Here is a 72089-nt window from a genome sequence, read left to right on the forward strand (position 1 = left end):
TCCTTCTTCCTCCACCTCTGTCCAAGCCCTCTTTTAGTTCTGTAGACAAAGATCACAATATGGATTCATATTGGCCTGGATTGTAAGCATAGCAGAGAAGCAGTCTCTCCTGCCAGAGAACACTTGGGCACAGGGCGGGGGACATCATATCCCAAGGCCTGTCATGGGGTGGGGGGCAGGGGGAGTGATAGCATTAGGAGATATACCTAATGTAAATGACGAGTTACTGGGTGCAGCAAACCAACATGGCACATGTATACCTATGCAACAAAACTGCACGTTGTGCACATGTACCCTAGAACTTAAAGTATAATTAAAAAAAAAAAGTCATGAGACATATACAGGATCATGTTTCTTAGCCCTTTAAAGTTCATTTTCAACCTTTTTGAACATTAAAAAAAAGGAAAAAAATCTCCAGATGGATAAGGTTTGGTGCAGGGCTGCGGAGGGAGTGGATATGGAACATTATGAATATCATACGAAAGGTATAAAGATACGCATTAGTATGGAATGCTTGGAGAAATCAGTTTTCCCATGAGGATAGAGCACAGAAATGAGCATGGAGGAGTGGGAAAAAGGGAATTATCCAGATTAGTTTAGAAAACAAGCCAAGAAACAGTAATCAAAGGCTTATAAATTGTGATATTTCCCAGGGAGATATGAAGATATTTTAGGAGTGTGCAAGTCTATAGTATAAACATTGTGCATCTTGCTGAAACATTAATTTTTCTTTCTGGAGGGAGAGAGGAATTTATAGTGATTTTTTTTAACACCAAAAGTTAAATATTATTCCTTTAGTAATATTTAGACTCATGTTTCATTAACTATTAATTGAATAGGTTTTCTGTTTTTTTTTTTTTTTTTTTTGTACTCTCTGGGAGGTAATCAGTGACTTTTTGCATAATAGTTTATGGCAAGAGACTACTGCATCCGAAGGTTAGGTCAGCCCTAATCCACTGTCATTCCTTAGCAGTATGTTAAACCTTTTTTTAATCCTATTTTTAAAGCATAAAATGTATACAGAAAAGTGCTTACACCATAAGCGTACAGCTTGATGAACTACAACAAAATAAGCATGTCTATGTAACCACTAACCAGGTCAAGAAATAAAACATTACCACCTACTTTTATGAATTTTTTCTCTGTGCCAGGCAATCTGCTAAGTGTTTTATGTGGATTTTGTGACTGACTAGGTATAGGGTAGTAACGTTAAAGAGTCATCAGTGAAAGTGTAATTGCCCAACAGGTTGTTCCTGTCCACTGTCCAGAAAAACCCAACACTGAGAACAGCAAGAGTTGAAATAGAGAAATAGTTTCATAATTGCAGGGCCCGCCAAGCAGAAGGATGGGAGAGGTTTCTTAAATCCATCTCCCTGAATGTGGAGGCTAGGGTTTTTCAAGTATAGTTTGGCAGGCAGAGGGCTAGGGAATGCAGAATGTTGACTGGTTGGATTGGGGATTAAATCACAGGGGTCAAAGCTGTCTTCTTGTGCTCAGTTAGTTCCTGGGTGGGGGTCACAAGAATAGTTGAACCAGTTTCTTTGTGTGGGCTACCAATCGGAGTGGTGCCAGCTGGTCCATCAGAATGCAAAGTCTGAAAGATAGCTCAAACATCTGTTAAAAGAAAAACTTCAGCCAAATTAAATTTAAAGGAGTTCAATTGAGCAATGAACGATTTGTGAATTGGGCAGTGTTAGGTAACAGGGGTACCTTAATGGCGCCGGTTCCGGGTTCTTCTCCCCTCCTTGACCGGGCACCGTCTGAACCCGCCAAAGGAGGGCCAATCAGGAAGAAGCATCTCCCGCCTTCCCTTGGGCCCACCCCACGTAGGCCCAAGGGATATAAAACCCAGCACACCAGCAGCGCTCTCTCTCTCTTCTCTTCTCTCTCTCCCTCGCGCGACCTGATCTCTACCTCTCCAATTAAGATCTCTTGGTTGCCACCGGTGTCATCTCTGACTAGCCTGTCGCCCTTCATTTTGGTGCCGTGACTCGGATCGGGATTCCCCACCTTTAGGTGGGACCCCGATCCCCTTCCCAGGCTCAGTCTAGACCTCCGGCCAGCCTTCACCCTTTTCCTGTTCCCCAGCTGGTCGCCCACCACCGGCCTCATCTCGGTAAGTTTTCCCCTCCCGGGCCTACCTCTCGGGTAAATCGCCAGACCCTAGCCGCTCCCGGGACGGACACATTTTGCCCAATGCCCTTACAGCAGTGGTAGGCCCCTATCATTCACTTCCGCCTCGGCCTGCAGGGAACAGAGTTTTCTCCCTCTCCTCCTCGCGTCTCCGGCCTGGGCCCCTCTCCTTCGCTCGTTAAAATCCTGGTACCAGGTGACCCATGGCCTCCCGCCTCTCAGAGGCTCCTCAGTCCTTCCATTTCGGTGACGATCGATCCGGAGGCTCTGACTCGCTCCACAGCAAGCAGCCAGCAGGGGACGCCCTGCCTAGCTCATCGCCGTCTATTCCTTCCTCTCATTATGGGAGGCTCTGCATCCCTGCCGGCCGACTCCCCCCTACAATGTCTTCTAAATAATTTTTCGGCCCTTGGCCTCGCCTCAGACATCAAACCAAGACACCTAATTAAATTTTGCACTCAAAACTGGCCCACCTATCCCCTAGGCAACCAAAACAAATGGCCTCCTTATGGCTCTCTCCATCCTGATCTTCTTCGGGATCTCTACAACTATTGCATGCGAACAGGAAAATGGGTAGAGATCCCAAATATTCACAGCTTCTTCCTCCTACGGGACACACCTAACCTCTGCCTCCCCTGCGAACCCCAACAGCTCCTTGCCGCTCTTAAACTGCCAGCCCCTCCCTCTGCCCCCGACTTCGACCCAGCCAACGAGCCCCCCCCATACCACCACCCTCCGCCCCGCCTTCCGGCCGCTGGCCCAGATCAACCAGACGCCCCTCCCAGCGGCGCCTGCCCGCCCCCCACCAACTGCACCTACACCACCACCGTGCCTCCAAACTTCCCAGCCCCCGAAGGCTGGTGCAATGGCTCCCTATACAAGTCTATCAATTCTTCCACTGGTGGCCCCTGTGTTCCCGTCACTCTCTTTCCCCAACTCACCCTATTACCCTTCTCTGAAGGCTCATCAGCATACCACTTTGACCACCCTGACCTAGACCCCTCACAGATTCACCGACACAAGAGAGCAGTTTTCCTACCATTCATTCTCGGGCTATCCCTCACCACCTCCCTACTAGGCTCAGGACTAGGGGCTGCCTCCCTAGGTTACAGAGTGTCTCAGTTTTCCGATCTCAAGATTCCCCAGTCCTTAGCCCGCCTTTACAACGGTCAAAATCACATCCCTAGCAGGGGTAACACTTCAAACCGCCGAGCTCTAGATTTACTCACCGCTGAAAAAGGTGGTACTTGCATCTTCTTACGAACATTAAAACTTACATAACATTAGGAAGAAACTAATAGGGGTCAACTCGTCCCCATCATTGTGGGACACCCTAAAGACCCCCTCCTAGCCTGGGTCCTCTCATTTCTAGGCCCTCTCATGGGTCGTCTTGTGCTCTCCTTCCGTGCCTTCTCAAATTCATGAGACAGCAAGTCTCATCCATCTCTAACCAAACCTTTAACCAGCTTCTCCTTAGACATTATCAACTCCTAGCAACCAGTGAAGAAGTGGCTGACTCCAGAGACAGACTCTGAGCGCCATGTCTTGGTTCCACCAGTTCCTAGACGATCTACACAAAGACTGCTGGCTCATCACAGACCCCTCCCTGCCCTTTGGCTGGCTACAAGGAACACTCATGGACTTCACAGCTGAGGAGATGTTCACATACAGCGCCCTACTGCTTGGCCTTATACTCCTGCTGTGCCCCGTACACAACCCCCACAGTCCTCCCATACCCCTCCCCCAAGACGCCCCCGCTCAGCAGGAAGTAGTCAGACGAACTACAACGCCCATTTCCCCACTTCTTAAGAAACAAAAAAGGGAGGAATGTTAGGTAACAGGGGTACCTTAATGGCGCTGGTTCCGGGTTCTTCTACCCTCCTTGACCGGGCACCGTCTGAACCCGCCAAAGGAGGGCCAATCAGGAAGAAGCATCTCCCGCCTTCCCTTGGGCCCACCCCACATAGGCCCAAGGGATATAAAACCCAGCACACCAGTAGCTCTCTCTCTTCTCTTCTCTCTCTCCCCCGCGCAACCTGACCTCTACCTCTCCAATAAAGATCTCTTGGCTGCCACCGGTGTCGTCTCTGACTAGCCTGTCGCCCTTCAGGCAGCCCCCAGAATTATAGCAGATTCAGAGAGACTCCAGGGATGCCTCGTGGTCAAAACAAATTTATAGACAAAAAAAGAAAGTGACGGAAGTGACATACAGAAATGAGAAGTGAGGTATAGAAACAACTGGATTGGTTATAGCTCAGCGTTTGCCTTATTTGAACACAGTTTAAACACTTAGCAGTACATGACTGGTTGAAGTATGGCTGCTGGGACTGGCCAAGACTCAGCTATTGTTACAGGTGCATACTCCTAAGTTAGGTTTTCAATCTTGTCTACCTATTAAGTTAGGTTGCAGTTCATCCACAAGGACTCAAATATAGAAGTTTGGAGTCCTTCTCAGGCCATATTTAGTTTGCTTTAATACATCAATCTTAGGTTTTACAATAGTGATATTATCTATAGGAGCAACTGGGGAGGTTAAAAATCTTATGACCACTGGCTACATGTCTCCTGAACCACAATTCTAACCTTGTGAATTCATTGGTTGTACAAAGGCAGTTTTGGTCCCTGGGCAAGGAGTGAGTTAACTTCAGGATGAGACTTATCATATTTGTTTTAAAGTTAAATATAAACTAAGTTTCTCCCATAGTTAGCTTGGCCTACACCCAGCAATGAACAAAGACAGCTTGTGAGATTAGAAGCAAGATGAAGTCAGATATGCTAGATTTTCCTCACTGTCATAATTTTTCTAAGACAGACTTCTTTCACTGTCATAATTTTTGCAAAGGTGGTTTCAAAAGAAATCAAAGTTTCTAACCAATATATTCAAGTCACTCATTATCAAAAGAAGTCAAAGTTCCTAACCAATATATTCAAGTCACTTATTATCAGGGTCCACCTTTTTCCTTGTATTTATCTCATGTCACACAACCCTATGTACTAGTTAACATAAAAATTACTTGCCATTTCCTTGGAACACATCCTGATTCTCTCCTTCTACAACTTTGCTTATGCTGTTTCTTCCTAGAATGTAGCTCCCTCTCCAGGCCCCTTAACTTTGCCTTGCTTTCCCCCAGCATGCACAGGCACAAAGCCTTTTTTAAGAATCCATCTTCAGTACTATCTTTTCCATGATATGTGCCCACTCTTTCTGATTGAAACTAAACTCACATATTCAAACATTTCCACAGGACTTTAGGTTGCGGAGGCCGAGCTTCTTCGACTTCAGAATGAAGACCCAACTTCCCAATGAGGTACAGAAGCTTATATACCATCTTGAGATTATGGAAAGAATGGGGGCTTGGATGCTGGCAAAACAGCTTACGGGAGGTAGGAGAAGAGGAATTCTATTGAGAGGCAATATAATTACTAGAGAGAATGATTAGATTGGGGAACAGAAATTCACTTGTAAACAGTTCTCTTTGGAATTTAATGATCCTTGGAGACAGTTACTATCTTAAAAAAGGGTCTGTTCAAGTGTGATTACATTTTTGGTCTTCTTTCCTATAATGAATAATAACATAACAAGGAAGGAACAAGAACATTATTCTCTTTGGTGAGCCCTTATGTGGGTAAGGGGAAAATCTCTTCCATTACTTGTTGATCTCTAATAGTTTTAATTTAAATATCTCATTATACTAGGGAGCCATGTTTTGGAGTGAAATATTTTGATTTTCTTCAGTGTATACCTTTGCTATAGCCCTTATCCTTTTCTACATTGGATTATTGTTATCCTGATTTGACTAAGTTTGTTGAAGACAGGTTTATTCATGAATCATTTTCTATCCACCTACTATTAACATCTCATTTTAAAGAATTAACAGTGTGTATGAGTCCATTTTCACATTGCTATGAAGAACTACCTGAGACTGAGTAATTTATAAAGAAAAGAGGTTTAATTGGCTCGTGGTTTCCCAGGCCGTACAGGAAACATGGCTGGGAGGCCTCAGGAAACTTACAATCATGGCAGAAGGCGAAGAGGAAGCAAGCATATCTTCACATGGTGACAGGAGACAGAGAGAGCAAAGGGGGAGGTACTATACACTTTCAAACAACCAGGTCTTGTGAGAACTCTATCATGAAACAGCACTAAGGGGATGGTGCTAAACAATTAGAAACTACTTCCATGATCCAATCACCTCCCACCAGGTCCCTCCCCAAACACTGAAGATTACAATTTGACATGAGATTTGGGTGGAGACACAGAGCCAAACCATATCACCATGACATTTTGTACATGTGACATTTTGACATGCTGGTCATTTCAACAACCATCACTTATATTTTTAGCCATAACAAGTAATTTGGATTTGCCTATGCCCAGCAACTTGAACATCAAAGTAAAATACTATTGTACATGTGGTAGCATTGAGGTATTCAATATATATCCCAGTTGCGATAAAAGATTTCCTTAATGTACACTGAAACATAAAATACAATAACAAGTATAAATTTAAAATAAATTAAGGTATAGAAGACTCTTTGTATTAATGGTATATTGGATTAGACTTTGTATATTAGACCTTTGAACCACAGTGGAAAGCTTACTTAAGTTTTGTCATATTCTCCATAGGCAACCAAAATATATTATTTATAGAGTGATAAATATATTGATATTCAAAACATATGTTTCTTTTTTTTTGAGACGGAGTCTCGCTCTATCCCCCAGGCTGGAGTGCAGTGGCGCGATCTCGGCTTACTGCAAGCTCCGCCTCCCGGGTTCACGCCATTCTCCTGCCTCAGCCTCCCGAGTAGCTGAGACTACAGGCACCCGCCAACACGCCCGGCTAATTTTTTGTATTTTTAGTACAGACGGGGTTTCACCGTGTTAGCCAGGATGGTCTCGATCTCCTGACCTCGTGATCCGCCCGTCTCAGCCTCCCAAAGTGCTGGGATTACAGGCGTGAGCCACCGCGCCCAGCTATTTGTTTTTTCTTACATCTTTCCTTATCATCCATCAAGAAAAAAGTTTCTAGTTAAACATGCTGTTTTTCTTCAGTACCTGAGGACTTAGAATGGAAACAAAAATTCTACCTGACTTACAACTTTAAAATGACCCAATTATATAATAATTTTATATTTTAAAATGCCCCTCAAATGCTAATTATGAAGTAATGGAAAAGCAGTTTATTACTGACCATCATAAATCAGTTGTTTCTTCCTTAGAATTAGTAAATTATATTAAATTACTTGATTTATCCTTTGCCTTCCATATTATCACCTGTTTCACCTGGTCAACTCCTCCACTTCCGTTAGGTACAAACGATCACACACACGCACACACACACACACTCCATACAACAAAGGTCAAGTTATAGTTTTCTTTTTTCTTTTTTTTTTTTTTGAGATGGAGTCTCACTCTGTCTCCAGGTTGGAGTGCAGTGGCACAATCTTGGCTCACTACAACCTCTGCCTCCCGGGTTCAAACGATTCTCCTGCCTCAGCCTCCCGAGTAGCTGGGACTACAGGCACACGTCACCATGCCCAGCTAATTTTTGTATTTTTAGTAGAGACGGGGTTTCACCACGTTGAACAGGATGGTCTCAATCTCTTGACCTCGTGATCCGTCCACCTTGGCCTCCCAAAGTGCTAGGATTACAGGCGCCAGCCATTGCGCCTGGCCAAGTTACAGTTTTCTAAGCATCTGTTCCAGTACTAGCCCATTGCTTTATAACATGTTTGTGGGATTTGCCTTTAAGTAAGTGAATTGGGCCGGGCGCGGTGGCTCACGCCTGTAATCCCAGCACTTTGGGAGGCCGAGGCGGGCAGATCATGAGGTCAGGAGATCAAGACCATCCTGGCTAACACGGTGAAACCCTGTCTCTACTAAAAACACAAAAAATTAGCCAGGCGCGGTGGCAGGCGCCTGTAGTCCCAGCTACTGGGGAGGCTGAGGCAGGAGAATGGCGTGAACCCAGGAGGCGGCACTTGCAGTGAGCAGAGATCATGCCACTGCACTCCAGGCTGGGTGATAGAGTGAGACTCCATCTCAAAAAAATAAATAAATAAGTAAGTGAATTAATGCAATAGGTTTAAGAGAAATGTAATAAAACTTTCTCTTCCCATTATTTTCCCTAGAATCTTAGGCCATGGTCTTTTTAAATTGTCTTAATAAAATTACTCAGTGGGTAGTCCCTTGCAAAAAGAACTAATATATTGTTTATTTGTTTTGTATATATCCATAGAGTTCATTTAAAGATATCTTAAATTGTTAGGAATCCTTTAAAAATCGGGGGTGGTTGGTATTTGAGGCAATATTTATACTCTGTATCATTTCATTAGATATAAAAATATTTTGTCTTAATTAAAACATCCCAAAGTGCTATGATACAAATTCTCTTTTGAGCAAAAACTAAATTTCCCTCATTAACTATACAGATGATTTAGATTAGATAATTTTAAATTAGTTATCTAATTTCTTTATTTGTTTCTCTTTTTTTTCAGATGGATTTTCACTCTTGTTGCCCAGGATGGAGTGCAATGGCACAATCTCAGCTCACTGCAACCTCCACCTCCCAGGTTCAAGCGATTCTCCTGCCTCAGCCTCCCAAGTAGCTGGGATTACAGGTTTGAGCCACCACACCCAGCTTCATTCTGTTTTTCACAAAGGAGGGAGCACTTGCAATTATATATGGTTGTTCTAAACAATTATTTGAACAGTGATTGTTATATATTTTGTATCAGGCACATATGAACCCTTGGTAGTAAGAGTTATTTTGCTTTATCTAGACAGATAAATGTATAACGAATACATTTTATGAAATTAAAAAGGGAAATTTCTGCCCATTCCCAACTCACGATGATAAAATGTTTTTTTCACTTCTTGTTCAAGGGGAATAGTGTGATAGTGTTAACCATATGCACTCTGATATTTGTGCCTCCACCCCTACCACAGGATGACCAACAGTAATAAAATAAACAAATATTGGATAAAAACAAACGAAAAAACATGTTTAAAGCAGAAATACTTAAAACAGAAAAAATCTGGCTGAAATGTGAGTTAAACATTGATGGTTTGAAGGTAGAGAAAAATTATTTTTCTCAAAATTATAATTAGTTTCTGCCTTAAAAGCTGTAAAAGTCTGAATATTCCTTTGGGGCCTCCTGCTTTTAGGATTTAGAAAAAACCCCCCCTTTATTATTATTATTATTATTTATTTATTTTTTTTTGAGAAGAGAGTCTCCTTTGTTGCCCAGGAGCGCAGTGGCACGATCTCGGCTCACTGAAACTTCCACCTCCTGGGTTCAAGCAATTCTCCTGCCTCAGCCTCCCTGAGTAGCTGGTACTATAGGCGTGCGCCACCATGCCCAGCTAATTTTTTTTGTATTTTTAGTAGAGACGAGGTTACACCATACTGGCCAGGCTGGTCTCGAACTCTTGACCTCAGGTCATCCGCCTGCCTTGGCCTCCCAAAGTGCTGGGATTACAGGCGTGAGCAACCGCGCCCGGCCTAGAAAACCCCTTGAATGGGACCATTAAGTATAAAAACATGACAAGTACCTGACTATTAGTTTTACTAATAGTGAAATAACTGTTAATGCACATATTTTACATCGAAAAGCTAGGCATTCTATTGTGTAATATTGCATTAAAAGTGGTTTCTCCAGGATTCATGTCTATTTAAGAATAAAAAGCTATATGTCATTTGTATTTTCTCTGTATGAAAATTTGCCTTCAAAACTATCACGTTTTTTGGCCAGATGCAGTGGCTCACGTCTGTAATCCCAGCACTTTGGGAGGCAGAGGTGGGCAGATCACCTGAGATCAGGAGTTCGAGACCAGCCTGGCCAACAGGGTGAAACCCCATCCCTACTAAAAATACAAAAATTAGCTGGGCCTGGTGGCACGCATGTGTAACCCCGGCTACTCGGGAGGCTGAGGCAGGAGAATCACTTGAACCCAGTAGGCAGAGGTTCCAGTGAGCCAAGATTGTGCCATTGCACTCCAACCTGGGCAACAAGAGTAAAACTCCATCTCAGAAAAAAAAAAAACTATCACTTTTTTTGTGGAGGTCTGTGGATTCTTGAGTAGTTATTCTTAGGATAATAAGCATTCATTCAATAAATCCACTGAATTCTTACTGTGTGCCACACACACATTGCTGTAAATATGGGGGATCAGGCAGCACACAAAATTGACATTATCCTTACTTCCTGGAACTTACAATAGGAAGTAAGAGGGGGACAGTTAGAGAAGGAACACCATAGATATGAATCATGTCAGGTAGTAACAAGTGCAAAGAAGAAAAACAAAAGCAGAGTAAGGAATAGGAATAGAGAGTTTTGGTGGAGAGAGGGGTATAAGGCAGATACTTTAAATAGGCTTTCAGGGAAGGCTTCTCTGAGGAGGTGATATTGAAGCCTGGGAAAGAGCTTAACCTCAGAAACACAGAGACTACATGAGAGGCTCTGGAATTTGATGGGCATTAGAGACACAGCAGTGGTGGTGGTGATAAGTGGCAGGTTTGAATATATGTGTCAACAGGACTTGCTGAGGGGTCATGTTGGATGTATGAGGATGTAGATATATTGGGTTCTAATGAATGAGATAAATATTGAGTGAAAGGAGCAGGTTTAGGGGCTGAGATGCTTATCCGCCATTCATTTGTAGAGTTCAAGAAAGACGTCTACGTTGAGACAAATTTAGGAGAATACAGATTGTTTAAATCCCTGGTATTGGATGAAATTACGTAAGGAAAAAGTATAAAGACCTAAGGAGCCTTGGAGTACTCTAATAAGAGGCCATGGAAACTTGTGACAGAGAGGAGTAAAATGTTCATGGAAGAAGGCAGAAATGTACAAAAGCGTGCACAGATCTGGACTGTAGAAATAAAATATAACACACAATATTAGTTAAAGCTGGAAAGAATTAGGACTCATTTGTTCTGATGTGTCCCCCTTGAGGCCCTGTTGGACTGGATGTTCTGTCAATCATCCCAGTGTAACCAAGTAGTTTAGCTTCAAAATGCATATTGAAACTTTTTTCCTTTCTTGCTTTTAGCCTTGAAACATACTTCAAAACTCTGTCTCCAGCCCTTCACACCAGACACTCCCTTGCGCTGCTAGCTTATCTAATTATGTGCTTACTTAGAAGTTCAAGGGGCTAAAGTTTTTGTTGTTGTTGTTTGTTTTGAGACAGTCTCACTCTGCTGCCCAGGCTGGAGTGTAGTGGCACCGTCTCAACTCACTGCAGCCTCCACCTCCAGAGTTTAAGGGATTCTCCTGCCTCAGCCTTTTAAGTAGCTGGGATTGTAGCCTATAGTACCAGCTACTCAGGGAGGCTGAGGCAGGAGAATTGCTTGAACCCAGGAGGTGGAAGTTTCAGTGAGCCGAGATCGTGCCACTGCACTCCTGGGCAACAAAGGGAGACTCTCTTCTCAAAAAAAAAAAAATAATAATAATAATAATTTTTAAGTAGGTGCCTGCCACCTTGCCTGGCTAATTTTCATATTTTTAGTACAGGCGGGGTTTCACCACGTTGGCCAGACTGGTCTCAAACTCCTGACCTCAAATGATCTGTCCGCCTTGGCCTCCCAAAGTGCTGGGATTACAGGCGTGAGCTACAAGCCGCGGCCCCAGGGCCTAATCTTGAGACAAACTAGACACAAAGACCCAGTTGTGAAATTCCAGAGATTACCTCAAGGTGGTTAATCCACAACCTGGCCATTGTTGAGACTCTGATGCCAGCCTGCACTCCAGGTAGACCATGACTCAAGACAGCCACCAGAACAAGACACATAGACCTTGTACCCAGCACCACTCCCACATGCCTCCATTCCAGGTTCCCATTTTAAAACTCCTCTCCCCAGCCTAAAGCTTGAGATGGTTCCTTTGAGGCCTGAGCCCAGCCGTTCTTCCATCTGTCAGCATTCGAAAAAAAGCTGCTTTCCTTTTACATCTCACGTCTCGTGCTTTGACTTCTGAGGCCCAGTGGCAAAAAGGCATCATGCCACACTACCCAAGACTCACTTTCCATGTCCCTATTTCTTAAATTTGGATCTGCCTCTTGTAGTGTGGCATAATGCCTTTTTACCACTGGGCCTCTTGGCAGTTGGACCTGCACTCAGGTATGCATATGCATGTGAAGGCTTTTCCAGAGGAAGGGGCAAACTGTCCTGTGACTTGAAACTGGGTGGAGCTAGGCCTTGAAGCTGTCCATAGAAGAAGTTCAGGAGGAGGGTTTAAAATTGTGGACTCTGGAAATTCTTATCTAGGACCCATTCCAAGTGAATTTTCGGTTGTACTTCCCTTCTGACATCCTCTTTCTAAAGTTTTGTCAAAAATTGTACCCTGGCTCTATGCTGCTATGGATCAAAATGAATTAGCCTAAATGTGAACTCCCTAGAATACAGTGGATAAGAGAAGAGACTTGGAGCCAGACACAGGAAACAAACTGCTGCTTCACTGCCTTTTAGCTGAAAAATCAGTTAGGAGGTAAATTAGTATAGGTGAGAGGTCACAAAAACCAGATGCATGTAGTGGAAATGGGAATGGAAAGACATGAATTAAAGGGAGCTTGATAGCTAATCATAAGTGGGATATAGGAGAATTTTTTAAATGGCCCTGAAATTTCCACTTGGGACTACTGAATAAATTGCCGTCAACCAAAACAGGAACTAAAAGAGGAAGGCCATGTGTTTAGCAAGGATGATAATAAAATGATACAAGGGAATCAATGTTTATATCCCTCTCAATAATTCTCTAATAAATTCTCTATTATCCTCATAATAAATATGCATGGAAACAACTAAAGTGAGTTATCCTAAACATATACATCTATATCTATCTATACACATACACATGCTGTGGCAAAGGTGAGGAAGGAAAAGATTTCAGTATGTGCATGCTCATGTATATCATAAAAAATCAAGCTATGGAAGAGAAGAAGAATGCTACATGCATCTGACTTTTAATTTTTATTTTCATAGATTAAGGGGGTATAAGTGCAGTTGTGTTACATGGATATATTGTGTAGTGGTGAAATCTGGGCATTTAGTGTAGCCATCACCCAAATAATGTACACTGTACCCAATAGGTAGTATTTCATCCCTCACCCTTCTCCCACCCTTTCACCTTTTGAAGTCACCAATGTCTATGATTCCACTCTGTATGTCTATGTGTATCCATTGTTTAGCTTCTACTTAGAAGTGAGAACACAGGCATCAGATTTGATCTGGGTCCTGATATTTAATTCAAAAAGAGAATCAAAGTAAATTACTCAGTTGTAGTTATTTAAAAGGAGAAAACTTACCCATTTCTTATGATTAGTATTTCTTCAAAGTGTCTAATCATTAATTATCTGAAATACTTACTTAAAATACAGATCACTGGCTCCTCTCCTGATGATTCTGATTTGGGGGGTCTGAAATAGGAGGAACCAGGAATCTATACATTTACAAGCATTAACAGGTGATTCCCATCATTAGCCAAGTTTGGAAAACCACAATTAAAGGCGAGGTTCCCAGAGGCCCTAGTGCCTCAGTAATTTTTTCATGGTATCTCAGGCCAAAATAAATAGCCAACATTTCTCTTTATAAAATTGATAGATCCAAACTTGATAGTTGTAGTTGTTAATATGGTCCAACAGATGTCACTATGTTTCCCTCAAAAAGTTAAACTATCCCACAGAACCCCTAGGAATTCCGAGGCACCCCAGGGCACTAAAGCACTATTTACAAGCTACAGCCTAAAGGGAATTTTTTTCTGGCATAGAATATAAGTAAAAGCTCTGAATGGGCCTTCCATAAGATCATGCAACAAAGTGAACCTTGTGTTCCACAAATTCCATTGCTTTTAATATCATTTGTTGCTGTTTTCATATGGTTTTTATATATAGAACAGGCATACCAAACATTTTTCTACAGAGGCAGAGAGCACATTTATTTTGCATGTGTGTGTTGTGGGGGGCATAGATGATCTTGATTGCATATTCTTTTCTTATCCATTCTCTTGCAGCCCTTTAAACATGTAAAAACCATTCTTATCTCCTGAATTTGACCTACAGGCTGCAGTTTGCCAACCACTACTGTAGTTTTAAAACCTAGGGTATAACATTAAAGTGCAATTCAGTGAGGATGATTCTGCAAGATTGGAAGCCCTCAGTGTTTTTGTTTTCCTTTTTTCCCTTTTTGCTCCAGGGAAGACTGTGCAAGCAATACTGGAAGGACCTAGTGATTTCAAAACTACTGTAAACAGAGGGTGGCCATAGAATTTTCTTGCTCTAAATTCTTAAGGAGAATTTGTAAGTTATTCCAGTTTAATAAAGAATCCCTGAATTAAAAAATTCAATTAATATTGAATTTCCAGTAAAAGGAAATAGGTTATTGCACTAGGCCCTTTATCAATTATTTGCTGATTATGTGAATGGCTAATGAGATTTCACAATTATAACTAATCAGGCAATCCTTAGTTTATAATAGATTCATGTTTATAGAATATGCCATTTGATATTTCTAGCTCTTATTCCCAAAATTAGTGTGGCTGTCTTGAAATTATGCATTGTGCTTAGAACTTAGGTTTTTACGTCATTTTATTTGTTTGTTTTTCTTTGTTTTGTTTTTGTTTTTTGAGACAGAGTTTCGCTCTTGTTGCCCAGGCTGGAGTGCAATGCCACGATCTCGGCTCACTGCAACCTCCGCCTCCCGGGCTCGAGCGATTCTCCTGCTTCAGCCTCCTGAGTAGCTGCGATTACAGGGGCCCGCCACCACGCCTGGCTAATTTTTTGTATTTTTAGTAGAGATGGGGTTTCCCCACGTTGGCCAGGCTGGTCTCGACTTTTTAAAGAATCCAGTATGACAAGTATGCATGTTCCTGTGCTAGTCATAAAAGAAATAAATATCACTGGCAATAGTGGTCTTAAGAAAAACTAGGATATTTCTTCAGGAAACTCCAATCCATATTTAAAAAGAAAAAAAGTACCCTTTTAAAAAAGTGTACCATATAGATTCTTCCAAGTTACAATCTTAACAGCCTTCACCAAAAAGATGTTTGTCGATTAAAGCTTTGCTACAACTTCAAGTCATTACTTCTTTTGCAGGTTGTCATAAGCACCCTGAAATTACCGCTGAAAACATTTTATAAATTTATTCATCCATAGAGGCTCCAATATTCCACAAGGGCCAGGACGGTGTATTTTGCTCACCATTTTATCCCCAAGCACACAGAATTGTGTCTACTGCCTATTAGGTGTTCAATAAATATTTGTGAACTTATTGATCAAAGACAAAATTACATTTAGTCAGAATCATCCAATGAAAAGCATTTTGCATTTGATGACTAGTAGACTTAGATTAACAGTTCCAGGACCACCACTAATTTTCCTTGGGTCATTAGAAACATCCCTTTAGGGCTGCGGAGGGAAAATCCAATCTGGCCGCTGCCCCACATCCCCTTTCTGTTCTGCGCGTTTGCCTCCCCGTTCTGATGGAGGAGGTGGTGGAGGTGCAGCAGCGATTTTCTTAGCCATTTTCTTACCAACAGAGGCCAAAGGAAGCAGCAGTGGACTACACTGTGGGTTGTCTTTGCGAAGAAGTGGCATTGGGCAGAGATGCAGTTCAGCAAACTTATCATTGCAGCAATTTCGGAGCTGACTTTTCGACAGTGCAAGATCTAGAAATGTGCGCAAGACATGCGAAAAGAACCACCATTAACACTGAAGATGTGAAGCTCTTAGCCAGAAGGAGTAATTCACCGCTAAAATACATTCGCAGACAAAAGTGAAGAGCTTGCTCAGATTAACCTAGAACGAAAGGCACAGAAGACAAAGAGGATGGAAACAAAAATGCAAGGGAGCCAGCAGAGGCTGGAGTACAGGAAAGTTAATAATTAAACTCTCCCACTGCTTGGAAAACGCAGCTTTCTGCAGGTAGAGCCACCTAGCATGTATATGGCCACAAAGGGAATTTTGAAGGGATAGTGATTAAAAAAAAAAAAAAGGCTAGATGGCTTTTTGTGTTGTATTTTCCACGTCGTTAACTGCAAACGCTAGTTTTAAAGAGAACTGGACACTCAAGCAAAATACTTGTCTCACTCCAGCACATACAAATGGTGTAGTTGAATGGTATATTGGAAATTATATCTATTGCAATTAAAATTGTGTGAGCAATTTGAAAGAAAAAGAAAAAAAGAAACAACCCTTTCATCTTTCAGAGTGTATTTCCTTATGTGTCAAACTGGAATATTTCTATCTGTCGCCAGCTCCCCGGGATGCTGCTAGAAACACGTGAGAGAGCGCGTTCATTTGCTCTACAAAAAGCGAATGAAGGCGCAGTTACCAGTCCAGTCAACCCAGGCCGCTTAAGGTCAACTACTGGGGGACTTCCATGTCACCTCGATATATACGTAACCCGTGTGTGCCGTAACCCGTGAACTATGGAATCCCTAACCGCGCATCACGTGGCTGCTGCCCCGCGGACGCCCTAGACGCACTGAAGAAAGGCGGTGCCGGGTGGGGCCTGTACCAGGCTGGCGGGCCGCCGCAGACAGAGCTACCCGGAGCAAACGCTCAGGGGTGAGGCCGGAAGTCCCATCCGACCTCGCGGGCAGCCAGCGCTAGGCCGATTCGAACTCGACCTTGTTTTGGCGTTGCTAGGAGACGCGGCTCCTGCGCGCCCCCCACAGGCCGCCGCCCGGGCGGCGCGCGGGCAGGGGGCGGAGACTGTCGCGTGGAGCTGCCGGGCGAGCACCGTTAGGGCAGCCTGGCGCGCGGCGCCCGCCAGGCGCCCAGTCCTCCGCCATCGCCCACGCCTCCCTGGTGCCAGGGAACAGGTATCAGCGCGCCTCCCCAGTGGCTGGGAGAGACGCTGAGTGAAGAAGAGGGAAGGACGGTTAGTCAGGTGAGCCGCGGCGGGGTGGGCGGCCGGGACGGCCACGCCCTGCCGAGGGAGAAGAACTGGTCGTGTGCGGAGGGGCAAGGTGAAGGGATCCCGCTTCGGGTAGAGTGGGCTTACCCCGGCGGGCGCGCCAGGTGGGATCTCTAGCGCCTCAGGGGCCCGCGCGGCCACAGCCGGCACCCTCGGGCCCGCGGACAAAGGGTTAACGCGTTGGCGGTGACTGCGGGCCCCGGATGTGAGAGCCTCGGCTTGGCGCCCTGTCTGCGCTGCAGGTGCGCCGGGCCGAACAGAGCCGGCAGCCTGGCGGCTACCTGACCGCCCGAGGCTCCCCTTCACCTGCAGCGGCTGTTCGGCTTCCTCCGGGAACGCCGCCTTTTCTAACTTAAGGGCAACAGGTGGTGCCGGTGTACCGAGAGAGAGCTCAGCGCCGCCGCGCTAGGAGCGGCAGTTACCCTCACCAATTAGGGAGCGGGGGCGGGAGTTGCATGGCTACCCTGATGCGGGTGACCAATGGGATTTGGGATCATGAGTGGACCGGGAGGAGTGGGCGTGGTCGGAGTCTGAGTCCAAGGTTTCTAGTGCGACAACTGCCAGAGCTGCTTGGAGAGCTAAGCTGGAAGGGTGCTTATCCCTGCGTAGAAACGCCTGCCAATGCTTTCTCATTTGGACCCAGACTCCAGATCAGGAGGTGAGAACGTTGTTATTTTGGAAGGGGTAGGAGGTAATAGTGATCTTGGGTATGCTGTTAAGCATGTGGAATTAGATTCCCAAGATAGGACTATCTGCTATGAGTTTTCTGCCAAATAGGCACTTTGTGGTTATGACCACTTAGAACAGATAGATACTGGTGACTGGATTCTTTCCAGAATGAGGTCTTTGAAGTTTGGGGACCCAGGAGAAAAACGTACATATTACTGCAATTTAAGTAAACCAAATAATTTCAATCACTGTTATTCCATCGTTTGTCTTGGGCTGTGTGTGTTTTCATGTACGTTTCATATCTCGTCTGGTTTGTTTAGCGAAGCAAGTTGTAGTAAGTTCTTCGTGTTGTTTATTTTAGCAAAGTAGAGAAAACCTGTTTTAATGTATTATTTCAGGAGAATAACTTATTCCTTCTTCCCTCTCCCAGCAGACTTATAGCTGGATCAGCTACCAAGAGAAGTTCTAAATCAAGAAGAGAAAAGCATTTCAATTTGGGACATTTATTTGCACCTGGAAATGGGGAATGGGCTATCAGACCAGACTTCTATCCTGTCCAACCTGCCTTCATTTCAGTCCTTCCACATTGTTATTCTGGGTTTGGACTGTGCTGGAAAGACAACTGTCTTATACAGGCTGCAGTTCAATGAATTTGTAAATACCGTACCTACCAAAGGATTTAACACTGAGAAAATTAAGGTAACCTTGGGAAATTCTAAAACAGTCACTTTCCACTTCTGGGATGTAGGTGGTCAGGAGAAATTGAGGCCACTGTGGAAGTCATATACCAGATGCACAGATGGCATTGTATTTGTTGTGGACTCTGTTGATGTTGAAAGGATGGAAGAAGCCAAAACTGAACTTCACAAAATAACTAGGATATCAGAAAATCAAGGAGTCCCTGTACTTATAGTTGCTAACAAACAAGACTTGAGGAACTCATTGTCTCTTTCAGAAATTGAGAAATTGTTAGCAATGGGTGAACTGAGCTCATCAACTCCTTGGCATTTGCAGCCTACCTGTGCAATCATAGGAGATGGCCTAAAGGAAGGACTTGAGAAACTACATGATATGATCATTAAAAGAAGAAAAATGTTGCGGCAACAGAAAAAGAAAAGATGAATATCAATACCTATTATATCTGTGTGGAGTAGGTTTTCTCTGGTCTGATTTTGACAAATAGAAGTGTCTACAGCGTGGTTTGCCTGTCTGCCCTCCTGGATGCTATTAAAGCTTTGTTTTGTTGAACAATCAAGATGCCCAACTCTGTTGCCTTGTGGAAGATGAGTAAATGCAGTGCTTCTTAAAGTGGTCTCTTCTCCCTACCCCACAAATCTTTTGGTACTACCATTTGGGGAAGCCAAGCAAGGATAGTAAATTGACCAGAACACAGTTGTGGGAATTTGGCCTGAAGTTAGTGAAATAAAACTTTAAAGAGTGTCTGCCTAGTGTTTTGTGCTTATATCTTTCCGGGGGAAGCCTTTGCAAGAAAATTGCATACAAGGCTTTGTAACGATCAAGTGCTAATCGATGGAAATGTTAAGGTAGATTAACATATATGCAGTTATATTGATCACATTGGTCCAACCAGTCCTTTTTTGAAGTAAGGGACAAGGAGTAAGTATTTTCTTTTTCAAGTTTTGGCCAAATGATTTTTGACACTTTATGGAATCAAGTAATTTAATGGTATAGCTTAATTCTAGACAATGTTTAAGTTGGTCTACCTTTATTAAAAATAAGATATTTGGGGTATATTCAAGTGCATGGATTAGTTTTCCTGACAAAGCATGTTTTGGTGTGTAGTCTTTTTAGAAATAGCTATGCATCGTTCTACACAGGTTTAAAACAACTTTTTTGGGGATTTAGGGCTATTATAGAAATAGTTTGTTGTCAGAAGCACTTTCACTTGAAGAAACTAAAATAATTGACTCATTCATAGTAAATATGGGCATGTAAACTAATAAATATGCACTGGATACATATATGGATTTATGAAGAAGGCAATTGATGATTTAGTCAAGAGGATGTAATTAAAATATGTGGTCTCTAAAATATTCCAGTTACAAGATACTTGTTTTATTAATATTTGCTGGCTAAAAACAAATGTGGTTTTTATATATTTTTGTAGTGTGTTGGGAAGAGCAAAAGCTTTATAAATATACCTGATGCGCTGTAGAATGAAAATGTAAAAGATACCCTGTATGTGTTCTGAGCTTTAATTTTTCGTTTACAAATTGAACAGTGTTACATGGGCTGTCCAGTCCTGATTATAGAGAGGAAGAAATGGTAACAGTATGGCAGATAAGAATTATAATTATAGAAAATGAGGAGAAAATAACAAACCTGTTTTATGAAAATTCACTGGTGCTGTTTACATTGGAATAAAAAACTCTATAAGGAGGAAAGACCTTTATCTAATTCTTATCTACAGACAGAGACTTACTTGCAGTGACCATATATTACTAAATCAGCTTATTTTTTATGTCTAAAGCAACAGCTGTTCTGAAAAATCACCAAAAGAAATGCACTTTGCTAGCAGGATTTGTTTTGGCTTTGGGGTTTTTTTTTTTTTTTTTTTTCAGTGGCATAACAGTTTTTGGAACCTTGATTCTTGTGTCACACAAAATGAAGTAGCTTGATGTGGAGCCTTCATATGTTAAATATTCCTGCACTAGTGATGGTCACTTAGAATGTTTATAGAAATGTGGATAATAACTACCAATAAATCACTTGAGGCACTAGGAGAACAGTATTTGACTTTGAATTTTAATGTATTTCCACTTTTGCTGAAGCTTTTAATCAGATGTGTAAAAACAACTGACCAGTTAGGCTCTTTAGTCCCATAGTAGTTTAGATCTGCTTAGATGTGACAGGCATTGAAGGCCGTTTTGTTTTTTTTTCCTCCCTTCACTGATACTGAAATCATGGTATCTGCTGCAAACATGAGTAGATCCATGATGGATTAATAAAGCTTGCTGAAAAAAAAAATCTGTGTATCCATTAGGTTTATCAGTTTGTCTGTACTTTCTGTCTACCTACTATATAAAATAGTGCTGTTTTTAACTATTTTGAAAGCTTGTGTGTTGACCCTTTGTAGCCTAAGAACGTAAACAAATTAATGTTATCTAAGTTTTTCATATTTAATGGACAACAAAAGAGAAAATGGCATGAACACTGTACAAACTTTGATTTATAAAAGACAATTTCAGCTATAAAACCCATCATAAGATTTTCTAGCTTGCTAAGTTCAAGTTCCCTACCACCTATTCTAGTTATTAACACCATAGTATAATGAGTCTTTAAATTCTGAAGAGTTTAGACTATGCTTTCATACCTAGTTTTTTATTACGGCGCACCTTTTCTAGTGCATAGTTCTAAAATATTTTCTTGTATTTGAAGTTACTTGGTTTAATACAAAATATTAAGGACTGCTCAACTGAATCCAAGTTAATAAAGAACAAAGTTTAAGAAAAATAAAACCTTTTGATAGTTAAAGATAAGTTTTAGGCCGGGCGCGGTGGCTCGCGCCTGTAATCCCAGCACTTTGGGAGGCCGAGGCGGGCAGATCATGAGGTCAGGAGATCGAGACCATCCTGGCTAACACAGTGAAACCCTGTCTCTACTAAAAATACAAGAAATTAGCCGGGCGTGGTGGTGGGCGCCTGTAGTCCCAGCTACTCGGGAGGCTGGGCAGGAGAATGGCGTGAACCTGGGAGGCGGAGCTTGCAGTGAGCCAAGATCACGCCACCGCACTCCAGCCTGGGCGACAGAGCAAGACTCCATCTCAAAAAAAAAAAAAAAAGATAATTTTTAAAATGTGCAGAGTTCTTAAAATGGTTTATAAATGGTATTCTTAAACCATCAGAAGTTTACTAAGACTTAACCATGGAAAAATGAACTAAATATAGGGAGACAAAAAATGAAGTTATAAATATATGTATATGTAAGAATAATTACTGATCTGTAAATGAATGATGGTTTATCAACAGAGGGAAAGGCATAGACTTTGTACAAGGCATTTTTTTTTTTTTGAGACGGAGTTTTGCTCTCTTGCCCAGGCTGTAGTGCAGTGGCACAATCTCAGCTTACTGAAACCTCTGCCTCCTGTGTTCCAGTGATTCTCCTGTCTTAGCTTCCCAAGTAGCTGAGATTACAGACACACCACCATGCCCGCTAATTTTTATTTTTAGTAGAGATGGGGTTTCGCCATGTTGGCCAGGCTGTTCTTGAACTCCTGACCTCAGGTGATCCACCTGCCTCAGCCTCCCAAAGTGCTGGGATTACAGAAATTAGCCACCACGCCCAGCCGGTACAAGGCATTTGATGCAAGGATTGTTCCATTAATAATTCATGGTGACCTTGAAGGAAATCGTTGGTATTTCAAGATTCTATTTAATACAACAATTTCCTCTGTTCAATATAAACAATGATTTCATCAGCGATAATAAAGATGCAAAAAAAGTTTTATCAAACTTTAGATGATGTGAAACTCAGCATTCAGCTGATGCAATTGAGAATCTTGAGTATACCATCATTTGAAGCTGGAATTTTGCCTTTAAGGTTTAAATTTGGCAGAACATTCTGGAAATGGATCCTGGTGTTATGGAATACTAAAGTGTCTAAGCCTTAATATGAACCAATATAAGGTGCCAATGTAAAATCATAATGTTAATATTAAAATCTATGAAGATCAGAAGTAATAGTCTCAACAAACCACAGCCAGAGTATGTATCTAATTCTGTGCATGCATATTAAAAATATGGGAATACCTGTACAGGAAGCTAGTTTAGGAGGTTGTTAAATGTACTGGCTAAAAACACGAGCTTTGGAGTCAGATCAGTGTTCAAATCCTGGCTCTCCCATTATTACACATGACCTTTTAGCGAATTCCTTGAAACTTATGATGAGAATGTCCACCTGGTTAAATGAAGACTGTCTCATAGAATTTTGAGAGTGTTGAAATAACATGTACAAACTTTCACATATTGCCAAGCATTTGATAAAAACTGACCTACTATTGTTAACCAGTAGGAATCAATATGTTTATTATTTCATCTGGGGCAATTTACTTGCAGCCTTAGTTTCTTAATTAGTGAAGTGTGGATTGGGGTATAACTGATTAAAAGGATTAAATCAAGCAATGATATTTAGCAGAGCAACTGACACTTTAGTAAGCATTCAATTGATAGTTATTAATAGCCAGACTACTTTATGATCAATGTATTTAAAGAAAAGACTTGTTTTGGCAGGGGAATATAACATAGTGAGCTTATACATGTCACAAAATGGCAACTTGGTGGAACTTGGTGAAAGTCTAAATATGCTGAACTCCTTTGAAATATGGATTATTTCCTTAGGTTTCTAAAGTACCAATTTATTGTAACACAATATTATCTTACCTTTTTCCTGTAAGACAAAATTTAATTTAAAATCTCGGTTATTTTCTGGTGTAGGCATATATCAAAATACAATACCTCACTTTTCAGACATTAAAATTTGAAACTATACATTATGGTTCTTCAAAATGCCTCAAGATTGTTATCTATAATTCACAAATTTTATCTAATGATAAGAATCTGTATGCCGACATTTAATGGAAATTGCAGTATCTGTGGGCACATCTGGTTGATGACAGTGGTTGTGTTTGTGGGTGATTATGTGTGCTGTGTTATTTTCCAGTTACTTTCAGTGTTTGGTCTTGTTTTATGTCTCCTGTTTATGTTGCACTGAAGTGGAGATTACCTGTATTAGTGGTTGAAGACAGATGTTGAAGTTGATTCATTTCAGTGAAGGTCTACCTTTAGATAAAATCTTAACTTTTTGTTATGACAGATTTCAATCTTACACAGAAGTAGAATAATATAACAAACACCCAAGTATCTGTTATCTAGTTTCATTAGTTATCAACTCAGGGCCAATCTGGTTTACTCTATACTTCCATTCACTTCCTTCCATGCCACCTTCCTTTTCCCTCCACTTCTAGATTATTTTGAAGTGAGTTCTGGAAATTACATTTTATTTATAAATATTTTGGTATATGTGTCTAAAAGATACTTAAAAAATTTCACTATCACATGTAAAAAAAAATACTTCTTCAAAATAACCAAATATCCATTCAGTGTTTAGATTTCTGTTATTATTATTATTATTATTATTATTTGAGACAGAGTCTTGCTCTTTTAGCCGAGGCTGGAGTGCAATGGCGTGATCTCGGTTAACTGCAACCTCAGTCTCCCGGGTTCAAGCAATTCTCCTGCCTCAGCCTCCCCAGTATCTAGGATTACAGACACGTGCCACCATGCAGGGCTAATTTTTGTGTTTTTAGTAGATACGAGATTTCACCACGTTGGCCAGGCTGGTCTCGAACTCCTAACCTCGTGATCCGCCCACCTTGGCCTCTCAAAGTGCTGGGATTACAGGCGTGAGAATACAGAAAATTAGCTGGGCGTGCTGGTGCATGCCTGGAGTCCCAACTACTCGGGAGGCTGAGGCAGGAGAATTGCTTGAACCCAGGAGGTGGAGGTTGCAGTGAGCCAAAATTGCACCATTGCACTCTAGCCTGGGCAACAAGAGCAAAACTCCGTTTCAAAAAAAAAGATATATTTGATATATTTCTATCTCTTGCAGCTTATTATTCCCATTTATGCATAAATTGTCTCATCTTTAGAGAGAACTGAGTCTTTTTCACACAACCCTAGTAGTTTTTGATGGCTTTTTTGATTTCTTATTTAACACGAAGTCCCTTAACCTGTACATTTCCTGTGCCAGATCTGTTTTTCTAGGATGCCAGGTTCCTTGTATTAGGAAATGGTATTTAGAGTCCACAGTCTACTACTGGATTTGTCATTGTTTCTAGGCCTTTTCAGTGGATAGTGCTAGAACTCTATTTTTTTAAGATTAGATACATTATTAATTCACAGTGATCATTCCAATTCAAAGATTTACATTCAGAATGATGAGGCATTTATTTAGTTTCAGTGATATTATCATCTTTCACTCATGCCAAAAATATTAGTTATGAGCAACACACAGTTGTTTATTTGCTTTATTCCACTTTAATCTCAATGCAATACTACTGTCAACAATTTGATGATTGGTAGTGGTTTAAGAATGTTGTAGTTACCTTTGTCCTTTAGGTATATCTCACTGGAGGTAAATTCTTGTATTTTAAGGTCACTTGGAATTGTTATTTTATGTGGGACTATGTTTTAGATAAATTTGTTTCACAAAATCTCTTTTAGAAATGTTGAGTCTGGTTTATTTAATATATGCAGTTCTTCAAGTATATTTAAAAATACTCAATTTGGGATAAAAAATTTTACACACAATACTTTAGGAAGCTCTCTTTTATAAATTGATATACATGAATATTTTCCACAATCATGAGGAATTTTTTCTAGGCAATATTTTTCTTTTCATTTCAGTTCAAGCAGTAGAATTGTTTTGTGAAAATTTAAGTAACTTACATGGAAGACATCTGATATATAACAGGCCTCTGATTGAAAAAGAACTCTTACCTTCCTGTTGCAGCTCTTTGTAATGTCAATGAGAATCTGAATATTTGTTTTATGGGGTTTTTTCTTTGTTACTTTTTAGTGCAGGAACTGAATAACTAAACAGCAGGTGATTAGAAATTGTGGGCATCCAGTGGGCTGAAGTATTTCTTAAGTATTCAAATGAAAAGTGCTTGTTTCCCTTAATCTATCATCTACCTGAAGATACCCAGAAATGGGTGAGTGACAAAATGGAGTTCCCTAGAATGACATTTTTCTAAACTGGCTATACTTCAGAATGACTTAAGGAGCTCTCGAGATTCCTACACTTCACTTCAGACATTTTGAATGGAATCTTTAGGAAATGGGTCCAGTAATTTATATTCCAACTCTTTGTAGGATGTTTTTTAAACACACCTAGATCAGCCAGATTTAGAAACCATTGCTTTGGAACTTAAAAATTATGGGCTGGGGATGCCAGAGGGATAATACTTTTAGTGGCAGGAATAAAGGGATCATAAATAGAACTGGCCTAGTGAAACTTTACCTGCCTTAGACCCTTTTCTTCTATATAGTGGAGCGTTTTTCATTGGCTTGACATTTATGTCATAATAACCAAACAGAATGCTGTCTGATCCAGGGATGTCGCAGATCAGATGGCTTAGGGGAAATCTGAGCAACCCCAGGGAAAGGCAATATGGAATAGACACTTTTCCATTTACTAATTTTATATATATTGTATGCTTAATATATTGGTGATATCTTAGAAATTTACAAATAGTCCTGCCCATCTCACAAGAGACCAGTTAAAGCTTTACAGATGAAGTACTATTAATAACTAGTGCCTACAGTATTGTTTTTTCTGTAACCCTTTTGAGAACTTTGAATGTCACAGATTTCAATGACAATAGCCAATGATTTTGAGGACTAGCAGATATGGTAAGGAAAAACCAAAGACCTATCACAGTAGGAATACTTGAAGAAAATGGGCAGATCCAAATGGCCTATAACCAATAGGCTAAACCCAAGATGCATTTGATTAATCAAATAAGTAAAACACGTTCAGTCTATTCTATAAAGATGGTCCTTCTTGCTTGATCAATCTGTCAGCAGCTCCTCATGTTAGAAACTGGGTGTTTATGTTAAATTATACAGGTAGAGTATTGACATGTATTAGCTGTGTAACTGAATGCAAGTTACCTAATTTCTCTTAGCTGCAGCCTTCTCACCTTTAAATGGCAACATTATCTCTGTTACAAGGTTATTTATGAAGGAAGCTTTATGAGTCATCTGGCATGATTTCTAGCAAGTAGACCAAACATTCACTCAGGTATATGAACAACTGCCTCATGCTGCCAGGTGTTTAGAATATAGCAATCACCAAAACAGAGAAGGGTAGTTTGTCTCTTTCCTGCTCTAGAAAGTAAGCTCCACAAGGACCGGGCATTTATCCATTGCCATATCCCTAGCTCTTATAAACTACACAGCACATACTAAACACTCACATATGTGCGTAGTTAACAAATAAATGAAGCTTAATTCTAAAGGGATATCAGACAAAAGTTAGTAAAATAGACCGGGCGCGGTGGCTCATGCCTGTAATCCCAGCACTTTGGGAGGTCGAGGTGGGTGGATCACGAAGTCAGGAGATCAAGACCATCCTGGCTAACACGGTGAAACCACGTCTCTACTAAAAATACAAAAAAAAAAAAAAAAAATTAGCCGGGCGTGGTGGCACACACCTGTGGTCCCAGCTACTCAGGAGGCTGAGGCAGGAGAATGGCATGAACCCAGGAGGTGGAGGTTGCAGTTAGTAAAATAAAAAATGTGAAAAGTGCTATGAAGGAAACAGAGGGCTAAGAATGAGAAAACAATAGGGGTGACTTTCACTGGATAAAGTGGTTGGAGATTTTTCTGATTTATCTAAAGAGCTATGAGAAGAGTAGAAGAAAGAGCATCTCAGGCAGAGGGAACTTTATGTGCAAGGACCCTGAGATGGAAAATCACTGAACCGAGTAGACTAAGTATGCTTAGAACTGGTGACCAATCGACAGGATGGCAGGATATGAAGTTGCAAAATCAGAATAGAGCATTTATCTGTCTGACAATTGTATTTTTAATGATAGTTTGCTTTTACTTGGTCTTTATATATTTAATTACAAATTACTGATATTTTGTTTAAATCTACCACATTTTTCCATTTGACTATTTGTTTATTTTTATGTCCTTTCTTTTAGATTAAGTCTTTCTTCTTCTTCCCCCCCTCCATTGTTATACGTTCTTTTACTATTCTTTTTGTTATTCCATAGTTGCAGCATACATCCTTTTTTTTTTTTTTTTTTATTTGGAGTCTCGCACTGTCGCCCCGAGCTGGAGTGCAGTGGCGCGATCTCAGATCGCTGCAACCTCTGCCTCCCGGGTTCAAGCGATTCTCTTACCTCAGCCTCCCAAGTAGCAGGGATTACAGGTGCCCACCACCACGCCTGGCTAATTCTGTATTTTTAGTAGAGACGAGGTTTCACTATGTTGGCCAGGCTGGTCTCCTGACCTCGTGATCCACCTGCCTCGGCCTCCCAAAGAGCTGGGATTACAGGCATGAGCCACCACCACACCTGGCCTACAGCATACATCCTTAACTGAGTAAAGCTTAATGTAAATTAGTACATTTACCACTTCTACTTTTTGGACAATATAAAAACATAAGACTTTTTAAAACTGTATTTGCCACCCTCCCCACTTGCCTCCCTCCCCCTGTGATATATGGGCTTTTTTTTTTTTTTTTTTTGAGACAGAGTCTTGCACTGTAGCCCAGGCTGGAGTGCAATGGCACAGTCTAGGCTCACTGCAACCTCCACCTCCAGGGTTCAAGTGATTCTCCTGCCTCAGTCTCCTGAGTAGCTGGGACTACAGCCACATGCCACCACACCCGGCTAATTTTTTTGTTGTTGTTGTATTTTTTTTTAGTAGAGACAGGGTTTCATTGTGTTAGCCAGGATGGTCTTGATCTCCTGACATCGTGATCCACCCGCCTCAGCCTCCCAAAGTGCTGGGATTACAGGCGTGAGCCACTGTGCCCAGCCCACACCTGGCTAATTTTTGTACTTTTAGTAAAGATGGGATTTCACCATGTTGGCCAGGCTGGTCTCAAACCCCTGGCCTCATGATCCGCCCGCATTGGCCTCCCAAAGTGCTGGGATTACAGGCATGAGCCCCTGTACCCTGAGGGCTTTTATTTTTGAATTTTTAGCTCAACACATTTAAGATCCCCAAGACATGACTATTATTACTTTTTGCATATTTATCCTTTCTGTACTAATTTTTTTTCTTTAATCTCTAGAGGTTCATTAGAATTGAAATCTAGCAAAACTTTAATTTTGGGATCTGGGATCATTTTTCTTCTGTCTGAAGAACTTACTTTAGTATTTCCTCAGTACAGATTCTAAATACAGATTCTTTCCTTTTTTGTTTCTGAAAAGATTTATTTAGTTTTACTTCTGAGTGATATTTTCACTGTGTACAGAATTTCAAGGTTGGCATTCATTTTATTTTAGTACAGTTGATTCTTGAACAAGGAGGGCATTAGGAGCACTGACCCCTACACAGTTGAAAATCTGTGTGTACCTTTTGACTCCCTTAATTTTTTTTTTTTTTTTTTTTTGAGGCAGAGTCTCGCTCTGTCGCCCAGGCTGGAGTGCAGTGGTGCGATCTCGGCTCACTGCAACCTCCGCTTCCCGGGTTCAAGCAATTCTCCTGCCTCAGCTTCCTGAGTAGCTGAGACTACAGGCAGGCACCACCATGCCCAGCTAATTTTTGCATTTTTAATAGAGACGAGGTTTCACCATGTTGGCCAGACTGATCTCAAACTCCTGACCTTGTGATCTGCCCACCTTGGCCCCGTAAAGTGCTGGGATTACAGGCATGAGCCACCGTGCCTTGCTCACTGCCTTAAAAATTTAAGCACTAATAGCCTACCATTGGCCAGAAGTCTTTCTGATAACAAACAGAAAATTAACACATAATTTGTATGTTATTTGTATTATATGCTGTATTCGTACAATAAAGTACGTTAGAGAAAAGAAAATGGTATTGAGAAAATCATAAGGAAGAGAAAATAGGTGACATAAGTACTGTACTGTATTGATCGATACTGTAAGGTTATGTCATCTGTTTACAAGATGAATAGTCTGCCTGAAATACAGCTTCAGACCTCAATCTATGGTGTATATCCAGATAGTCAACTTTTCCTTTTAATGTCATAACTTTTCTCTGCTTCTTGAGCGCACTTCCAGCACCACTTCATATGATTCCCATGTTTCTTATTCAAGGTTTATGGTATTGCACTAGACATGGTGAAAAACAAGTGAGAACCATGAGGGATCACTTTTTACTGCAATATGCAATTTACTGGAGAGACAACTGCTCACATGGTAATGATTAGTGTGACATAACTTTTTTTTTTTTGAGGCAGAGTCTTACTGTCACCCAGGCTGGAGTGTAGTGGTGCAATCTCAGCTCACTGCAACCTCCCCCTCCCAGTTTCAGGTGATTCTCATGCCTCCGCCTCTCAAGTAGCTGGGATTCCAGGACTGCGTCACCAGGCCTGGCTAATTTTTGCATTTTTTTTGGTAGAAGTGGGGTTTCCCCTTGTTGGCCTCTACCCATCTCAGCCTCCCAGAGTGCTGGGATTACAGGTGTGAGCATGACACAACATTTTAAGTGGATACTCACAACACTTACTTGAGCTTACTGCAATAGCCACAGCAGGTGGCTACGGAATTGTTACAGTAGTAAGATATGTACTGTAGTGAATTTTATGCAGTTATGATTGAATACGGCATCTTTATTTTTGTTTACATTTCTGTCAACAGCAAGTGGTGTCATGTATGGTCTGTAAATGTGTGAGGGTAAGTTTTGGTAAATTTTAACTTTTTATAAAAGATGTGTATATTTTAGGATGGTAAATAATAAAATAGACTATGTCTACATATATTTTATGCATTCATGACATACCTTTTTAAAAGTGTTTTGCTATTTCTAGGTGATGCAGTTCATCTGTGAGTTTTTCAATTTAATCCAAATCTCCAAAAAATTTTCTAATATATTTTCTAAAAAAAATCTGCGTGTAAGTGGACCCACGCATTTCAAATCTGTGTTTTTCCAGCGTCAAGTGTACTTCAAAGTATGTCAGGAGAGTGGGGAAAAAAATTCAAAGTATTTTTGAGAAAGTGAGCTATCCTCTCACTCAACAACAATAATCACAGACAGAAGATTTCTGTGACCAAATGTATGGGGATTTCTCCCCACCAGCAAGCAAGCAAGCCATCAATTCTGCATCAGAAACCACCTACGTGTCCTCCAATTCAAGTCAATTCTCACACTATTTTCCTGCACATAAGACCACAGGTTGAAGCCAGGTGCAGTGGCTTACACCTGTAATCGCAGGACTTTGGGAGGCTGAGGCGGGCTGATCACCTGAGGTCAGGGGTTCAAGACCAGCCTGGCCAACATGGTGAAACCTCATCTCTACTAAAAATACAAAAATTAGCTAGGCATGGTGGCAGGCTACTTACGAGGCCAAGGCAGGAGAATTGCTTGAACGTGGGAGGCGGAGGTTGCAGTGAGCCGAGATGCACCACTGCACCCCACCTGGGCGACAAGAGTGAAACTCTGTCTCAAAAAGAAAAAAAAAACACAGGTTGAGGGCTCAGTGCCCAAGACCACCCCTGACCCTCATCAGTCACAAGTTTGGGCCTGTGGAACTTCTGACCTAGCAGCTTCAATGTGGAGTTTCCATACCCTCTCTTTGGGTTTGATTAATTTGCTAGAGTGGCTCACAGAATTCAGGGAAACTGAATATGTTTATCAGTTTATAGCCTTGCTTTTTTTTTTTTCGTCCTGCTTTTGTTGCACCCTTCAAGGAAAGAGGCCACCATAAGGCCGAGCTCAGGTACCAAGGGGACCTTCTCTCTCTCTTCCCATTGCGAAAGTCACACAAGTGAAGCCAGGTGTAACTATACACAGCCAAGAGAGTTATTTACTGGTTTATTACAAAGGATATTACAAAGGATGTAGGTGAAGAAATTCACAGGGCAAGATATGGGGGAAGAGGTTCAGGGTGTCCATGCCCTCCCTGACCACCAGCCTCCAGGAGCCTCCAATGTGTTCAGCTATCCAGAAGCTCTGGAAACCCAGTCTTCTTGTGTCTTTTACGGAGGCTTCATTGGGTAGGCATAATCAACAGCTGTGTAGAAATGTGATTAGACACGGCCGGGCGTGGTGGCTCACGGCTGTAATCCCAGCACTTTGGGAGGCCAAGGCGGGCAGATCACGAGGTCAGGAGATGGAGACCATCCTGGCTAACACGGTGAAACCCCGTCTCTACTAAAAAAATACAAAAAATTAGCCGGGCGTGGTGGTGGGTGCCTGTAGTCCCAGCTACTCGGGAAGCTGAGGCAGGAGAATGGCGTGAACCCAGGAGGCGGAGCTTGCAGTGAGCCGAGATCGCGCCACTGCACTCCAGCCTGGGCGAAAGGGTGAGACTCCATCTCAAAAAAAAAAAAAAAGAAATGTGATTAGGCACAAAATGTATGATCTAACACTAATAGGCTGAGTGGGGAAACCCAGCAATGTCTATCTGTTCAGATTCTTTTTGTCCTCTCTCTGCTGCATCCTTTCCTCCAGGGAATGGGGCAGGACCTCTTCTGAAATGGATGTCTTATGATCTACAATCACATAAGTCAGAGAATTTCTTTATGGCCAGCTCTAAGACAGAAAGGCAGGGAAGATTTCTGACTTTAGAAGAGGAGGAGCAGATGAAAGGAGGCAGGAGGTAAGAGAGAGATTCTGTTTTCTGAGGCCTGTTATCTGAGGTTTTAAGTGCCCCAACATTATAACTAAAGACTGTAACAAGGGATATGGGAGTTATAAGCCAGGAACTATGGATAAAAGCCCATATATACAGATATTATAATATATATCTCATAATATCACACATGTCATTCTATTTTCTTCTTGTTTCCATTGTTTTTGTTGGGAGGTCAGCTGTTGGTCTAATTTTTGCTCTTGTGAAGGTAGTATGTCTTTTATTCTCTGGTTGCTTATAAGATTTTTCTTTGTTTTTAGCTTTTCCAGTGGGCCTATGTGTCTAGGGATGGTTTTCTTTGTACTCTTTTGTTAGAGCTTTGTAGAGCTTCTTGAATACATGGCTCGAAACACCTGTCAGATAACATCAACATCTAGGTATCTATGGGTCTCTCTCTTATTTTAATCAACTTTTGCCCTTTTACATTGCTTCTTTTTATCTGATTGACTGCCAAACATTGTAAATAAAAATTTTAGTTATGATTTGAGGCTCAGTAGGGTGTTATCTTTCCCCAGAGAGATTTTACTTTTGTTACTGGCAGCAAGGGTTGAGTTAGATCATCTCTCTGGGTTTGGTTTATTTCAGATCTTTGCCCCACATTTTCACTTTCTTTGTAGCTCTCTGATGCCTTCAAACAGTTAAAAAACAAAAATTGTCTAGTTTTTCCAGTTCTCTCAGCTGGAAGATTGTTCTGAAACAGTAAAAAATAACTTTTATTCTAAAAACAATAAGAAGATACTAAAAAGTTTTAAGAATTGACATAACCTGATTTCCATTTTAAAATGAACTTAATTAGTTGTTTTGTCATATCTTTCCTTAAAATGTCCCCAAAGCTTTCTTTTACTTACATTTCTGTTGTTATCATCCTGGTCTAAACTCTATCTAAGTCACTAACTTGGATTATTGTTTTTTGATTTTTTGTTTTTGAGGCTGAGTCTCACTCTGTCACCCAGGCTGAAGTGCAGTGGCATGATCTCGGCTCACTGCAACCTCTGCCTCCCAGGTTCCAGCAATTCTCCTGCCTCAGCCTCCTGAGTAGCTGGGATTACAGGTGTGCACCACCACGCTCAGCTAATTTTTGTATTTTTAGTAGAGGTGGGGTTTCACCATGTTGGTTAGGCTGGTCTTGAATTCCTGACCTTGTGATCAGCCTGCCTTGGCCTCCCAAAGTGCTGGGATTGCAGGCATGAGCCACCATGCCCGGCCGGATTATTGTTTTTATCTCACTTTCTTGGTCTCCTGAAAGCCATCTAGCATATCGATGTGAGATTCTTTATCCAGAGATTTGATTTCTTTTATGTCTGGATTTGCAAATTAAAAATAGCTATGAAGGCCAGGTGTGGTGACTCATGCTTGTAATTCCAGCATTTTAGGAGGACAAGGCAGGTGGATCACTTGAAGTCAGGAGTTTGAGAGCAGCCTGGGTAACATGGAGAAACCCCGTCTCTACTAAAAATTGGCTGGCTGTGGTGGTGCACACATGTAATTCCAGGTATTTGGTTGGCTGAGGCATGAGATTTGCTTGAATGGGTGAGGCAAAGGTTGCAGTGAGCTAAGATCATGCCACTACCACCAGCTTGGGCAACTGAGAGAGACTGTCTCAAAAAAGAAAAAGTGATGGGATTTTTAAAGTAGCACTATTAGTCGCACAGAAAAGCAAATCAACTTAAGGTGAGTAACTTGCTGAAAGTTACACAGTTAAGGCAGAGCTACCTGTTGAATCTAGGTCTCTTTAATTTTAGAACTTATATCAATTATTTCATATTGTAGATATGCATTCAAATTATATTTTCTTTTTTTTTTTTTTTTTGAGAGGGAGTCTCGCTCTGTCGCCCAGGCTGGAGTGCAGTGGCGGGATCTCGGCTCACTGCAAGCTCCGCCTCCCGGGTTCACGCCATTCTCCTGCCTCAGCCTCTCCGAGTAGCTGGGACTACAGACACCCGCCACCGCGCCCGGCTAATTTTTTGTATTTTTAGTAGAGACGGGGTTTCACCGTGGTCTCGATCTCTTGACCTCGTGATCCGCCCGCCTCAGCCTCCCAAAGTGCTGGGATTACAAGCGTGAGCCACCGCGCCTGGCCTATATTTTCTTTAAATGAAGCAGCATTTATATTCTTTTGCTGCTAAAAATACTTAAAATTTAAGTAATAATAAAAAGTTAAAGCTTTTATCGTTTGTGCTCATTGATGTCAAAGTTGCTTGAGCTGAAGTTGAGTAAAGAGTTTTCGAACCAAGTGACTGGTGCTTTCAGAATGGCAGAAACCATACTGGGAATGAGGCCATCCGGGAGGAAACCCTTCTCTATGAACATCTGGGTGTGTGTGTGTGTGTGTGTGTGTGTGTGTGTGTGTATTTTCTTTTTTCAATTAGAGATTCCGGGCTTTAAAATCCCATAAATAAAAAGTCCTGGGCTGGGCATGGTGGCACACGCCTGTAATCCCAGCAATTTGGGAGGCTGAGGCGAGTGGGTCACCTGGGGTCAGGAGTTTCAGACCAGCCTGGCCAACATGGCAAAACTCCATCTCTATTAAAAATATAAAAATTAGCTGGGAGGCTGAAGCAGGAGAATTGCTTGAGTCCTGGAGGCGGAGGTTACAATGAGCCAAGATTGTGCCATTGTGCCACTGCACTCCAGCCTGGGCCATAGAACAAGACACTGTCTCCAAAAAAAAAAAAGTCCTGAATATAGATAAACAAGACTATAGAGATATTTAGCCAAAACAGCATGAGAAAATGCATATTCTTTCTTTCACCCATATATTAGTTCCATGATTCTTCTATAATAGGTCTGTAATGCATGAGGAAACTACAAAAAGCTACCATGTTAGGGGTGAAAAAAAGGCAATCTTTCCAGATGTGGTTGCTAACAGATAATAATAAAAAGTGAAGCCTTGAGCCAAGAAAAGCCCCAGCATGACTCAATATAGACCAAGGTTCCAGAAAGAACTAATTTCTTTCCAAACAAAGAACATGAAGTAAAGCACAGCTGATCCCTACGCTACTACATTCATTTCAGTTTTGTTTCCAACTATCTTTTCAGAGACGTTTGACACTAGACTGTATCATTATTTATACTATTCTAGAATATGAAATTCTAGAATATGTATCCTTTCTACTTATACATAAACATTTACATTGATTTCATATATATAATCATATTATAATTTTAAAAAGAGGGTATAAGGTATAATTTAGTGCTTTGTAATTCCTTATTCATTGATCAATATATATTTTTAAAAGATCAGAGACTTTTTTCCGAACTACAGATTCTTTTTTTAAAAAACTGTTGTGGCTACATAGTAAGTGTATATACTACTGGGAGTACATGAGATGACCTGATACAGACATACAGTGCATTATAATCACATCATGGAAAATAGGATATCTATACCCTTAAGCATTTATCCTTTGTGTTACAAACAATCCAATTATACTCTTTTAGCTATTTTAAAATGTACAATTAAATTATTGTTTACTATAGTGACCCTGTTGTGCTATCAAATACTAGGTCTTATTCATTCTTTGTATCTATTTTTATTTTGTACCCATTAACCATCTCCAGTTCCTCTCCACCCCTCCACTACCCTTCTCATCCTTTCGTAACCATCCTTCTACTCTCTAGCTCCATGGGTTCAATTGTTTTGATTTTTAGCTCCCACAAATAAGTGCAGACATATGAAGTTTGTCTTTCTGTGTCTGACTTATTTCATTTAACATGACTTCCAATTCCATCCATGTTGTTGCAAATGACAAAATCTCTCTTTTTTTTTTTCCACTGTTGTCACCCAGGCTGGAGGGCAGTGGCACGATTTTGGCTCACTGCAACCTCTGCCTCTTGGGTACAAGCAATTCTCCTGCCTCAGCCTCCCAAGTAGCTGGGATTACAGGCACCCACCACCATGCCTGGCTAATTTTTGTATTTTTAGTAGAGACAGGGTTTCACTATCTTCGTCATGCTGGTCTCGAACTCCTGACCTCAGGTGATCTGCCCACCTCGGCCTCCCAAAGTGCTGGGATTACAGGTGTGAGCCACTATGCCCGGCCAATCTCATTCTTTTTTATAGCTGACTAGTACTCCATTTTGTATATGTACACATTTTCTTTATCCATTTGTCTGTTGATGTACACTTAGATTGCTTCCAAATTTTTGCTCTTGTAAACAATGCAGCAACAAACATGGGAGTGCAGATGTGCCTTCGATATACTGATTTCCTTCAATATGCTGATATCCCCAGCAGTGGGATTGCTAGATCATATGGTAGTTCTATTTTTAGTTTGGGGAACATCCAAACTGTTTTCTGTAGTGGTTGTATACAGAGTCTTTAATTTAATCTTTACTAGGTACTACAATAGTTATCATTTCTGAGTGTTTTTAGAAACATTGAGTATTTCAAGCACTGATTTCTCCAGAGACTAAGATACATGTATCCCTACAAGCATGGACATGGATTGGGAGTGAGAAGCAGAGCCTTTGGTGGGTTTTTTGTTTTGAATAAAATTGCTATTGATATTCTTCCCATTAATCTAAGCCTCAGTATCTGCCATTTATACTTATCAGATTAAATTGTCAATTTCCATTTCAGGTATACTTTAAATTCTTGATATGATTTGCAGGTGATTTTTAAAAAATTTTTAATTTTGTTTTGTTTTGTTTTGAGACAGGGTCTCGCTGTGTCACCCAGGCTGGAGTGCATTGGCATGATCACCACTCACTGCAGCCTTGACCTCCTGGGCTCAAGTGATCCTTCTGCCTCAGCCTCCTGAGTAGCTGGGACTACAGGCCCACACGACCGTGCCTGGCTAATTTTGTATTTTTTGTAGAGACGAGGGTCTCACTGTTGCCCAGGTTAGTCTCAAGCTCCTGGACTTAAGCAATCTTCCCACCTCGGCTTCCCAACATGCTGGGATTACAGGCATGAGTCACTGTGCCCAGCCTTCTTGATATCATTTTTATCTAGCTAACATATTTTGGAATATAATGAATCACCTATGTATCTTGGAGTGATTATTTTTAATTTCTTAAATTTGAAATGCTGTGATTTCAGACCCGATGGATAGAATAGAAAAAGTTAGACTAAAAGTGTGATGGGATGACATGTAAGAGCTCTCGAAGAGAGAGAAAGTGTCATATTATTAAGACCTGGGTTCTGGAACTAGGCTGCTTGGGTAAAAATGCTGGTTTTGCCATTTATCAGCTATATAACTTTGGACAGGTTATTTAGCCTCTCTGAGCCATGCTATTCTCAACTATTAAATGGGATAACAATAATATACCCCTTTAGAGTTGTTATGAGGATTACAAGAATCAATACATGTTAAGTAGTTAGAATCTTTCCCTACCCTTAGTAATCATCCAATATTATTCTTATTATTAGATTACCAATAAAATTTTGTCTGAGGTACCCAAATATAATGAGGTTTGTATAGAACACATATGCAATTTCTAACATTCTGTCAAGTAATGTCATTTTCAGTAATTCTTCAGAAGTTTGAATGAGCTAATGCTCACTCCCCATATGATATTTTTTGTGTCTATACCAATTCTGTATATGGCAGTCTGTGGTCTGTATAATAATTGATAGAAATGGATAAGCAAATGTTAAAACTCTGTTGGAAGAGGGAAGGGTGGATTTTGGCATAAGTAAACATGAGAGGATCAAAGAGATTTTTCAGGAGGCAGAGCTAAAATTTTGCCTCTTGGCTATAGAGAGGAATGTTCAGGGAGCTCTGATTTGCAGGAGGAGCAGCAGGCAGCCACAGACATCTTCAGGTTCTGCCTTTATTGGACTCTTCTGACCCTCTGTTGTAATTGAAAGTCAGGTGGAGAGAGGGCTTGTGCTGTACTCTGAAAGTCACCAATAATTCTAAGTAATAAGTGTCACCACTTTGATTACATAGCCTTCCTGAAATGTTGATGGCCTGGAGTTTTACAGGTGCAGTGTATACTAAATTAGCCATGACCACAAACAGGATGTCATTGTCATTCCTTTCAAACTACAGAGTAGTAATTTGGTAATGGGTGAACACCTGGATTTGTGCCTCCTTAAACCTGAAATAAAAGGGAGAGGAATAGTCTGAGTCAACTGTCTTTGTGACATCTGACCCATGGTCTACATTTCTTTGAAAACACTGTATTTGGATATATGCATAAATACACACACACACACACACACACACACACACACACACACACTAGCTTTTGCTTCTTAGAAAAGCAGCTCCTTGAGGGAACCATTACTTTGCTGTATTATGTACAACAATGTGGTTGCTACATGAATGTTAAGTACTACTAATAATATTACTGGTAATTCACTGGTGAGGCATTTTATGAGTCACCACTTACTGTGTGTTCACAATGTTTGAACTTGGTTATACAAATGTATCAAGTTATTTTTTATATGAAATTGACTATTAGGATATTTAATCATCCAAGTCAGAGTCAAGGACTAGCACTTTAAACATTTTTTTTTCCACTTTCAATCTTGGAACAATTTGAAAGTTGGAGAAAAGTTGGAAGAATCATACAAAAAAAGGTATGTATACCCTTCATGCAGAGACCTCATCCAGGGTTGGCCAGTCGTTTTAATAATGTCCTTTATAGTAAAGGGATGTAGTCCAGAATTAGTATGGTATCTGGTTGTCTCATATTGGAACAGTTTCTTCTTCCTTCCTTTCATGGGCATGTCATATTTGAAAATTATAGGTCAGTTGTTTTGGAAACTGTCCCTGAATTTGGGTTTATCTAATGTTTCCTCATAATTATTTTCAGGTAATGCATTTTTTGACAAAATTTCACAGAAGTGATGCTTTGCTACTTTCCTTGCATCCTATCATGCGGCACATGGTGTCAATGTTTCCCATTACTAGTGATGTTAACTTTGATCATTTAAATAAGATGGCTTCTGTGAGGCTTCTCTATTGTAAAGGTACAATGTTTTTACACATTTTGGAATGAGTAATTACTTTGTGGGGAGAAATTTTGAGACTGTAAAATTCTGTTCCTCCACCTACTTTTACCCATTAGTTTTAGCATTCATTGCTATGTCTTGCCCGATTATTGCTATATTGGTTGAAAAATGTTGATTTTCTAATGCTTTCACTCCTTCTACATTATTTAGTATTAAACTCCCCATTTATTTATTTATATCACTGAGGACTCATGAATTCTTATTTTATTCAATGTACTATAATTCAGTACTATCATCATTTCTTTTGATGCTCAAAAAAATAAAAATAAAAATAAAAAAATAAAAATAGATTTGACTAGTAGGAGTAAGCCCTTTTCCAGATTGGCTTGCGTGTACTTTTGACATGTTCTCATTATTCTTTCAGCACTTCATTACTTCCTGGCACAATCAGATGATTTACGTTCATTTGTTCTTTCCTGGTCCCAGTCCTGAGATCAGCCATTCCTCCAAGAAGCCCTGTTTCTTTCAGTAGAGTGGCATTTAGAAATCAAGATCTGGGTACTTGATATGCTACAAGTATACTGCTCCTTCTAGGCCTCCCTCAGTGGAAAAATAATTTATATACATGCATATCGCTATTGCTCTATTTCCTTCTCTCTTTTTTCTCCCTCACATATTTGTATGTGTGCATGTGTGTGTATGTGTATCTACCTACCTATATATTTATATATACACACATATACTTATTTATGAGTACACACCAACACCTCCAATTCCTATTTGCTGTCACCACAGTTTATTATAGTTTTCTTCCTTGTCATATTCATATATTCCTTCTCTAACATAAGATGATAATGGCTTCCATTATCTTACTGTATTAATTGCTCAATCCCCCCATATGTAGTTAATCTACCAAGCTTGCTAGACTGACTTTCTACCTAATTGCTTTTTCAATAAATAGTAAGTAAAGGACAAAGTAAAGGGTGGAATGAAAGGAGGAAGAAAGAAAGAGAATAACACATTTTGAAATCTAAATTAAAATTTAAAGATAGATTTTTGCATGTTTTATGTGTATAGAAGTAAGGTTCTGGGAATCGAGTTTACTCTTAATTTTTTTAAGATCATGAAAATAGGCCAGGCATGGTGGCTAACGCCTATAACCCTAGCACTTTGGGAGGCCAAGGCGGGTGGATCACTTGAGGTCAGAAGCTCGAGACCAGCCTGGCCAACATGGTAAAACCCTGTCTCTACTAAAAATACAAAAATTAGCCAGGCATGTTGGCACACAACTGTAATCTCAGCTATTCAGGAGGGTGAGCCACGAGAATTGCTTGAACCCAGGAGGCAGAGGCTGCTGTGAGCCGAAATCGTGCCACTGCACTCCAGCCTTGGCAACACAGCAAGACTCTGTTAAAAAAAAAAAAAAAATCTTGAAAATACATCCTAATATTTTGTCTTTATATATTCACGCATAATACTTAATGGCATACAAGCATTAGGCATACAAAGATGAATGAGACAAAGTCTGCAGAGTTCAGATATGATAAAACAAGCAGACAGGTTAAAAATATTAATAATTCCTGTAATAGTAGAAGAGTTATTGTAGAGGAATACAAAGAGTTTCAGGAAGAAACTGAGCTACACTATAACACAGAAGAGACCAATAGATATTGCATAAGCAGCAGAATGATTTCTCTTCATTAAGAGTAATGATCCACATGCTAATGGTTAATTTCTAGTTGGTCTTCTGAATTCTGGCTTTTTCTTAACTCTTTTCTTCTGCTCCAGTCATCCTATAGAGGACCAGAGAAAATTAGACACAGTGAAATCTCTCTTCATGGTCAGGACAGTTACTGAGCAACAGGAAACACAACTATTCCTTATAGGCCTGGTGCCCTGTTTTTTCCAGCCCTCAGGTTGTGAGACTTTGGCATATTTTGCATATAACCTCTGACTTTGCAATGGAACGGAATTTTATTATATTTAATACCATATAATTTTTTTTTAGTTTAGCATATTTCTATTTTTCTTTTTTTATTAATTTTTTTCTTTTTTTGCACACAAAACAATAAACATTTTCTAAAAATACATACAAACAAAAAGATGCATATCAAACATATTAGGAAGGTTGCACATGGGAAGACCGGGAATAGAAATGGGGGGTGGGAATGAAACAAAATAAATGAGAGAGGGACTTTGTATGGATCAATGATAATAACTCAATCCTCTATGTCTTTGATGAAGAAGGAGGAGGAAGAGGAAGAAAAAGAAAGTGGGATAAAGGATCAGAAAGGGAGGAAAATAGAAAAAATTAGAGTATGACTCCAGGGTAGACCTGTTTTGTTGTTGCTGGGTTGGTTGGTTGGTTTGTTGTATTTTTCATATGTTTCGCCATGTTGGCCAAGCTGGTCTCGAACTCCTAGCCTCAAGTGATCAACCTACCTCGGCCTCCCAGAGTGCTGGGACTACAGGCGTGAGCCACCACGTCCAGCCCCCACACTGCGTCTGGCTTCCGTGGTAGACCTCCCAGACGGGGCGGCCGGGCAGAGGCGTTCCCCACATCCCAGACGGGGCGGCCGGGCAGAGGCGCTCCTCGCTTCCCAGATGGGGTGGCGGCCGGGCAGAGGCACTCCTCACTTCCCAGACGGGGTGGCCGGGCAGAGACGCTCCTCACTTTCCAGACGGGGTGGTGGCCGGGCAGAGGCGCTCCTCACTTCCCAGATGGGGCGGCCGGGCAGAGGCGTGCCTCACTTCCCAGACGGGGCGGCCAGGCAGAGGCTCTCTCACTTCCTAGACAGGGTGGCGGCCAGGCAGAGACGCTCCTCACATCCCAGACGATGGGCGGCCGGGCAGAGGCGCTCCTCAGATCCCAGACAGGGAGGCCGGGCAGAGGCGCTCCTCAGATCCCAGACAGGGAGGCCGGGCAGAGGCGCTCCTCACTTCCCAGATGATGGGCGGCCGGGCAGAGGCGCTCCTCACATCCCAGATGGGGCGGCCGGGCAGAGGCGCCCCTCACATCCCAGACGATGGGCGGCCAGGCAGAGACGCTCCCAACCTCCCAGACGGGGCGGCAGTCAGGCAGAGGCTGCAATCCTAGCACCCTGGGAGGCTAAGGCAGGTGGCTGGGAGGCGGAGGTTACAGCGAGCCGAGACCACGCCACCGCACTTCAGCCGGGGCAACACCGAGCACCGAGTGAGCGAGACTCCGTCTGCAGTCCCAGCACCTCGGGACGCCGAGGCAGGCAGACCACTCGAGGCCAGGAGTTGGAGACCAGCCTGGCCAACATGGCGAAACCCCGCCTCCACCAAAAATACCAAAACCAGCCAGGCGTGGTGGCGCCCGCCCGCAATCCCAGCCACCCGGCAGGCTGAGGCAGGGGAATCCCATTTAATTTTTTTAGTACCGTATTTTTTGGTGGCTTTTAAAGCCACTATTAAAAATCTTTTTATATTACCCAATACTGCCAATATTCTAAAATTTTTGTGCAAATAAATTGTGTCATTATGTACAGTTAATGGACTTAGTAGGCAAATCAATTTTTATTTTTTTGGTTAAAGGGCTCTCCATTGTGTAAGTGCCTTTAAAACATGCTTATTAGTTAAGCATCTCAACAATGTGGAATGTGGGTTGGTTTTATCACTCTCCAATTAAAAGTTATTGCTCCATAACTTCCAAGAAAGGAAGTTAGGCACTTGGAGAAATTGGTCCAATATTACATTGTGCAAATAGAATAAATAAATCCAGATTACTGATTCTCAACCTGTTTTCTGCCCTAAATCATCAGAGAGATAAATAGATTCTCTGTTTTAATAACTGAGTCTCAGGTTCTAGCTCAGGAAGCCATTATGCCTTCTCAGTACTGGCCTTCTAAAACTTGATATGTTCAATTTTCAAAGAAAATCAATTTAGAAAGAAAAAATATGCTTTGAGATGATAAAAAAGGGAATAGTCATGTAATACAAAATCCACTAAAGCTACATTTCTCTATGCCTTATAGAAATGGACAATTATTTAAATATTAAAACATACCACTACCCCAATTATATATTTTATAATATAAAAATACTTCTTAAACTAAGTAGTGGTATTACTACTGAAATCATCTGTGTATATTTGATATGGGACATGAATAATGGGTCACATCTTGACAAGCATTTCAGGCCTATTGAAAGCTGGTTGTAACAGGATGGAGTTTGCATGAAGGGCCCATTATGATTATATCTTGGACTCAGCACAGTGACACTTTTCTTTCTTTCTTTCTTTTTTTTTTTTGAGACGGAGTTTCGCTCTTGTCGCCCAGGCTGGAGTACCATGGTGTGATCTCGGCTCACTGCAACCTCTGCCTCCTGGGTTCAAGCAATTCTCCTGCCTCAGCCTTCCAAGTAGCTGGGATTACAGCCACCACGCCCAGCTAATTTTTGTATTTTTAGTAGAGATGGGTTTTTGCCATGTTAGCCAGGCTGGTCTCGAACTCCTGACCTGAGGTGATCCACCTGCCTCGGCCTACCAAAGTGCTGGGATTACAGATGTGAGCCACCGGGTCTGGCCGACCCTTTTCTTATGGCTTAGAAGTTCACAGAGTTCATAGGCAATTCACGTAAACTCAGTTTGAGTAGTCACACGAACAAATAACAGCTTGGCAGTCCCTTTTCTCTAGGTTTCTGCTCATTTCTTTATATCTAGAAATTCTGCCTCAGTCATCATCTTGGACTCCTACCTTAGTGTAGGTAGAATTACTCATTATTACTTACTTTGAATCTAGATGGTTTCTTCACTGCTACTTTTAAAACCAGTCACCAAGTTAAGCACAATCACCTTGTTCATTCTTTTTTTTTTTTTCTTTCGAGACAGAGTCTCGCTCTGTCACCCAGGCTGGAGTGCAGTGGCACTATCTCGGCTCACTGCAAGCTCCACCTCCCGGGTTCACGCCATTCTCCTGCTTCAGCCTCCCGAGTAGCTGGGACTACAGGCACCGGCCACCACGCCCGGCTAATTTTTTTTTTTTTTTTTTTTTTTTTGGAGACAGAGTCTCACTCTGTGGCCCAGGCTGGAGTGCAGTGGTGCAAACTCGGCTCACTGCAAGCTCCGCCTCACGGGTTCACGCCATTCTCCCGCCTCAGCCTCCCGAGTAGCTGGGACTACAGGCACCCGCCACCACGCCCAGCTAATTTTTTTGTATATTTTTTAGTAGACACGGGGTTTCACCGTGTTAGCCAGGATGGTCTCGATCTCCTGACCTCGTGATCTGCCCGTCTCGGCCTCCCAAAGTGCTAGGATTACAGGCATGAGCCACCGCACCCGGCCTGTTCATTCTTTTAAGGCCTTCATTTTATTCCTGTTGGTTTCACTTATAACTGATAAAAAAGGTAAATGTCGTGTGAGTAGGTAAAAATTTTTGAAAATTTGTTTTCAAAGTTGTTAAAGGAAAATACTCTTCTGAGTGTTTCCCTTCTGGATTGTTATTAGTAAGAAAAATATTTTCACAATGATACTATCAAGCATAAAATTCAGCAAATTATAATACTACCCTTATTACACAGAGTCTCAGGAAAAAAGGTGATAAGTATTTTGCGTTTAGTGATAGAAATATTAAGGCTCACAATAACAAGTGATTTTAAAATAATGATTAATTTTCCAGCTAAAGTAGTCATTTGACAAGCATTTACTGAAAGTACTTGAGAAAATGACAGCAGTAATTATAGCAGTAATAAAGCATAGCAGGCTAGACTTGCCTCTGTAATGCTCATGACTCTTGTGTAATGTAGATAATTAGCAAACTATCGAAACCACTGGAGGAACATCCTCTAACATGGTTAGGGAGACCTTTGTCCTCAGATTTATTAGCTAATGACATTGTATAATGATTTGGCAAGTAATTGAATTCTGTTGACTCTTAAATGTTTGGTAATGTATAGTTAAAACTATAAATTCTGACAGAAGAGGACATGGAGTTGGTACCTTTTCTTTTAAATTTTTCACAGTAATCTTCCAGTATGTTCTTATCTTCCTTGGAAAACCTAGTGTGTCTGTCTCCCAGCAGGTGAAATGAAATGACAATAGACTTTCATTTTGAAATTCAGCAATTTCATTAGTTTATTGAAATTATGTTTATCATTTGCTCAACTTTACTGGTATAAATATTACATGGCAGAAATAAAATTATAAATTGTACATTAGTTTATTCATTTAAACTTTTGTAACACAAAGATCAAGAAACATAACATATTCTGTATTTCTGCCAACAAATATCTAAAATCATTATATTTTTAAGTTACAATATCTGCAATCATAATAAATATGTCTTTTAAAAGCTAAAAATTTGAGGCATAAAAGTAATATGTTTGAAGTCACAATGGCAGTAAATATGAATGCTAAACTGAAATATGAAAATCTAGTTGAGGATTTGCTTAGAGTAAGTTTGTAAAATTTGTTTTCAAGAAAGAAAAACAGATTGAAAGTATTTCTTTTTAATATGGTTTCAATTTAATTTAAAAACAATGCAACAAAGCCATTCCTATGTACACACATAGCCATTAAAGATGTTCCTAGCACAAAGATTCTCAAATGTTCCTAGTTCATTCCACCCTTAATATCTGGTAATTTTTTCATGGTGACTCTAGGAAAATAGGAATACCTCATTCGTTTATTAAGTAGTTAGGCCCAAATTTAGTAGTAGCAGTTTGTGTAGTGTCTGACTGATGTTTCTGTGTTCCCCTAAAAATTTAAAAACACTCTATAACACTCCTGTGGGTTCACAGTATCATGATTGGGAACCATGGTCCTAGCAGCATTAAGAGTGTGTGTGTATTGTAGGGGAGAAAAAATAGTTTTACTCTACTTATTTTAGGTTCAGTGCCCGAGACCCCTGTATCAAACGAAAGACTAACAAGCAAAAAGCATACACATTTATTTAATATCAGTTTTATGTGACACGGGAACCTTCAGAAGGAAATGAAAACTCAATAAACAGTTTTAAAATTGGGTGTTTTTCCATAGTAGGTTTGATGAAGAGTGGAAAGTCATGGAGAAATATGATAGGACAAAGGGGATATGAACTACAGGTAATGAGCTGGGAGAAACTTGTCAAGGCTTATTTGTTCAGATTACTCTCTGTGACTCTGTGTCCTTGGAGATAAGGATATTCCTTTCCTCCAGGAATAGGGAAGCACCTCTCACATAAGGATCTTATGCACTGCTTCAAGGGGAGGTCAGAACATGCTTCCTAGGTTTTATGATCTGCTTCAGGGGAGAAGGGAGGGGGAACTTCACAGAGACCTTCCTGCTTATGCTATTTTCTCAAATTCTTTCAGCTTAAAATATTCAATATGCCAAGGTGCCATATTTTGGGGTAGTGTGTCCTGATGTGTGTGTCTCTCTCTCCTGAACTCTCTATCCATCCATCCATCCTTCCACATCCACACACACACATATAAATCAGTCTCCTGTATTTTTATTTGCTAAGTAAAATTACATTCTGTTGTAATTTTCTCCTTGCACTTACCATGACTTGGTATTTTCTTGTTTACTTAGTTGTTTATGTGTTTAATGTTTGTCTTCCTCCACTGGGCTATGGAGTCCAAGAGAGCAGGAAAGTTTTCTGCCTTGTTCCCCACTGTATTCCTAGAACCTAAAACACTGCCTAGTGTATACTACATATTCAGTACACACTGTTTGGGTGAATACACATCTTCCAAAGACAAATGTTCATTTTCAAGGACAGTACATTGTAGATTGAAATATTCTCTAACTTCCATATATTTTATAAAAAACTTCACCTTTCTTGGAGTTCTATTATCACATAATTATAGACAGTGCAGTTTATCTTTTACTGCTCCCAATTGTGCCCTTCAGAACATTTAGGAGTCATGTAATCCAGTTACAGAAAGAAAAGCTTTGAAATAAATCGCTGTCCAACAAAAACCACACACACAAACACACATACACAAAACCCACTCTATTACATTTAGTAATCTTGGTGAAGGGAAGGGAAGTCATGTATTTTACCAATTATAGGTATTTTAACCTTTTGTTTTCAAAACTGTAATAAAAATATTCAATAATATATTGAATTTTAATTTGCAGGAGACAATCAACATATTAGGTTGCTTTGGGGTTAATTTTTTTGGCAAAAATCTCACAATAAAGCTTCTGCTAACTGTCCATGAATATTTTGAACTTTTTTGGGAAAGCATTATATGTAATTTAATGAATTAAAAAATTTTAAAAATGTGTTCTTAAGTTACTAGACTTTTTAGTAGTTTCAGGAAAGGTAAATCAATATAGTGTTTCCGGTGTATCCTAGTGAATGATTTTTTTTTTTTCTGAATATGTGTTTCCTTGGAATTTAAGTTCCACAGATCATTGATATGTAGTCTTTTTCACAACAAGTTTACACATCTTTGGGTGATGGTGGCTAAGTGGTCTTTAGGCAAGATGATCTGATGAAATTAAAATTGAGCAATTATGAGGGGAATCTATTCAATATGGACTGATTATGAAAAATTCAGACCCCTTTTTCTTAATTTTCAGGGATCAGAGGATTTTAAATTATGTAAGTTTCTAAACATGTATTCTGTTTATTGAGATGAAGCCTAAATTGGTGGTGGCAGTGGGGGCTGTGTGTGAATAGAAACAAAAAAAGCTTACCATTGACACCTTTGATAGATTTTAACTGTCCAATTAATTTGCGTGCATGAAATGTGTAACATACCAATATTTTGCTCCCAGCACACAGATCTCCAGTGGACATCGACAGTCAAAGCTTCTATGATTATTTCACAATATTCAGCAATCCACCCAATGCTAACTGGGGATGTTTGATTTTGCAGCCTCTTTCAGAGCAGTTGCTAAAAGTGGCTCCACATCATAAGAGGGTTTCCCTCCCTCAGTCCATGAGAGCAACTAGGTTTTGCATCAGTGAAAGGAAGAAAAAGCAGGAGTCTGGCAAGAGGCTGCAAAGAGACGGCACTGGGCTCCACTAGAGTTCCTTCCCACCGCGTTTCTCATCCTGTCTTCTGCCTAGTGGATGTGTCTGCGTGGGCGTGCACACACATTGGCTGATGAAACCCCCTTCCTGTTGCACAGGGTCAGAACTAAGCGGGGTGGGTGTAGCTTTGGAGGGTTCTGAAATCTAAGAACCAGCTTCCTTTCCCACCGCTTTCCGCTGAGTCAGTTCACTGCAGAGTGCTCTGCAGGATCTGGAGGCCTTTGTGTTCAGATTATTTTACTAGCTACGAAAGCCACACCCTTGTGCTACACAAACAGAACACTTTGTCCTTCCAGGAGGTCCGTAGTTTGACCACAGCTCTGGGATTTCAAAGCTGCTTCACAGAGGCTTGCCTATTGTAATGTAAAGTGTTGAGCTGAGTGACTGTCCCTGTGTTATAATGCAGCTTCACAACTGCTAGTTTAATGGCTCACCGTGCTAGTGGGGCTTTGAACAACAGACCCTGTCATTTAAAACAGGCTCAGAAATCCATTTATTACCAAAAAAATTTCAATGACAGCAAGAAAAAAATGGAATAATGCTTTTTGATTTAGAAAAAATCTATTCATTTAATTTTTATGTTTCATTTATTTATTTTAGACACAGGGCCTCACTATGTTGCCCAGGCTGTCTCAAACTCCGGGCTTCAAACCATCCCCTTGCCTCAGCCTCCCAAGTAGCTGGGACCACAGGGGCGCATACACCTACCTACTCTTTCTTTTTTTAAAAAACAAAACAAAACAAAACAAAAAAACCCCACACATCCATGTATAGCACACACACACACACACACACACACACATATATACGGTCAGTAAATGACCATTGGTGCACAGGCAGCTGGAGGAAAGAAGTGGTGTAGTGGAAGGACAGCTGCATTTGGACACTGAGCTTCACTTGGCAGCCTAAGTCCCCTGCCTTCCAGCCTGGGAGCAATCATCTTCATGAGATTTTAATTGTATTCCTGTTCTCCTCAAACCCTGTTACAGGCTCAAATGCATCTTACATAATATTACATTTTGAATTCAAATAACTGTAAATAACTACCTTTTACTGAATGGTGATTACATGTACTATACTAAATGCTATGCTCATTTTCTCATTTTATTCTCAGCATCACTTTATGAAGTCACTTCTGTAATCCTCTTTTCACTAATGAGGGAAGAGAGGCTTAGAGGTGTTAAATCTCTAGACATGGCTACACTGTTAATAATGGGGAGAACAGAGCTTCTAGCAAGATCTGGTAGTCTCCAGAGCTCAAGATTGCAGCTGCTAAGAAATGTGGCCCATTAATTACAGCAGCCTTAGCATAAAGTAGGGCTTGGAGTCCAGTCTGGTCAAACTAGGGGGCCAGAAGACTTGCTTTGAAGTGCTGACTTAGGAAGCACGCTGTTTTTATTTAGATGGCGTAGGGGAAGTGCTGATAAATATTACCGGACAAGTAAGCACCTCTCTCCACTGGCCCAACAAGTTCTCTCCCACGGCCCAACAAGCTCTCTCCCACATACGCTTGGCACAATCACCATTGCCTCTTTTATTGCTTTGCAACCTTATTTCATAAAATTATTTGGGGATCATTTTTGCTCCAGCTGTGCAGATCTCTTTTAAGTCTTCCTTTTTGCATTCAGACCCCCTCCCTGGAATGGACATTCATTATCATCCATCAAACGATATCCTAACTCTTCTTCAAAGTGACTCTCAGAAAACATTCATGATGACATTTCTTTTTAGAATCTCACACCTAGACTAATCTACACCTACCAATTTTAGTTATTACAAAAAACTGTTGTAAAACAACCTGCTCCTACCCTTTTGTTTGTTTTCTTCTTTTTCTTTTTGATGCAGGGTCTCGCTTTGTCACCCAGGCTGGGGTGCCATAGTACAATCATAGCTCACAGAAAACTCAAACTCTGGGGCTCAAGTGATCCTCCTGCCTCAGCCTCCCAAGTAACTAGATCTATAAGCACACACCACCACACCTGGCTACCCAGCTAATATATGTGTGTGTAGAGATGGATGTGTCTTTTTTGTAAATATATTTTGTCTGTTTGTAGAGACAGCTGTGTAGACAGCTAATATATGTGTGTGTAGAGATGGATGTATCTTTTTTGTAAATATATTTTGTCTGTTTGTAGAGCCTGTTTGTAAAACAGGAAGGGGGTTTCATCAGCCAATGTGTGTGCATGCCCACACAGGCACATCCACTAGGCAGAAGACAGGATGTTTGTATTGCCCAGGCTGGTCTCAAAGTCCTGGTCTCAAGCAATCCTCCTGCCTTGGCCTCCCAAAATGCTGGGATTACAGGAATGAACCATCTTGCCCAGCCGCTTTTTTCTTTCCCTCCCTCCCTTCCTTCCTTCCTCCCTCCCTCCGTCCCTCCTTTCCTTTTTTCTTCCTTCCTTCTTTTTTTGAGACAGCATCTCTCTTTGTTGCCTAGGCTGCAGTGTGCAGTTGCACAATCTCGGTTCACTGCAACCTCCACCTCCCAGGCACAACCAATCTTCCCACCTCAGCCTCCCAAGTAGTTGGAACTACAGGTGCAAGTCACCACGTCCAGCTGATTTTTATATTTTTGTAGAAATGGGATTTGGCTATTTTGCCCAAGCTGGTCTCAAACTCTTGGGCTCAAGCGATCCACCTGTCTTGGTCTCCCAAAGTGCTGGGATTACAGGCATGAGCCACTGCACCTGGCTTGAACCAATTTTTTTCTTAACTAAAGCCAATTGGGTCTGTCTGAGGCATTTAAAAAGTTTTTGGATTATATTTTTATATTTTTATTTTAGATATGAAACCTTAATATCAGTCAAAATCAATATAAATAGCATTCATTTGATAAGAAAAACTAAATACAAATAGTTCCAAGAAGTGTTAATATTTTTATCTTAATTGTTTTTGTAAGATTGAGCTGATTTGATCATTCCTTCTAGAAACACTACTCTCTCGGCTTCTGTGATATCACACTCGCCTGATTTCCTTTCTACCTCTCTTGCTGTTCCTGCTTGTTCTCCTTTGCTAATTTTTACTTCTTTACTCAATTGCTAAATGCTACAGCATTTTGGATTTGCTTCGGTCTCTGTTCTCTATCCATTTTCTATTCATTGCTGACCTCATCCAACCCCATGAATTTAAAAACTATCTCTATGCTGATGAGTCTAAAATTTCTGTCTTCCATCCTGACATCTCCCCTGGTTTCAGATGTCAAGTCCACATCTCCCTTTGTATGTTTAATTAAAATGATTGTCACATGTATGGAAAAGGACTTTTAACTATCATAGCCTTGTCTGTCTAATTAAACCACCATTTACCCTGTTGTTCAAGCCATTTCATAGTCTTTTGTTTCTGTACCTCTCCATATCTCTTCTCTTCTCTCTCTACAGACTAGCTCTTCTGCTGTGTATTACTTTCCTAGTGCTGGTGGCCAGGGCTGGATCCCAATTCCAGCCCCTGGCCTGGAAAAGTCACTGTGGATCAGGCCGTGTCAGCTATAAATCCTGATCCTCCACAGGCAGAGTAGGATAATAATCATGTTCTATGATCAGGTCTCAGGCATGGCTATGGGTGGGGCAGTTTTCAGAGAAGGCAGTTGGTGATGCATGGGTTGCGCAGTCTTCCCAGTAGTGTTTACTACATGGCCTTGCCAAATTTTCAGGAGTTTTTATATTCCTGACGCCCTTGACTTGCACATTCATGTAAAGAATCAGAAAGGAAAGATCATGCTTTTATCAGTCATGACTGTAGTCCAAAGACTTCTTTTTCTGCTCTATCATTTGTCTTTTTCTTACTGATTAAGAAATAACTTGGCCTATGTGATTTACCATCCCTCCTTGATATGAGACCTTTCTTTAAGATCAGTCCAGCAGGTTTTATTTTACTTTATTTTTTCCCTGAATGTGCTAGCCGAGTTTGGACAACGTGCGCTTGCCAAGTAGGCCTTTTAGGGAGTAATCAAATATACTAGAAGCTATGATGACTAAGTAGCCTCAAATTCAACCCGAGTCTGTTAAAATTGTCTTAACTGTAACCTTTGTAATATGATCCTGAGTCACTGTGGGGGGTGGGGGTGGGGGTGGGGGTGGGGAGAGCACAATTATAGGAATTCCTCAAAATAGAAGAAATCTAGTGAGAGAGAAAAAAAGAGCAAATGCTCCTAATTTTGACAATTCAATGAAAGTTTGAAGGATGATAAAGATTCACCTTTCCTTTGTATCTTCATCCATACTAAGTGCATCACAGAAGGAGAGATGGTTTGTACAATCTATCTTTCTAAAAGAAAGTGGCATTCATGCTAAAAAATGAGGGGGAGAAGCCTCTAGCTGCATGAACTAGAATAATTTTTACTTATCTTATTTTTACTACTTTAGTTTCTCAAGAGTAATTTTCAAACGGAAATCTACTGAGGTTTTTTTTTTTTGGCTGGGATAGGCCTTCCTGTCTAGCAATGAAGCCATTTCCACTTAATAATTACAGGGTTGTTATGGAAATTCCCTTTTAAAAGTATTACTTAAAAAAATTGTGCAATGTTACTGCCACCCCTTCCGCAAGACCCTAAAAAAATACTTACATGACACCAAGAATAAATGGTGTGATATTTTTTTCTGTAGGATTGCTGCCGTTAGAGAGAAATGAAAGCAATATTTTAGCAGCCTGTTGCTTCACAGAATAAACATTGCCCTTATCATTCTTTGTGGATTGATTTTTGCCTGTTTGATGACAGAATTCTTCACATGACAGCTAAATTGTTTTGGTTATTCAAAATATCACAATACAAAATATGGTACAATCATAATTTCTTCTCTTTTCTCTCTTTAATCCAAATTATACATCAAAACTGAGAACATGGCCGGGCGTGGTGGCTCACGCCTGTAATCCTAACACTTTGGGAGGCCGAGGCGGGTGGATTGCCTGAGCTCAGGAGTTCAAGACCGGCCTGGGCAACACGGTGGTCCTCAACACCCCTCAACACAGTGAAACCCCGTCTCTACTAAACACGGTGAAACCCTATCTCTACTAAAATTAGTACAAAAAATTAGCCTGGGTGTGGCGGCATGCGCCTGTAGTCCCAGCTACTCAGGAGGCTAAGCAGGAGAATGGCTTGAACCCAGGAGGCAGAGGCCCCAGTGAACTGAGATCGCGCCATTGCACTCCAGCCTGGGCAACAGAGCTAGACTCTATCTCACAAAAAGAAAAAAACAACCTGAGAAAAAACCAAGTCATTGGCAATGAGATTCACAAACATATGAAAAGTAGGGAATAAAAAAACAGGATGAATCATAAAATATTTTTTGTATTAACTGGATAAAATCTATCCTTCTGAATGATATTCCCACCTGTTTTCAAGCAAATGGATAAAAATCTCTAGGAAAATAATAGACTATGGAGAAGATTCAGGTAGGAGCTCCTGCTCTGCCTTCTTCCTTATCTTTTCCAGTGACTATTGAAAAAAATGGGGAAGAAAGGAGACACTGATAAAGCTTCCAAATTTTCCCAGTAGGAGAGAATTATAAACTTTTCCTGCAACTTTTTCATTTTAGACAAAGAGTTTAGTGGTCAGATGAGTTTGGGGATCAATGTTGCATACATACTCTGATTTCAGGCCTTAACTTCTTCTTAAGTTCCAGACCCATATACCCAGCCACGTTTACAATGTGTCCTCCTGGAAGTTCTGCAGGCAATTCAAACTCCAAAACTTAACTCTCAGTGTTTGTTTCCATATCTGCTTTCCTCCCATTCATTTCCTACCAGCTACCCTGTTGCCCAAGTCAGAAAATTGGTATTCATGTCATATGGCTCTCTCTCTGTCACCACCCTCTCACCCTTGATCCAAGCCACCCAGTTCTTTTGACTTTGTGTCTTTCCCATCTCTCTGACATGCCTCCTTTTTCTCTTTCTCTTTTTTTTTTTTGTTTTTTTTGAGATAGAGTCTTGCTCTGTCATCCAGGCTAGAGTACAGTGGTGTGATCTCTGCTCACGGCAACCTCCACCTACAGGGTACAAGGGATTCTCCTGCCTCAGCCTCTCAAGTAGCTGGAATTACAGGCGCTTACCACCACGCCTGGCTAATTTTTGTATTTTTAGTAGGGACAGGGTTTCGCCATGTTGGCCAGGTTGTTCTCAAACTCCTGACCTCAGGTGATACACCTGCCTTGGCCTCCCAAAGTGCTGGGATTACAGGCATGAGCCACTGCGCCTGGTCTTTTTCTCTATTTTCAATCACTGACCAGGCTTTCACTTGGTCTGCCTGTGATTACTCTCCTCCTTTTCCTCAAATTCATCCTTCATATTGTTGCCATAAATTTTCTATACAAATCCACCCTAGACAGTCCCATGTTCGAAATACTTAGATGATTCCTCTTTAAGATAAGGTTCCTACCTTCACTCATTCCCCCTCAGATCTCCTACCTCCTTTACATGAAGCCTGTGCTTCAGAAGTTCCCTGAAGTTGATGCTGTCTCTTTCCAGCACTGCCTGCTCATACTGCTTTGCTGGAACCCCTTCCCACTCTTGTATGATTGGCCAATTTCTTCTCATTCAAGGCTCAGTTGATGTGCAACCTTCCCTGACACTTCTGTATCCACCTTTCTGAGTAATGTGTTCCTCCTTTATGTTTCCTCAACAGCTTGTACATGCTCTGACACAACAGTAAAAGGCAATGTGATACTCAATAGCTAAGAAGAGCATTGCCACTGGAATCAGACAAATCTGGGCTTGCATTATGAGTCTACCATTTACTAATATCAACCCAGAAATATAATCTCAGTAAACCTCATTTTTATCTATAAATAATACAGATAATAACTGCTATATTACAAGTGTAAGTAAACATAAGTTTATATAAGTTTTAAGTAAAATAAAATGTTTAAAACATAAAAAAATAGTGCCTAGTATGATGTAGTTGGATCTCCCCCATAACTGTGGCTGTATCATGTTCTTTTTGGGATCCTCAGGGCCAGGAAGAGAGTTGGCTCAGAAATGCTGCTAAGATGTCAGCATTTGACACTATTGCCAACTTCCTCCTATAAATACACTCTCTTGGCTTAAATTTCTTGACACAATTCTCATCTCTGTTCTTCCTATCATTCTGGCTGCTCTTTTTTCTATATATTTTGCTGACTATTTCTCATATATTTACCTTTTTAGAGTTCATCAGGCCCTGTCCTACCGCCTCTTTTTATCTCGTTCTCTCTTTACCTCATTTGTTCAAAGATTAATTAACCAACTGCATAAGAATTGCTTGCCTTCCTTTTCCTGGAAACATGCAGAGTAAGAATACTTAGTATTTGAGGGAGATGAGATCATGGATGTGCATTTTTAACAAGTTCTTTAAGTGAGTCTTCAACACACTACATTTGAAAATTGTGGCCGTAGAAGTTTCTTCCTCTCCTGTATCTTCAAACACTATGCATTTGCTGAAAATTTTTAAATTTATGTCTGTGTCCCAGACTGCACTGTTGTATTCCCAACCCATATAGCCAACAGCCTCTTTGGCATTTTCCTCTGGAAGTTTCTCAGGCAAAGTGTTCAAACGTAAAATTCGTATACTTCTCTACTAAGTATTTCTTAAATGAAGCAGCTTCTACCCAAATGCTCAAACCTAGGGACAGCCATCTCCTTCCTCTTCCCTCCCTCTGCTCTAGCACCAGAATGCATGTAGTATCTCTTGAATCTTTCCACTTCTTTCCAACCCCACTACACATCCCCTAGTGTAAGCCACAGTTCTCTCAGCCAGAATTTCTGTAATAGGCTTCTAATTCATCTTCTCAATTGTAATTAAGTATGGGCTCTGAGTCTGACTTTTAGGTTTTAAAGTATCTGTTTGTCAAAACTTGTTTAGCCTTAGTTTCTTCTTCTATGAGGTTGGGATAAAACAGTATCTACCTCAAAGGATTTTAAGATGAGTTACATAGGTAATTAATGTAAATCTCTTTGTAATGTATGGGACACACAAGAAGCTTACAATGAATTTTCATGAACCACTGCTACTCCCCTTCTGCCCATCAGCCACCCAATGATAGTGATCTTTAAATATGCAAATCAAATTGTCATATTTTTCTTAAAAACCCTACAATGGCTTTTTTTTTTTTTTTTTTTTGAGATAGAGTTTTGCTCTTGTTGCCTAGGCTGGAGTGCGATGGCATGATCTCGGCTCACTGCAACCTCCATCTCCCAGGTTTGAGTGATTCTCCTGCCTCAGCCTCCCGAGTAACTGGGATTACAGGCATGCACCTCCATGCCCAGCTAATTTTGTATTTTTAGTAGAAACGGGGTTTCACTATGTTGGTCGGGCTGGTCTTGAACTCCTGACCTCGTGATCCACCTGCCTCGGCCTCCCAAAGTGCTGGAATTACAGCTGTGCGCCACCGCACCCGGCCTTTTTTTTTTTTATTTTTTAAAGAGTCTTGATCCATCGCGCAGGCTGGAGTGCAGTGGCGCAATCTCGGCTCACTGCAACCTCTGCCTCCTGGGTTCAAGTCATTCTCCTGCCTCAGCTTCCCGAGTAGCTTAGATTACAGGCATGCACCACTGCATGTAGCTAATTTTTGTATTTTTAGTAGAGATGGGATTTCGCCATATTGGTCACGTTGGTCTCGAACTCCTGACCTCAGGGAATCCACCCGGTTCGGCCACCCGAAGTGGTGGGATTACAGGCGCGAGCCACCATGCCTGGCCTTCAATGGCTTTTAATGTCTTTAAACTACAGTGGTTCCTTGGTATGCTTTGGGTAGTGGTTATAGTACCTCTCCCCTATTCCTGACACCCATGGATCCCAAAATCTGCAGGTGCTTGAGTCCCTTATATAAAATGGTATAGTATTTGCATATAACCTATGCACATCCTCCTGTATAATTTCAATCATTTCTGGATTGCTAATACAAGGTAAATGCTATATAAATAGTCGTCATACTGTATTTTAAATTTTATTATTTTTATTGTATTTTTGTTTTTAAAATTTTCTATCCTCATTGGTGGAATGCATGGATACAGAACCCTCAGATAAAAAAAGCCCAGTGGATTGACCTTTATATGGCTTTTGCGATCCTGTATGATTGTTTAGTCCCAGTTTAAAGTCCCACTACCATTTTTCACTACTCTTTCTTTTGATTTTTTTCCCTCCAGCAATTCTGGATTTCTTTCGTTACTTGAGTGCACCATTCTCTCCTTTGCATCTAGGCCTGCATAGTATTTCATAGGTTTTAGGGAAAAAAACACTTTGTTATGGTAAGCTACTTCCTTTGAATTCAGTTTCTCCTTCTTACCTTTTTATACCAATTATTACAATTGTAATTTTGTTCTTTTGCCATTATTCCTATATTCCACTTTGATGGTGAGGAACATACCTGTTTTCTTCATGGTTGTTTTCCCCCAGTGCCTGGCACATAGAAGACATCTGATAATATTCATTGACTGAATGAATATGATGTTCAGTATATTAATCCTTTCCCATCCCATTTCTCCTTTGCATATTCTTTTTTTTTTTTTTTTTTGAGACGGAGTCTTGCTCTGTCGCCCAGGCTGGAGTGCAGTGGCGTGACCTCGGCTCACTACAAGCTCCACCTCCCAGGTTCATGCCATTCTCCTGCCTCAGCCTCCCAAGTAGCTGGGACTACAGGCGCCTGCCACCGTGCCCGGCTAATTTTTTGTATTTTTAGTAGAGATGGGGTTTCACCGTGTTAGCCAGGATGGTCTCGATCTCCTGACCTCATGATCGGCCCGTCTCAGCCTCCCAAAGTGCTGGGATTACAGGCGTGAGCCACCGCGCCCGGCCTTCTCTCTTAAATAATGATTATATTTTCTCTAGAATCTCACTTTGGATATTAGATGTGTATTAGGATTAAGTAAAAATAACTAAACAATGTCCTAAAAATTCTGAGGTTTCTATTGGAGACATATTTACATCTGCAAAATTTTTCCTAGAAAATAAGTTCCCAGAAGTGATACATTTTTGATGTCCAATAAATAAATTATTCATTCAATAAAATTGGGTGTTCTTAATTATAAAAACATTTCTTAATCCTGTATGGTATGTTACTTCTACTTAATATGACAAAACTGCTTTCAGACATATTATTAAACTTGAAAAGAGATATTAGGTTTTATTTGGATAGAAGGACTAAATATTTTATGAAATGTATTTAATCATTGTCTGCCCTTTGTTACTTTTCAATATGATAGCCTATAAATATGTAATTGATCAACTCTGTAAACTAATAGAAAATTTGAGGTCTATGATACCGATTTTATCAAGACTCCTTAGATCATTTTAAGTTTTCTTTCTTTTTTTGTTGTTTTTTTAAGAGATGGAGTCTCCCTTTGTTGTCCAGGCAGGAGTGCAGTGATGCAATCATTACTCTCTGTAGCCTTGAACTCCTGGGCTCAACGATTCTCCTGCGTCAGGCTCCTGAGTAGCTTGGACTACCGGCATATGTCACCACGCCCAGCAATTTCTTGTTTTCTAATTGCAAAGAGAATCTTTACCTTTTTCTTTCTGACTTGAAGCAGGTCATCAGATTGTCAACAGCTGCACCTTTCCTCATTTTGGTGCTTATTCACCCTTTATTTACCCCATAGCTACTCCCACACAGCTGAAATAAATGGGTAATTTATGCGAACCCAGCCTCTTAATTAGTTATACGTATACCTTTAACATTGGCTTGAATGTTGGAGGCCCATCCCAGCACCCACATTGGTTACAAGATTTTCAGCCTAGTGTAGTGGCTATAAATAGCTCCTTTCTATCTACACTTAAGTTTCGAAAGAAAGAAAGCAGGAGAGAGAGAGAGAGACAGAGAGACAGACAGACAGAAAGAAAGAAAGGTTGCTGTAGTTAGAGTCAGAAGAAGAGTTTGTTGAAGAAGTAGAGTTTGTTGAAGTTGTTAATTCTGGTAATAACTGCTAACCAGCCGCTAGATAGAAAATATGGGCCGGGCGCGGTGGCTCACGCTTGTAATCCCAGCACTTTGGGAGGCCGAGGCAGGCGGATCATGAGGTCAGGAGATCGAGACCACGGTGAAACCCCGTCTCTACTAAAAAGTACAAAAAATTAGCCGGGTGTGGTGGCGGGCGCCTGTAGTCCCAGCTACTCGGAGAGGCTGAGGCAGGAGAATGGCGTGAACCTGGGAGGCAGAGCTTGCAGTGAGCCGAGACTGCGCCACTGCACTCCAGCCCGGGCGACAGAGCAAGACTCCATCTCAAAAAAAAAAAAAAAAAAATATGAAGAGAGAAAAATTGAGCCCTAGGTCACCATTACTCCACACTCTGTGCCTCTGACATTGGCTCTTCCCCCAGGATATACATAGTAAGTAATGATTTTATATATTGCAATTTATTGAGTGTCTAACATATGCAGCAAGCTATCTCAGATCTTCTAATTTTGTATTTTTGAAATGAAGAAACTGCTTATCAGATTAGGTTTCATTAAATAATGTGTCCAGAGTCCCTCATACAGTAAATTGTGGGGTCTGGTGTTTCTTCCTAACTGTAGGGACTGTTCTTTTTCCAGGGTGCCTCACTGCTTTTATCCTCAAGTGATTTACTTTAAATCATTTGAAGCAGATCAGCTTTGTATCTAAGTGGCTGATTTTAAAAATGACTCATCACTTACTGTATCTGCTGTAGCTCCCCCAACCCCTCCTCATGCCTAGGCAGCATCAGTGGACTCCTCTTTGGTCGGCTTTCTCCACTACTCCACACCTCCCTCCACCTATTGGGAAGGTGGCCCTCGTTGAAGGTATCATGTCATCAAAGTACTGCTTCCATTAAGTCATAAGTCTACTTAGAGTTGCCTTTGTTCAGAACAAAATAGTCAATTTTTGTACATAGTATAAAACGAGAGAAGGTCTCGACCAAAACTATCTCCATAGAAATGTCATCAATAGAAATTTGCTCCTTTGGCTTTACAAGCCACTTAAAGCTGTTTAATTTGCCTGAAAGGGTTAACACTTGTTGCCACTATTTAGCTTAAACTGAACATTTTTGCCAATAGTTTTCCTTCTACCAATAAGCTGAAATCAGCTTCTTGAGTAAATGTAAGTTTTAACGCAGGGTGGGGTAGGATGGAGTGAATGAGAAAGGGAAGATGGGTGGATGTGGGCTTTAAGGTATTAATGAAGTTCAGTTTTGGAGTAGAGCCCAAAGGCAGAGCAGTTCTAGAACTCATGCTAGTCTCTTGTAATAATTGGAACTGCCAGAGATAGGCAAAATCTGCAGGCTCCTCCAGAGGAGGTAACACAAAACGCAAGGAATGTGGCTATGGCTCAGTCTTGGAGATAAGATGCGTCCCAGTTTTGTTAAGGGCAACTAACTACTGAACTCTGGAAAAGTGATATTGCATCCTTGCCTTCAGCCACAAGTTTTTCCCTAGTGAAAACACTTTCAAGTATATTTTGTCTCATTCATTCTAAGTCCTATCTATGTTTTGGTGAGAAATTATTAGGTTGCATGCTACAAACTCCCACACAACCTGCTTTGGGAATTTTCTTGTAAGCACCCTGGGGACTCTCATGAAAGAAAAGTGCAGCACATACAGCTGGCCTCACGCGAACTGGACATTTGTCAGGAAGTCACTCTGTTTTTCTCCCTCCCTAGGGCTACATGATTTTTTTTTGTTCCAGCTTCTCTACGTGTGTCTGCTATATTCTTTGGTCTCTGGAGACTGATTTCCTATAAATGTTTCCATATAGGAAGCGTAAAAGAACAAAAATTTGTGGTAGTTGTAGCTGGAGTGTTATAGGACTTGTACAGAAGCTGCGAGCAGACTGTTTTAAATTAGACTGTGTATTAATTTGGGATGGATTGTAGGGGGTTTCAGCTACCACTGACACACAATCACACGTCCCCATGAATTTGGCCTGTCTGTGAAAATCCTGGCAGATGATTCAATGTGGCCTTTCAGTGTCTCAATTCCAAATTCCCAGACCAGAGAATAGTTGCCCAGCTTCAATCTTTCATCAGTGCTCAACCCATTATTAATATTCCCCTCCTCTTCCAGCATAGTGTTTCAGCCCAAATCAAGAAAGATGCAAGTGAACAGCTTTCTATATGTAATAGAGAAACTTGGAGCCCTGTACTGTCCCAGATGTTATCTTATCACCTTGGTATTTCTTTTTCGTACATGGGAACAACAAAGCATGTATCCTGACTTAGCGTGGAAAGCAAAATAAAAGCACCCATTGGTAATAGCCTTCCTCAAATCCCCTGAACCAGACATCTCCCATTTCCTTTGCCTAAGCTCATTTCCTGACAGCCAGCCGTCTGCCTTTCAGGACTCTTTAATTGTAGTTTACTAAAAAACAAGCAGCTATGTACACTCCCTCTTCGCTTGCTGACATCATCTTTGGAAGGTAATTTCTTAGAGTTTTCATCTATGTGAATTCTTTGATGTGATTAAATTGTATACACACACGCACACAAACACCATGAATGTAGTTTAAAGAATAACTTCATAAAACTTTAAAAAGTCTAGAAATTGTAAGCAAAATTAAAACCCTTTTTATTTTCAGGTCTTACTTTTTATTATTTTATTTTGAGACAGTTTCGCTCTTGTCGCCCAGGCTGGAGTGCAATGGTGCAATCTTGGCTCACTGCAGCCTCCGCCTCCCAGGTTCAAGTGATTCTCCTGCCTCGGCCTCCAGATTAGCTGGAATTACAAGCACATGCCACCATGCCTGGCTAATTTTTGTATTTTTAGTAGAGATGGGGTTTCACCACGTTGGCCAGGCTGGTCTCGAACTCCTGACCTCGTGATCTGCCCACCTCGGCCTCCCAAAGTGCTGGGATTACAGGCATGAGCCCCCGTACCCTGCCCAGGCTGACTTTTTTATTTTTGGTAATTTTAAAATTTGAGTCTACTCATAAGATTGTGTATTTATTGGTGATATTTCTGACAGTTTGTTACGATACAATTTGAGATGCTGAGCTTCTTCCATTTTTTCTTTCTTTGCCATGTTTTCGATTTCAATCATTTACCTAAACTTATTTCTTACAACATAAAAAACTATATCCAGAGCTCACTTTTTTGGATTTCCTCTTCTAAATAAAATAAGACTACACTCCTGCCCCTCCTCCCCACCACCGCCCCACTCCCGCCACACTATCTTCTGTTTGCAGTTTAGGCCAAAATGTGTGTGATCATTAAAAACAAAAACAAAACTAAACCGCGCAAGCAGGCTGCAGCTCTGGCTGGGTTCCAGGATTCTATTAGCCAGACAATAGGTGGCCCCAGCTGAGCCAACAGGCAGCCTGAGTGTTGTGGGAGGAAGCCTATCTTGCCCTCTTTGGGTGTCGGGCTGTCTGAGCAGGGTCTAAGGCAGGTTGAAGCTCGGAATGGGGTAAACAGATTGTTTTGCAAATAGTTGGTAATAAACGTTTAGCATGGCCTGTACTACTTATATTTGCATTAAAAATCAGTTAAATTTGGTAGTGTGCATTTAATATTCTATTTTATAAATTTATTTTTTTCCTCTTAGAATAGTTTAAATAAAACTGCAACCAATTTTGGAATAACTACAGGAGAGCAAGAAATAGCTTAGCAGAAAGCTAAAAATAGGTATATTCTTTTAGTTTCTTTCTTATTTCCAAAAGACTTAGTATACTTGAGATTATAGTCTAAAGACTAAACCAAATAAAACAATAAAAAATGCAAGGATTAGCATTTCATTGCATTAAATAAGCAACTGCTGCCTTCTATATTTGGATTTTGAATCTCTCAGCAATTTTGTTATTACTCTATATGAAATTACCAAAAGTGAACAGGACTGACGTCCGATAAATGTGCAAGCCTGAAGTTATATTTTTGAGGGGACACTTTAATTTAAAAAACAACACATGTAAAACTCTTTAGTTTACTAAGCACTTTGATGTATGTTATTTCTGTTACTCCTCCAAATAACCAACACAGTCTCTAGAAGGTACAATCCACAAAGACAGGGATCTTGGCTAACTAATCATGGCATTCATAGACCGCCCTGGAGAAAGCCTCTGAGTTCCACTGAACTGTAATGTGCCAAGGTTGTGCTGGTACTTCACGTATAGAATTTCATCTCATAACAGCACCTCTCAACTACTCTCTCTTCACCCTAAATTGGGAATTTTGAAAATCACATTTTATAGAAGAGTAAACTGAAGTTCCTATAAGACCTACCCATTCTTAGCAAACTTTTTTTTTCTTTTTTACTCAAAGCCACCATAGCACAAAAAAGTATATGCTTAAAGTTGTGCAGCTTCTAATTGACAGATCTAGGACATCCATCCATATGTTATGTCTCTAGCTACAGTCCTCTTTCCACCAAATGTCACCTGTTATTGTAATTTTTTTAATCCATCATTATGCAAACACTGAAGAACAGGGAGACATCATAAGCCTGGGCTGGAATAGACAGTTAGCTAAGTTGTGGAATGAACCTAAGTGTCCATCAACAAATGAATAGATAAAGAAAATGTAGTATGTATGCACAATGGAAAACAACTATTCACCTTAATAAGAGAGAAATTCTGTCATTTGCAACAACAGGGATGTACGTGAAGGACATTATGCCAAGTGAAGTAAGCCAGGCACAGGAAGAGAAATACCACGTTCTCACTCTATGTATAATCTAAAACGATGAAACTCATAGAACCAGAGAGTGGAGTGGTAGTTAACAGAAGCTGGGGGCTGGTGGGAATGGGGAAATATTGGTCAAAGAACACAGTGTTTCAGTTAGGAGGAATAAATGTTTGATATGATGGATATGTTAATTAGCTTGATTCAATCATTCCACATGGTATCATAGCATCACTTTGTAGCTCATAAATATACACAGTTATAGCTCATCAACATTCAATCAAATAAAATAAAGTAAAAAGAATTTAGGGTTTGCTTCAGGAGGTTGACAAGGATCTTGAAGGAAGACTCACAATCCCTCCCAGTCAGATTAAAGAGGGTAGAAAGTAGCACAGAGGCCCCAAATTGTCATGGCTAGCAGCAAAGTGGAAAAACAGGTCCAGATTTTCAGGATCCCTGTGTTTTTTCTTCATGCCTGCCCCACAGTTCTTTCCCTCTTGGGGAAATACCTATTTTTTAAGGTCCACTCGTTTGTCACCCTCCTTATTCTTTGTCTCCTCACCCTTTAAAGGGTTACTTTTGATCTCAACCTTTAGAGAAAGGTAGAGCATGCTGGCTTCTTGAGCTTAGAACAAAAGGTTAGCATCTAGGCAGACTGATTCAGAGTTCACATGTACCAACAACATATGCTGACTTGGATATTTTGGGTTTCAGTTTAAGGAGATGTCCTGCAAACTTTACACAAACACCCATTCTATCAGATAGGTTTCTATCAAGTGAACTTGAGTCAGGCAGGGGAGGGCAGTGCTGGTACACCAGGAGGAAAACAGCATGCATGGGGCAAGGCAGACTCTATTGGAAGTAAACAGGATATGGGTGACCTGGGAAAAATCCCCAAAACAGCATGTTTAGGCACATCTCTCACTAAGCTTTGAACTTACAAAGACAAAAGCTGGGTTGCCCTTTAAGAAGAAAAAAAAAGGAATACTCTTGTTTTCTTCTCCGTACTTGTTTCTAAGGGAAATATATTGATTGAAAAATCTCAAAATCCTTCCTGTGTGATAATTTTTCTTCTTTTTTCTATTTCATATTTTCTATTTGTTTATAGTTTAACATGTTGCATTCTGCATACAAATTTGATCTAAAATCCTGATTTTATATTTTTGATTTGAAAAACTATCTAATCTTAGTTGAATTCACAAAGATTTTTAAAATAAAACAAAGTAGTGAATGAAAAAGAAGAATTTCTTTTGGCTTTCACTTAGAACATGTGGTTTCTTTATCAAAGGATGACAGGTTCTCCAGCCACACCCAGGAAGTCTCTTAAAAATATTGATAAAGCTGTCGCTGCAGACATATTCTTGGGTAAAAGAAAACAAACATATTACTAATGTTCAAAACTTATATTTTGTGGAAAAAAATGATTTCTCTAAGTATGCGGTGAAGCAAAATGTTAGAAAATGTGTATACATTAATGCATGGATATAAACTTTAAAAAATCACCATAACACTTTAGCTTCTGATTTTATTCAACTTCACTAAATGAACTTCTGTGAGATATTTGAATTCCCACAAGTAGATTAATTGGGTGGAGAAGTTTATAGACCCCAATTTAGTGAAATGAAAAAGTTATTAAAATATATATAATTATTCAAAAAAGTATTTTGAAGCATCTACTATGACTAGATTATAAAGCATGTACAGATTAAAAATAAATTCATCTCTAAATTCACCTGCAGCTGAATTCAAATTCAAGGCTAATTTTGAAGAAAAGGTTTGAATTCAGTGGAAAAGCTGATTAGAAGCAGGTTATTAACTATTATTTTCTTATTTTAAGACAAAAAGAGTACATGAATCCAGCTCGCATAGTTCATATTTTCCAATTGATTCGTAGTTCTATTTATACTCTTCTTCTTCTTTTTATTTATTTATTTTTTTGAGACAGGGTCTTGCTCTATTGCCCAGCCCAGTGTGCAGTAGTGCAGTCATAGCTCACTGTAACCTTCCGGGCTCAAGAGATTCTCCGGCTTCAGCCTCTTGAGTAGCTGGGACTACAGGTGTGCACCACCATGCCCAGCTAATTTTTTAAAAAAATATTTAGTAGAGATGAGGTCTCACTATATTGGTCAGGATGATCTCAAACTCCTGGACTCAAGTTATCCTTCTGCCTCAGCCTCCCAAAGCGCTGGTATTACAGATGTGAGCCATCATGCCTTGCTGCCTACCTAGAATCTTAAATTTCTTCCATTAAATATTTTCCCTAACTTTTTTTTTTTTTTTTTTTTTTTGAGATGGAGTTTTGCTCTTGTCGCCCAGGCTGGAGTGCAATGGCGCGATCTCGGCTCATGCAACCTCTGCCTCTCAGGTTCAAGCAATTCTCCTGCCTCAGCCTCCCGAGTAGCTGAGATCATAGGCCTGCACCACTATGCCCGGCTAATTTTGTATTTTTAGTAGAGACGGGGTTTCTCCATGTTGAGGCTGGTCTCGAACTCCTGACCTCAGGTGATCCGCCTGCCTCAGCCTCCCAAAGTGCTGGGATTACAGGCGTGAGCCACCACGCCCGGCCTATTTTCCCTAACTTTTTGACTCAGATGCTGTATTAGTCTGGGTCCTTCAGAGAAACAGAAACAATAGCACATGTGTGTATGTGTGTGTGTATTTATTCTAACTAACTAGAAATTTATTTATATTTAATTCGTATTTATTTATTTGGCTGATATGACTGTAGAGGCTGATAAATCCAAAATTTGCAGGGCAGGCCAGCCATCTGGAAACTCAGGGAAGGGTTATTATAGTACAAGTCCAAAGACAGTGTTGAGGCAGTTGCTTCTTTCTTGTGGGAGTCCAGTTTGTTTTCCCTTAAAGCCTTCAACTTAGATGATACCCACTACATTATGGAGCGTAATCGGCTTTGCTCAAAATCTACTGGTTTAAATGTTCATCTCATTTAAAAAAAAAAAAAAACTTCACAGAAACATCTATACTGGTATTTGACCAAATATCTGAGTACTGTGGCCTAGCCAAGTTAACCATCGGAGTTGGCAATTATAAAACTACTCCTTTAGTCTCTGAAGTTAGATAATCAAGTTAGATTCTATGAAGAAATAATACATCAACGCTATAAAGGGAATGGAGAAATTTTCCATGGGTTCTGCGGCAGATAACATTAGTTGCCTGCTTAACAGAGTTGCTAGATTTAGCAAATAAAAATACAAGATGCGCCGGGTGCGGTAGCTCATGCCTGTAGACCCAGCACTTTGGGAGGCCAAGGCGGGCGGATCACCTGAGGTTGGGAGTTCGCGACCAGCCTGACCAACATGGAGAAACCCCGTCTCTACTAAAAATACAAAATTAGCTGGGTGTGGTGGCGCATGCCTGTGATCCCAGCTACTCAGGAGGCTGAGGCAGGAGAATCACTTGAACCCGGGGGGTGGAGGTTGTGGTTAGCCGAGATCGTGCCATTGCACTCCAGCCTGGGCAACAAGAGCGAAACTCTGTCTCAAAAAAGCAAAAACAAAAACAAAAACAAACAAGATGCTTAGCTAAATTTGAATTTCAGATAAGCAATAAATGTTTTGGTATAACTATGTCTCACATATTGTATGGGGCTTACTTACATTAAAAATTTTACCTGTTTATGTGAAATTCAAATTTAGCTGCATGTCCTATATTATATCTGGCAAACTTACCCCTTTGTATTGAGTACCGAATTATTTTTGGAGATGAGTGCATCTTGCCCAATCTAAATTAGTGTCCCAGCGCCCAGTTAGGCTGGTGGTTGGACACATAGTTGTGGCCAATGAAATATAATTAGAAGTCAAATGATTGACTTCCATTTTCGCTTTTGGATCTTTGCACTTTCTTAGTTCTTTATGTCCAAAAGCAAATATGGTATGTGGAGGAGATAAAGTCATTTTGTGACCTGGAAGATGAGGGGCACATATTAAAAATGGCAGAATAAAAGAGACAGAGCCTGGCTTCATGATGAGATCTTGAATTGATTCACCAGTCCTGGATTGCCTGCTTTAGAATTTCCTGTTATGTGAAACATAAACCTTTATTTGCTTAGGCCACTGTAGTTATGTTTCTTTTACATGAAACTGCACAGAAAACTAAAAATTGTGTATTTCCATGAGTCTTTTGCAATCAAATTCAGAAAAAACCTTAGTTTACTTCTGGAAGATATAGCTTCTTTTCCAGTCTTCTAGTCTATGAAAATAACCTTTTCTACTTTCTCATTCCTGAGTGAACTGGGGTGTAGAATTGTCTCTATAGCCAGTCTGAGGAAATGATAGTTTTTTCCCCTTCTGTCTTTTGTGTACTTATGTACATAAATATGTGCTGCAGCAAGAGTTAATTTTGTCAACTACCAAAACAAGAGACTGGTTTGCATTTTATAATAACCTTGGAAGCAAAAAAGGGGTTCCCTTTGGATAGTCCCTAAACAATATCTTTACATTCTGTTCCAAATTGTGTTGCTCTTTATCAGAACAAGTTAATAATTTAAGAAACAAGAAAATAATCAGCTACTTTTCTAAGAGATATAGTGTAAAAGTAGACACGGTCTAATTCAGTGGGATTTAGCAGTCCATGAGGATGTACTTGGAATATAAGGGGAAAAAAGGCATTTTTAATTAGTTCTAGTAAATCAAGTAGTAGCTGCAAGTAAATTAAGTACTCGAGTAATACAAGTAAATGTGGAAAAAACAAATACAGGACTATTTGTATCTGAAAAAATAATGCAGCTGTCTCATGAGAGCCGATGCAGTTTAGATTTATCAGGCACAAAATAAATTTAGTATACTTTCAAAGGTACATTAAGAATCATAATATCTTTTGAAGTCTTTACTGTTCACACATCCCTGGCCCTTCTGTTCACTTCAAAGGAATTTGTGAATTGCAAGAGCTTTTGTGTAATAAAGGATTATATCTGGTCCACTGAGAACACTGTACAGGTAGAGGACATAGTGCTTGATTTTTATATTACTGAATAAAGAAAACTGGAAATTACTTATGTCTTCTGGTTATAACCAAGCCATTCAACCTTTCTGAACCCTAATTTATCAGCACAAAAAATAACAATGATTATAAACATCCATTCCTAAGGAGTGTTGAAATGAATAACATGAAAGAATTAATACTTTGAGAAAACAGATCTTCTATCATTTGTTTCATGATTGCTTTTCAGGATACAAAAACATTTCTTTAGTAAATAAACCCATATTTGACAACAGTAAGTATATGAGTTCCATCAGTGAAAGGAAATGTATGAAAAGAAGAATGTTTTAAAAGTAATTTTTTTAGATAGTGTATACTGTCCATTATTTTACTTATAAATTACCCCATTATTATGTACAGCTTATAAAATTTTAGAAAACCCAAACTCAAAGGATATGAAAAGAATTCACGTGCTGGTAAAATATTTTATACTTTAATATTAGGTTAATATTTTAGATTATCATCGTATTTATTAATATTAGGTTAATATTAGGCATGTATTAATATTAGGTTAACATTTTAGGTTATCATTGTATTTATGACACAATTTTAAACTATATGGAAGATAATTTTTTTTACTTTAACACAATATGTTAATACTATACATTACTGATGTCATTTTAAATAATACCTGATCATGTATAAATTGCTTTTATACAAAAAAGATATTCTTATTTTTAGAGTTTAATTGATCAATAGCTGAGATACAGCTGTACTATATGCATAACTAGAATATATATATACATATATATGTGTATATACATATATGTATATATATACACATATATATACATATATACGCATACATATATATGTGTATATATGTATATATATGTGTATATATATGTGTGTGTATATATATATATATATATTTTTTTTTTTTGAGATGGAGTCTTGCTCTGTCACCCAGGCTGGAGTGCAGTGGCGCGATCTCAGCTCACTGCAAGCTCCGCCTCCCGGGTTCACGCCATTCTCCTGCCTCAGCCTCTCCGAGTAGCTGGGACTACAGGCGCCCGCCACCACGCCCGGCTAATTTTTTTGTATTTTTAGTAGAGACGGGGTTTCACCGTGGTCTCGATCTCCTGACCTTGTGATCCGCCCGCCTCGGCCTCCCAAAGTGCTGGGATTACAAGCGTGAGCCACTGCGCCCGGCCGATATATATATATATTTTTTTAATGGAGTCTCACTCTGTTGCCCAGGCTGGAGTACAGTGGTGTAATCTCAGCTCACTGCAACCTCCACCTCCCAGGTAGGTTCAAGCAATTCTCCTGCCTCAGCCTCCCCAGTAGCTGAGACTACAGGCATGTGCCACCACACTCGGCTAATTTTTTGCATTTTTAGTAGAGACTTGGTTTCACCATGTTAGCCAGGATGGTCTCAATCTCCTGCTCTCGTGATCTGCCCACCTCGGCCTCCAAAAGTGCCATGATTACAGGCAGGAGCCACCACTCCCAGCCAACTAGAATATATTTTTATACTATTTATACTATAAATATATTTTAGTATATAGTAAAAAATGTATTTTTAGTATATTTACTAAATGTATATTTAGTATAAATGAAATAAATTTAGTACATTTAATTTATACTAAATTTAATTTATTACTAAATTTATTTCATTTATACTAAAAAATTTCATATAAATTAAATATATATTTGTATATATATTTATATATAAAAATATATATATAAAAATTTCATATAAATTAAATATATATTTGTATATGTCATATATAAATATATAGATATTTTATATATATATATATTTTATATATATATATAAAAATATATTATATATATATTATATATTATATATGACATATATAAATATATATTTATATATTTGTCATATATAAATATATATTTATATATTTGTCATATATAAATATATAGATATTTTATATCTATAGTATAAAATTTTAGTGTAAATTCAATTTAGTATACTATTTATACTAAAAGTATTTTTATACTATTTTATAGTATGAAAATATAACAATATAAAGCAGAGCTTGATGTTCCCATACTCTTTTTTTTTTTTTTTGAGACAGAGTCTCGTTCTGTCACCAGGCTGGAGGGCAGTGGCGGGATCTTGACTCACTGTAACCTCTGCCTCCCGGGTTAAAGCCATTCTCCTGCCTCAGCCTCCCGAGTAGCTGGGACTACAGGCGTGCAGAACCATGCCCAGCTAATTTTTGTATTTTTATTAGAGACAGGGTTTCCCCATGTTAGCCAGGATGGTCTCAATCTCTTGACCTCGTGATCTGTATGCCTCAGCCTCCCAAAGTGCTGGGATTATAGCCATGAGTCACTGCGCCTGGCCAGTGTTCCCTATATTCTTTTAAAATTGTATGTATATACTTATATACTCACTTACTTATGTATATATAAAAATAGAGAAAAATAACAAAATAAGAAGCTCCTAATAAGAAATTTCTAAAAGGAGGAATGGGGAGATGGAAAAACCTCCCTCGCACTTCATTTTGTCACGTCACATTTAGTCTAGTTTCTGATCCTCAGGGACATGCCTTAGGGTTACTGTGGTAATTGGCACCTGTGCCTTTACCAACCATCTGATCAGAGTAAGCACTTCCAACTAGTGCATGAAGCAGTTTGCCAGCTACCTCCTATCACCAAGGCAAAGGGTTCATGTTGGAATTTTCTTTCTTTTTATGAGCACCAGAATTTATTCTGATTTATGCTTGTTTGAACTGTGTACTCCTGTCTAAATGCTGTCTTAGACATTAATTTTAATCCAATTTTCCCTGTATCTAAATGTGAAGGCTGGCCAACAATGTAATTACTGCCTATAGTTATTCAAACTGAGAAATGATGTTTAGAAAAAGTATTAGTCCATTTTCACTTTTATACAATGAAGTACACTGAATACCAAAGCGTAGATGTATTTGAGAATAGTTTGAAAGTTGAAACCCTGATTGGCATCTACCCAGAAAATTCAGCTAATCAGAAAATTACAATTCCTAAGCATTCCACAAATTGGAATTTTTATGATAAAAAATCAATATAATTATACTCAGCATAATTTAATTTTGTTTACAAATAGAGCATTATCTTTCCATGCTTTTAAGTAATCATGATAGACATGCAACTAAAAACCGATCTGGATTCCCTCAGTTACAATCAGAAGTTCATGCCACCCAGCGTCCATGTCACACCACCCTCAACATGATCTAGTCTCCCACCCCCCACCTCCCATAATCTTTCCACTGTGCTCACCACTGTGCCTTTCCACAAAAGGAAAATCTCCATTATGCTTATTTATATTTTCTTTCCCTGTCTTATGGGACATCAGATTCCCACCATTTTCCTTCTAATCCACTGGTTGCCCCTTCATGATTTTTTTTACTCACCCTCTTGCTTTTCCCAGCTTCTAAATACTGGAGTGTTTTTCACTTTGCTAACTATACTTTACTTTCTAGGTGAGCTCATCCAATCTCATGGCTTTAAATAATCTCCTTCTCTGACTTTCCCTTTGACTCCTACACTTCCACATATGTTTGTTTATTCCTTATTTCTATTTTGGCATCTAATTGGCATCTTGAAATTAATGTGTGAAATAGGACTATTGTTCA

At 40.2% G+C, this 72089-nt stretch overlaps 1 protein-coding gene, 1 non-coding gene and 1 pseudogene across 5 annotated transcripts; 2 read left to right on the forward strand and 1 right to left on the reverse strand.

Moving 5' to 3' along the window:
- Positions 1-15609: 15609 nt before the first annotated feature.
- Positions 15610-16008, forward strand: LOC100585402 (annotated as a pseudogene).
- A 796-nt stretch (positions 16009-16804) lies between these two features.
- On the forward strand, positions 16805-19159 carry ARL4A (ADP ribosylation factor like GTPase 4A). 4 transcript variants are annotated; one of them, XM_030822154.1, is made up of 3 exons: positions 16854-17021; positions 17598-17706; positions 18148-19159. In XM_030822154.1, exon 3 carries the CDS (start codon positions 18237-18239, stop codon positions 18837-18839), a length of 603 nt encoding a protein of 200 aa, XP_030678014.1. In that variant the 5' UTR covers positions 16854-17021; positions 17598-17706; positions 18148-18236; the 3' UTR covers positions 18840-19159. The 4 variants fall into 4 exon arrangements, with proteins under 4 accessions (XP_012365969.1, XP_003252624.1, XP_030678014.1 ...); XM_030822155.1 differs by having other exon boundaries at positions 18151-19159; XM_012510515.2 differs by lacking the exon at positions 17598-17706 and having other exon boundaries at positions 16805-17021.
- Positions 19160-31109: 11950 nt separating this feature from the next.
- LOC115837413 lies at positions 31110-31241 on the reverse strand. The gene has a single exon (XR_004032457.1). It is a non-coding gene; the product is annotated as a small nucleolar RNA SNORA64/SNORA10 family (small nucleolar RNA).
- Between the last annotated feature and the right edge of the window lie 40848 nt (positions 31242-72089).

The sequence above is a fragment of the Nomascus leucogenys genome, chromosome 11, assembly GCF_006542625.1.
Source record: "Nomascus leucogenys isolate Asia chromosome 11, Asia_NLE_v1, whole genome shotgun sequence".
Lineage (NCBI taxonomy): Eukaryota > Metazoa > Chordata > Mammalia > Primates > Hylobatidae > Nomascus > Nomascus leucogenys.

Bases quoted from the DNA above. Each gene is read 5' to 3' on its own strand.
- ARL4A (XM_012510515.2), top strand. From the start codon at position 18,237: ATGGGGAATGGGCTATCAGACCAGACTTCTATCCTGTCCAACCTGCCT.